This window comes from Salarias fasciatus, chromosome 7, assembly GCF_902148845.1.
Source record: "Salarias fasciatus chromosome 7, fSalaFa1.1, whole genome shotgun sequence".
NCBI lineage: Eukaryota > Metazoa > Chordata > Actinopteri > Blenniiformes > Blenniidae > Salarias > Salarias fasciatus.
Window position 1 is genome coordinate 30,289,616 of NC_043751.1, and position 71,118 is coordinate 30,360,733.

Below are 71,118 nucleotides of genomic sequence, written 5' to 3' on the forward strand. Positions count from 1 at the left end.
GAGTCCAAAAAGTTTCAGACATGGTGGGTCGATGAATATTTAAAGAATTCAAAGACAAAAGTGTTTGTTTGATTTGCAATGAAGCTGTGGCAGTGATCAAAGCATAATACACACAGACACTACAAAACCAAACATCAGCTGTACCCATCCTCCACTGGTTCTGAGAGAGAGCAAAAAGTAAAGCAAATGACAGGTGCTCTGCAAGGTCAGCGACAGTGTTTAAGTGTTCAAAAAATCCAGGAAAATGCTTCAATAGCCAGCTGGAAGGCCACTCAGCTCATCGCAGTGAAGCTTTCTCTGATGGAGACTTCATTAAACAGTGCTAAAGTGGTGGAACTAAAGTGGACTTGGCAAATGGTATGTGAGGATATCGAACACACAGCCTGATAAGCGGAGGCAGGGCTGAGATTGGAGCGCCTCTTTTAAAGCCTGATCACCAAGTAATCTGTTCAGTTCATTCCACCATAATGTTTGTCTCAGTCGTCCTGCTATTAGTATGCCTTTACTTTTTAATTATCAAAACCCGGAGGCCCAGGAACTTTCCTCCAGGGCCCTTTGCTCTGCCCATATTGGGAAACCTTTTACAGCTGAGCCTGGAGGATCCCGTGAAGTATGTTGAGAAGGTAAGGTAAAATGTTTCGAATTTTTTTAAAAAACATTTTGCTTTGCATTTGTCCTCGAGCATTATTCACACAGAAGCCATGCTCTGTTGAATGTTTTTTATGCTTTTTTAAAAGTATGTGTTGATATGAAGTTGAGATTCTGCACACTTGGAGCTTTTCCCACTGTCCTCTCAGAACAAACAGCCAGCTGATTCAAAGCTGTTCATGAGTCTCAGGTATTACTGCTGAGAAGTTTGCCTCTGAGTAGAATATATATAGCGGTTTGTAGTTTTGTGTTTAAAAAGTAAATATATCATTACTGTATCATGTGTTCATTTCATGACATAAATGGCACAAATCTTTTAAGAAAGGGTGATTTTGAAGATGTTGAAAAAAAAAACTATGTGTATCCTGCCCTCTGCATGAACTGAATGCTTTGGCAGTAAGCTAAACACCTTTTGCCCATCAAAACTCTGAAGACAGTTATCCAGTTGACCTCAGGTTTATTGACTTGAAAAAGGGTAAAACTGTAACACACAAATAACACCCAATAAACTTCCTTACAATCAACCACTAATCACTCATTCTAATATGCACAGATATAAAACAATAATGAGCAGTACAATTCACCACAAAAGAAATCCTTACAATGTATCTCCAATGAAAACAAGCCCAAACATAGCAGCAAATGACCACTAGGTGGCAGCAATCAACCATAAGCCCAAAGAGCTAGCTTGAATTCTGGTATTAGCATGTTACATTCATCTTGTTGTCTAACTTCACAAAATCACAATCTTTCACAAAACAATGATAGATAATGTATGTTAAGGTTATGATGAACACATTAACACTGGTAAAACAAGTTACATACCAACGATGCTGCGGATGGCATTAGATGAAAGTTGAAGTGACACAGTGGGCAAAGATGACTGTTTCTAGCGATCTCAGCACTTCCTACTTCCTGTTTCCTGTTTGGTCACATGACCCACAAAACATTTTAATACATTTTAAATATAACTTTTATGCTTCAAAAACATTGGAATAGATATGAAACAGATTTCTAAGTGAAAAGAAAAGACATAGAAAAGGAATTAAATGTAACAAAATTGTAAACAAAAACATTAGTGCCAGCACACTCCCCGTCTGGCAGATAAAACTGCCACCATAAAAAAGGTTCTGTAACAGTCCTTACTGTTTCTTAACGGGGGCAATAAGGAGGACAGTTTCGGTAACAGGACGCTGGTAGAGTTTAGTCCCGTCTTTTCTGGAGACCTTGATCTCGACTTTGCGTACCTTGCCGTCTTTGCTGGGAATTACTTGTGTTATCAGTCCCAGTGGCCACTCGTTTCTTTGAAGTCGGTCATCTTTGAGAAGTACGACGCTCCCCGGTTGAAGATTTGGGATGTGAGCCTGCCATTTCTTCCTCGGCTGCAACGATGCAAGGTATTGCTTCTTCCATCTGTCCCAGAAGGTATGAGCCAGATGTTGGACTCTGCGCCATTGGGATTTGTGGAGATCTTTAACCCAGTCTCCAGGAGGGGCTGAAGGAAGGCTCACTTTCTGGGTCAGGAGGGTTGCGGGTGTGAGAAGGAGAGGGTCTTCAGGATCACTTGACACTGGGACAAGAGGTCTAGCATTGATGATGGCAGAGACCTCGGCCATCAGCGTGGTAAGTGCTTCGTGAGTCAGCTTTGAAGTTCCGAGTTGGAGGAACATGGAGTCGAGGATCCTTCGAGCCACTCCAATCATCCTCTCCCATGAACCCCCCATGTGAGAGGCGTGGGGTACGTTGAACTTCCATGTGCACCCTTGGTCCAGGAGGAATTTCTCCACTGAAGCGTTGTCGATGTTCGATGGAATCTGCAGCTCTTTACAGGCACTGACGAAGTTGGTCCCTCGATCGGAACGAATGAGCTTCACTGGACCCCTAATAGCGAGGAAACGGCGGAGGGAGTTGATAAAGCTGGAGGTATCGAGTGATTCGACCACTTCTATGTGGACTGCTCTGATGCTCATACAGGTGAATAACACTGCCCACCGTTTGCTTTGAGCAAGGCCACCCCTTGTACGACGCGAAGCCACTGCCCAAGGACCGAACACATCCAGACCGACGTTTGTGAATGGCGGTTCGGTAGAGAGACGATCTGCTGGAAGATCCGCCATCTTCTGTGTCTGAGGAGCACCACGCAGTCTGCGGCACGTGACACATCCATGAATTAGACTGCTCACCCACCTTTTGCCACCGACAATCCAGAAGCCAGCTGTCCGTATAGCGCCCTCTGTAAACAGACGTCCCTGGTGTTGAGTTTTCTCATGGTAGTGCCGAATCAAAAGCGTTGCCACGAGATGCTTTCCGGGAATGATGAGAGGGTTTTTCTGCTCTTGCTGAAGTTCTGCTTCTCTGACACGACCTCCAACTCTCAGAAGGCCATTAGCGTCAATGAAGGGATCGAGATTTTTCAGAGGACTGTCCTTCGAAACATTCTCTTTCTTCCTCAAACAGGCATACTCTGCAGTGTAGGTTTCTTGTTGAACTGCTTGGATAATGATTCTTTTGGACTGAGAGAGTTCATTGGTGGATATGGCTGTATGACAGAGGTGCCAGCCTTTGCAGCGACCGGCTTCGGTGGCAGAGTTCTTCTGGAAGAGCCGGGCAACATGGATGAGTCGGGCGATTGCGTAGTTCAACGAGTTCCAGGAAGAGAACTTGGCAAAGCGCTGAGATCCCAGTTGTTTGCTTGATGTGGTCGTACTCATTGTAGACACCAATGGACGGATGTCGGGATCTGATGATGGGTCCACCAGCTCGAAGATGTCTTTGTCAGGTTGGACTTGAGCATGCTGCTTCAGGAATGCTGGCCCACTCAGCCAGTTGGTGGATTGGAGGCGTGCTGCAGTAACAGATCGAGTGGCAATGTCAGCAGGATTCAGTTCTGTGGACACATACTGCCACTGCTCCGGGCGAGAGTATCTCCTGATCCGCTGTACACGATTACTGACGTAAACGTAGAAACGCCTGGTGTCATTCTTAATGTAGCCTAACACTACCCTACTGTCACTGTAAAAGGTAGTGTCGTCCAGGTCCACATCGATCTCTGAAGTAATGAGTTCAGCGAGATCTACTGCCAGAACGGCTGCACACAGCTCAAGCCTCGGGATGGTATGTTCAGGGAGAGGAGCTAGCTTAGCCTTCCCCATGACGAAGCCAACGTGGATGGAACCCTTTGCGTCTGTAAGTTTGAGATACGCTACTGCGGCGATTGCTTTTGTTGAGGCATCACAAAAGACACATAACTCTCTATGTGACACTGTAGAGAGAGAAATGTCTGCGTATAGACGTGGTATCTGGAGGCTGCTGAGGTCATCCAGTGATGATCGCCATGTTGTCCACGTCTCCTCCATTTCTTGAGGGAGAGGCGCGTCCCAGTCACTGTGGTCTTGTGTGAGCTCTCGGAGGATGGCTTTCCCTTGGACGGTAACTGGGGCGATAAACCCAAGGGGATCGTAGACACTGTTTACCGTTGAGAGGACTCCTCGACGGGTGAACGGTTTCTCTTTATCACCTATCTTGAAGGTGAAAGTGTCACTCATGAGGTCCCAGTTGAGGCCCAAACTGCGTTGCATGGGAAGGGCATCGGAGCCGAGATCCAGATTCTTGAAGTCACTGGCATGGTCACGAGATGGGAAGGCTTCCATTACCTCTCTTCTGTTTGAAGCGATTTTGTGGAGTCGCAAGTTTGAGTCAGCCAAAGTGTCTTGTGTTCTTTTGAGCAGATCTACTGCTGTTTCGACTGTAGGGAACGACTTTAAGCCATCATCGACGTAGAAGTCTCGATTGACGAAGAGCTTGACATCAGGGTCTCCTTCCTCTACACTCTTCCGGAGACAGTAGACAGCCACTGCGGGGGAGGGACTGTTCCCGAAGACGTGGACCCTCATGCGGTATTCGATGACGTCTTTGGATGGGTCATTGTCTTTGAACCACATGAACCTCAAAAAGTTTCGGTCTTCTTCCTTGACGAGGAAACAGTGGAACATTTGTTCGATGTCAGCTGTGACTGCCACCGCTTCTCTGCGGAACCTGAGAAGAACGCCGATCAGACTATTATTAAGGTCAGGACCAGTCAGTAAGACGTTGTTCAGAGAGACACCTTGGAACTGAGCACTTGAGTCGAAAACCACGCGGATGCTGCCGGGTTTTCTGGGATGATAAACACCGAAGATAGGTAAGTACCAGCGTTCCTCGGACTCCTTCAGTTCAGGGGCCACTTCTGCGTGTTTGTTCTGGAAAATCTTTTCCATGAAGGCGAAGAAGTGCTGCTTCATCTCTGGCTTCTTTTCTAGGCTCCGTCTGAGTGATGACAGTCGATTTGAGACTTGAGCTTTGTTGTCAGGAAGACGAGGCCTTGGTGTCTTGAATGGCAGCGGAGCTACCCAGCTGTTCTCTTCATCTTTCTTTAAGTTCTTTTCCATAATTTTTAGGAACGAGATATCATCGATGGAAGAGGCTACCTTGTTGTCATCTTTGGTCTGCTGAAACACTGTAGAGCCCAACTGCTCATCTCTCCTGTTGCAGGTAAGCGTTTCCATATTTTGTGCTTTAGGCTGGTCTGCGTTCTTGAATGGACTATATTTTTCCTTCACTTGAAAGACGTTCGGACAAGGCTCGAAGATGGTGGGGCGTTTGTTGTCTGTGGTTCTTGTATACAGCGCACTTACTGTCTCAGGTTTGTGAAGACCTCCCAAGCACACGTTCCCGACGATAACCCATCCTAGATCGAGTTTCTGAGCATAAGGGCTATCTGGAGGGCCGTTCAACTGCTTGCGCACTTTGTGGACAGCGATGATGTCTCTCCCAAGGAGCAGCATGATCGGTGCATTTTGTTCAAGCTCTGGGATGAGGTGAGCCATTGACTTTAGGTGAGGGTGGCCGTACGCTGCACTGGGTGTTGGAATTTCCATTCTGTTGTTAGGGATATCATTACATTCTACGAGCGTTGGTAGAGCAAGACTGACCTTTCCATCCAATGATTCGATCTGGTAGCCCGTAGCTCTTCTCCCCATGGCCTCTGTCACGCCCGAACAGGTACGAAGGGAGTATGGAGAGGTTGGACCTTGGACATTGAAGGTGTCGAAGAACTCGGAACAAGCTAGGGATCTGTTGCTGTGTTCATCAATGATTGCATAGACCTTCTTCATTTTCTCGGGATGATTTACTGGATAGATCTTAACAAGACTGATTTTGGAGCACGATCTGTCACTTTGGTCGCCGCCACAAACTTTGGTGCAGTTGGTGGTGACTTCTGAAGATGGTGTAGGAGCTGGCTCCCCGCCATGCTCTTTCAGGGCCGAAGTCTCTTCAGCGTTTGGTGCAGGTCCAGGGTGAAGGGCGGAAATATGTTTCTCACTTCCACACTCTGTGCACGTGGCTGTATACTTGCAATCCTTAGCCATGTGTTTTGTAGATGTGCAACATTTGTAGCAGATCCTATTGTCTTTCAGGAAAGCTCTCCTCTCTTCAATCGGTTTTTCGCGAAAAGCCCGGCACTTTCGCAGTAGGTGGGGCTTCTTATGGATGGGGCACTGACGGTCCAAATTCTCGGCCACTGCAGTTTGTTCAATAGCAGATACATTGGTCTTGTGGACTGAGATTTCTTTGTGCCTTTGAGCTTTAAAGGTCCTCTCTGGTTTTTGAATGTCGACTTGACAAGTGAAGTTGAAACTCGGATCGTTCCTGATTTTAGCTTGTTGGGATATGAAGTCTACAAAAACGTTGAAGGGTGGGAATGACACCTGGTAGCGTTCTTTGTAGCTGGATCCAACGGTCAGCCACTTCTCTTGTAGGTTAAAAGGAAGCTTCTGAACAAGAGGGTTTATTCCTCTGGGTGTGTCAAGGTAATGCAGGCCTGGAAGGTTTCCATCGGTCTTAGCGGCCTCCATCTCCATTACAAGGTCACTGAGCTCGTGCAGCTTTGTATAGTCTCTGCTTGAGATTTTGGGAAAACTGTTGATGCGTTGGAAGAGGGCATCTTCGATTACCTCGGGAGCGCCGTAACATGCATCCAGTCTGTCCCATATCATCTTAAGTCCTCTCTCTGGGTGATTGACGTTGACAGCCCTGATGCGCTTAGCATGCTCACTCGATTCTTTGCCCAGCCACTTAACCAGCAGATCCATTTCCTCGCTGTATGTCAGATTGAGCCCCCTCACTGAGTTCTGAAATGACTGTTGCCAGGCCCTGTAACTCTGTGGCTGGTCGTTAAATTGGGTCAGTCCCGTGGTAACCAGTTCACGACGAGCGAAGTATCTGACGACATCATTTATGCTTGATTGGTCGTGGGAAACGTGTTGAGGGGCGTGGCTAGACACAGTGATTTGAGGTGAACCCTGGTTTCTGGCCCGTACTCCATATCCAACATTATGGACTTGTGCTCCATCTCGGGGGAGAGGCATGGCTGTGGTGTGCTGTGACTGATTATTATCATGTTCAGGGGGCACACATAGTTGCTGGGTTGCCTCTGTGTACAACTGGCCAGTTTCATCATGGGGGAGTAGATGTTGGATAGGGACTGAGTACTCTGTTGTCTGGTTTGCGACATATTCTTTAGTTCGCTCTTGAGGATTTAGAGAAGCCTGATCAAGCTTAATTTGGCTATTTTCCCTTTCATTGTCATCAACAGCCGCCTCTAGAATCTCTGCTTCGGCGACAGCTGCAGCTGTTTCTTTCTCCATAGACAACTTTTCTATTGTCGCCTTTAGCCGTGCTTCCTCCATTTTCAGAGACATTTCCTTTTCTGCAAAGGCCAGGCGTGCCTTTGCTGCCTCCGCTTTGGCACGGGCTATGGCAGCGGCTGCTTCAGTGGATGATCGAGATGACCGAGACGATCTTCTAGAACACGATGCCTCGGATCTAGTTTTTAATGACTCTGCTTTGTCCATGTTCACTGATAACTGTTTATCTTCTGCCGAGAAGCCGTTGTTTTACTGTCCTGCCCTCTGCATGAACTGAATGCTTTGGCAGTAAGCTAAACACCTTTTGCCCATCAAAACTCTGAAGACAGTTATCCAGTTGACCTCAGGTTTATTGACTTGAAAAAGGGTAAAACTGTAACACACAAATAACACCCAATAAACTTCCTTACAATCAACCACTAATCACTCATTCTAATATGCACAGATATAAAACAATAATGAGCAGTACAATTCACCACAAAAGAAATCCTTACAATGTATCTCCAATGAAAACAAGCCCAAACATAGCAGCAAATGACCACTAGGTGGCAGCAATCAACCATAAGCCCAAAGAGCTAGCTTGAATTCTGGTATTAGCATGTTACATTCATCTTGTTGTCTAACTTCACAAAATCACAATCTTTCACAAAACAATGATAGATAATGTATGTTAAGGTTATGATGAACACATTAACACTGGTAAAACAAGTTACATACCAACGATGCTGCGGATGGCATTAGATGAAAGTTGAAGTGACACAGTGGGCAAAGATGACTGTTTCTAGCGATCTCAGCACTTCCTACTTCCTGTTTCCTGTTTGGTCACATGACCCACAAAACATTTTAATACATTTTAAATATAACTTTTATGCTTCAAAAACATTGGAATAGATATGAAACAGATTTCTAAGTGAAAAGAAAAGACATAGAAAAGGAATTAAATGTAACAAAATTGTAAACAAAAACATTAGTGCCAGCACAATGTGTGTGTGAGTTAAAATAAAATGTGTACCTGTTGACAAGCGTTCCCATCAATCACGGCTCTCATGGCAGGATAAAGAAAAGTTAAAAGACACAAAAGTTTTAAAAGAACAATATCTCAATTGATTAAACCATGCACTCAGATAAAACTGAACTGAAAAATAAACAAAAACCTTGTCTGTCCGAAGGTCACCCAGAGTCCTGGATTTCTTTATTTACTAAAATGGTTGGTGGTTCATTTACCCAAACCTTCATCAAAGTACCTGTAATCAAAATCTGAACTATCTTACTACTATAATACTCTATTACCTGGTATCTGTCTTTTGTTTTGGAAGGATTGGGCAGCAAGAACCAAAATGGCGTGAAGATTTTGACAGCTGCTTGTGTGGCATTTGTAGATATGCACAATCAAATATGTACACATAATTCAAGTATATAGACACATTTCTAGGTACTTTATGCCATTTTGTATTGTTCCTGTGGGAACCCTCATACAGGTTTGTTGATTGTAAAAATATCTCATGCACTATAAAAGCTACCACCATAAATTTTTTACTAATTAAAATCAGAATAGCTGAGCATATTGTAAATTCAGTCAAATATATTTGCTTCAGAACTGTTTACTTGTAAAGGATGTCTTGCAATTGGACTTCAAAAATCACCAAAAAAACTAAAAATCTACCAACACAGATACTTAAATACACACTCATTTAAAGATGTCCAGAGTTCAGACTGCTGTAAACAATCAACAAATGAATTAAGTATAAAGTGTAACCATTTGCTTTCTGTTTTCAGCCGTTGCTAAAGTGGAAAATAAAAGTATATGACGTGAAATCTTGGGCATAAAATGTGACCCATTCTAAAGGCTGGTATACACTACGGGATGATCGGGCCGAATTCTGCTCCGATCTTTTCCTCCCGATCGAAGCTGACAGGGTCCGACTGTCGGGAGTATGCAAATGAGTTCGGGTCCGATCTTTGTGTAGTGTGCGGTGTGTTCCGAGAGATTTTTTCCGGTCGGAGCCTCTCGGGAGGCGTCGGAAGGGGAGATCGTAGATCGTGAACATGTTTAATATTTCCGATCGCACATCCTGTAGTGTGTGGTGCGCTCCGAGAGGGGCTGATCAGCTCGGTGTCGACCTGTCGACGCCCTCGGAATAGAGCTCCCTGATTGGCTGAACAGCTCCGTCTCACCAAGGTGCTGCTGCTTAAAAAAAATCCCCGCTCAGCTGTCGGAGCTGGAGACAAGAATATATGTCTGTTAAATATATTCACTATATATGACAGTGAAACAGAAAAGCCAGAGCTCCGTGCACAAAGTGAGTGGTTATTCCTCAATAACTTTATCGCTCCTCAATGAACTGTATTTCCTCGATTCAGACTCAAACTCCTATTTAATACATTCATCTGCATCTCCGCCAGTCCTGCAATAATCCCAATGTTTTAATTCATCTCCATTATTAACCATCACGGAAGAACACGGAAGAAAAAATAATACAACAGAACTTTCCGCTGACTCCGTGCCTTCAGAGACAGAGCGGACATATAATGAAACTTACCTAATCAAAGCTCAACGTGTTTTCATTCTGGTTTAAACTATCCAATCTGTGGACAAAAAGAATGATATCTGGCGATTTAAAAAAAGTAGTCTTTATTTCTCACGGTCTGCTAATAATTTTATTCTACTGCTCCACTCGGGAATCAAAAGTAAAAAAACAAACAAAAAACACACACACACACACACACACACACACAGATTAATAAGCTGAATCATCATCAAATGTGGAGGGTAAATTATAAGAAAATGATCTGAAACTATGTTTCCCTCTTCTGTACTAGAACATTTAAATTTTCTGACAAGGTCCCGACAGTCCGTGCTCCGTGCGACCCAGCACCGCCTTCTGGTGGTCATCCGGAATTCATCGAACCATATTCATAATGTTCATTCAATCTTGAACTGAAGAATGATAAAAGTCATGAATTTTGTTGTTAAACCTTTAATTTGAAACTTCCAAACTGGGATATTGTTCTTGTGCTTCACAGCTGAGGAGAACTTATGGAAATGTCTACAGTCTGTTCATCGGTTCCAATCCAGCTGTTGTCATCAGTGGGTTAAAGGTCATGAAGGAGGCCATAGTGACCAAGGGGGTGGAATTTGCTGGACGACCCCAAGACCTGTTCATCAATGCTATCACCATGAAAAAAGGTTGATGTATTTATCAACTCTATATTTGTATATAGCTGAGCCTCATCTCCTGTGGGAGCATGATATTATTTTGTTTGTTTGTGTGTTTGTATGTGTAGTGAGGACAGAGTGAATTGTTGTTGGGAGAATGTATTAAGAAGCACAACAACGCCACCCTGGGAATTTTACCTCTGGAATTAAATTAAAAAGATACACAAGTTTGTGGCTCAATAGAGGCATAATTCCAAATGTAAAAATACAGTTTGATTAAACATCTTAATATTAAAAATAACAAACTTGTATTCAAATTCACACTCTCGGTGAAAATGGGAATTTTTCTTTGGCTGAGGCCTACTGGATGGACACAAGCCCGTGCAGGGGAGGGATCCACCAAAAGAAATAAAGAACATCTTGAGTCACCGGGCATTTATGGAAAACACACAGCCAAGCATTAGCCACCTGTTAGCATCTACGGCACTGCAAAAAGAGGATACCTGCCACGGTCGGTCAGTGCAGCAGCACATAAGAGGGGAGCACGCCCTGCAAACATGCACCCTCTGTAGGCACAATTAATGAAATGAAGCAGCCAGCGAGGTGAAGCAGTGCAGCCACACCTGTCAATCAAACAGCCTCAACAAAATGAAGCGCCAGAGCTCAGGCTACTGGGTCACCTCATCGGCAGCCAATCAGCAGCACCCTGCACACAGTACATAGAGCAGACGCCTCTCTGCTGCTACATATAGTTCATTTAGTTTTTCAATAATCTGATTTGACTGAAGATAAGAAGGCGGTTTGTGCTCTCACCTTGCATGGAGAACGTCATGGGTTCAAAAATTACAAATATACCAGCCTGTCGTGTTTGGGGGACGCTTTGATGTGGAGCCTGAAGTTGGAGCTTCGGTCCTGGACCGGGTTCTCTGTTCTGCTCACTACACTGGGTCAGGTCCTGGATCCATGTGGTCCTGGTCTGAGCTATGCTGGCTTCTCATCTGGAAGTTTTGCTCAGTCTGTTACATGGCTGGCTGATGGGCAGAGGACTATCTGGGTTGCTTGCGGCCCGGACAGCTGCGGTGGGAGTTTTGCTTTCGGTCTGGTGCAATCAATGAGCCGGGTTTCAACTTCGTCAGGCTTTACTGTCTCTCTCACATTTGGGTCTTCCAGAAAATGTCAAACCTGTATGGACAGAACTTTATAAACCACTGTTGACCAAAAAGGTTGGAGATCTCCCGTGAAGGGTGCTGCATGGTGCCACCGCTGTAAACTCTTGTTTCTACAACACGTCCTGCAGTGAAGGACAACTGTCCATTCTGCTCCAGCAGTTTCTCATTGTCTCCTGGGGAAATCTTGTCCAAAAACATGGGCATCATAGGTTGCAGACATGATCAAGGAAACAAACTAAAATGTTAACTTTTTAACTTAATTCTCAGACAAGCAAAGGCAGCAGTGTATCTTAGCGGAAGAAACAAGGTCGAAAAAAACCATGAATTGTAATGTGAATGTGTTTTTTTCTGAAGCTGATTGAAGTCGGGCTAAAGGTTAATTTTAATTTCTACAAATGGACAATGTGGACAAATTTGTCAGCATTTGCTCTTTTGTGTTTTATTGTGCCAAATGATCATGTTCTGAGGAGGTTCTTCACAGAAGTTGCATGATTGTAATATGTGCCTATTGCATTTTCTTTTCAAAATAAAAATAATAATAATAATCTTTAACCGTTGTAGGAGTGGCTCTGGCCGACTATGGGTTGAGTTGGAAGGAGCACCGTCGCTTTGCTCTGATGACTCTGAGAAACTTCGGGATGGGGAGGACCTCAATGGAGGACCGGATTCGTGGGGAGATTCAGTACCTCATCAAAACTCTGGAGAGCAACGTTGGTAGGTCATCCATGGGCAATAACAGAAACATAACTAATAATCTGATACGTGATTCACAACACTTGATTTAATTCTATTTTCCGTTCCTGCACAAAAGCCCTTCATGCTTCAATGTCAATGATCTTTACAGGTGAAACCATGAGTCCTGAGCACATGTTTCACAAGGCAGCGTCAAACATCATCTGCCAGGTTCTGTTTGGTACACGCTACGAATATGACAACGACTTTGTCACAGTGATAATTCAGTCTGTTGTTGAGATTACCAAGCTCATCAATGGTCCTTGGTCGATGGTGAGTTAAAGCAGAGTCTACAGCCGTACCATGACTGATGTGCAACATGAAACCAAAGCAGAATAGCAGAAAGCTGCCACCTCTGAGCCTGGTTCTGCAGGTTTCCTCCTTTTAATCGGGACTTTCTCCTTTCCACAGTGGCAAAATATAAATAAAGATGGACTGTTTGAAGTAAATGGAAAAACTCATGTTCTGTCATCCATCCATCCATCCATCCATTTTCTACCGCTTATCCGGGGCCGGGTCGCGGGGGCAGCAGTCTCAGCAGGGATGCCCAGACTTCCCTGTCCCCAGACACTTCCTCCAGCTCCTCTGGGGGATCCCAAGGCGTTCCCAGGCCAGCCGAGAGACATAGTCTCTCCAGCGTGTCCTGGGTCTTCCCCGGGGTCTCCTCCCAGTGGGACATGCCCGGAACACCTCCCTAGGGAGGCGTCCAGGAGGCATCCTAAACAGATGTCCGAGCCACCTCAGCTGGTTCCTCTCGATGTGGAGGAGTAGCGGCTCTACTCCGAGCTCCTCCCTGGTGACTGAGCTCCTCACCCTATCTCTAAGGGAGCGCCCAGCCACCCTACGGAGGAAGCTCATTTCGGCCGCTTGTATCCGGGATCTTGTCCTTTCGGTCATGACCCAAAGCTCATGACCATAGGTGAGGGTGGGAACGTAGATTGACCGGTAAATCGAGAGCTTCGCCTTTCGGCTCAGCTCCTTCTTCACCACGACGGACCGATACAACGACCGCATCACTGCAGCCGCTGCACCGATCCGCCTGTCAATCTCACGCTCCATCCGTCCCCCACTCGTGAACAAGACCCCAAGATACTTGAACTCCTCCACTTGGGCTAGGGTCTCTCCACCAACCTGGAGGGGGCAAGCCACCTTCCTCCGGTCGAGGACCATGGCCTCGGATTTGGAGGTGCTAATCCTCATCCCTGCCGCTTCACACTCGGCTGCGAACCGCCCCAGTGCATGCTGTAGGTCCGGGTTCGATGAAGCCAACAGGACAACATCATCTGCAAAAAGCAGAGATGAAATCCTGTGGTTCCCAAACCGGACCCCCTCCGGCCCCTGGCTGCACCTAGAAATTCTGTCCATGAAGATTATGAACAGAACCGGTGACAAAGGGCAGCCCTGCCGGAGTCCAACATGCACCGGGAACAGGTCCGACTTACTGCCGGCAATGCGGACCAGACTCATACTCCGGTCATACAAAGACCGGACGGCCCTTAACAAGGGGCCCCGGACTCCGTATTCCCGGAGCACCCCCCACAAGACACCACGAGGGACACGGTCGAATGCCTTCTCCAAATCCACAAAACACATGTGGACTGGTTGGGCAGCTGTTCTGTCAGCAGTGCATTTATGTGAATAAAGAGCCTCCTGTGTATTTATACAGAGTAAAATCTTTCAATTGACTGACAGATGTTACACACACACACACACACACACACACACACAGACACACACACACGAAGGATATGATAATCTTTTCTCCTCTCCTTTATTTTACCAGCTGTATGATTCCTTTCCCTTCATTCGTAACCTGCCGCTACCCTTCCAAGAGGGCATTAAAAATGCTGAGGTAATGCTAACAATCAGTTTGAACCATACACATCGCCTGTTACCATGAACACCCTTTTAAAATGCAAATCTGTGATGTTTTTCAGAGAATAGTGGCTGCTATTGGGGATTTAGTTACTGAGCACAAGAAGACCAGAGTCCCCGGAGAGCCTCGAGACTTCATTGACTGTTACCTGGATGAAATGGACAAGGTGTGTGTTAGCTGCAGCAGTTTGAACAACATCACACAACCACTAAAGTTGGCTCATAACCTGATTTCAGTTTTCTTTTCTTTTCTTTTGCAGAGACTCGATGATTCTTTATTTTCAGAAGAGCAGCTGAATTTGATTGGCCAGGATCTTTACATCGCCGGGACCGACACCACCTCCAACACCCTGCTGAGTGGTTTTCTTTACCTCACAAACAATCCGCACATACAAGGTACATCTGCAAGACTGAGACGAACATAAAACCTTTCAGTTTCAAAGTTTAACCCTCACCCAAGGACAGATATCAGGGTTCAGGGATCTTTCCTTTCCTCACTGATCTTCATATCCATGTCTTCCTTCTCCCCTGGTCTGTGTCCGTCTCACCTCATGGGGCGACAGTAGCTCAGTTGGTAGAGTGGGTCGTCTTATGACCAGAATGTTGGCGGTTTGATCCCCGCTCCCGCAGGCATAAAACTGTCGTGTCCTTGGGCAAATCACTTCACCCACCTTGCCTAAGGCTGAATCCCATTTCACCCCTTAGCCCTTCCCCTTGGCCCTACCCCTTAGCCCTCCGCCTATGAAACGGAGTGCTAAGGGGTAGGGGAGAAAGTCAACCCCTCCGAATTGGGACACCCCTCCGACAATCGCGTTCGTCATCAGTAGTCGCCGCTGCCGATGACGTAGGCAGATGCGACAATTATCTGCCGAAGAAGAATGTTTTTCTTACATTTTAAAACTTTATTAATTGACAAAATACTGACATTTATGAACGTCTTTCGTTGCGGACGCCGCCATCTTGCCGATCTTGGAAGGCTTTCTGAGAAATCTGTCATCCAGTGGCGCCGGTGGCGCGGGGCGCTTTTTTTGTTCGCCTGGACCGTCAGTGGCGGGTGGGGTTAGTTCACTTCCGCATTGGCGGGGGCGCTCGTTTCCCACCCGCGCATTCCAGGCGGGCCGTGTTGAAGAAACCAGTTTATTGAAAATAATCGTCTATCTGTTGTGTTTGGAATTCGCCTGGAATGCGCGGGTGTGGAAACGATCACTCCCGTCAATGCGGAAGTGAATTAACCCCGCCCGCCAGGCATGATCTAGGCTGAAAGAACAAGCGCCCCTCACCATCGGCCGATACCCCTCCGTTTGGAGTGTGCCTCTCGAGAATCTCCTTTTGGAGGGGTGACTGGCCCTCCTTCTTGGCCCTACCCCTCCGTCATAATGACAATTGGAACACTCCGACCCCTCCACGTGAACGCGCAAAACGAGGGGTAGGGCCAAGGGGAAGGGCTAAGGGGTGAAATGGGATTCAGCCTAAGTGTGAATGTCATGCGAGAGTGAATAGTTGGTGGTTGGAGGGGCTGATGGCGCAGATTGGCAGTTTCGCTTCTGTCAGTCTGCCGCAGGGCAGCTGTGGCTACAATAGTAGCTTACCACCACCCAGTATGGTGTGAATGGGTTAATGTGATACTGCAGTGTGAAGTGCTTTGGGCTCTGTCATGCAGGGTAAAAAGCGCTATACAAGTGTAGTCCATTTACCACATTTTCAATTATTCTATCTGTCAGCTCCTCCTCCCTGTGCGTGTTTATATGTCTGTTTCCCAGGAGTGAAAGCGATGTAAATTCTTGCTGGTACTATCAGTACATGACAGTGGAGATGAATGAAAATGGGGAAAGATTTTGTGTGTTTTGGCCTCGTATTTACATGTAAATGCAACCGTGCAATCATCGAAAACAATATCTGAAAACTCTGGTCAGAGTGATAATTCACAAATGTTCTGTGATGTTGAGGAGCAGAGGAGAAAGACACTTTATCACACACTGCCCGTCGCAAGGATGGAGACTGTCTGGGTGAACAGTGGTGTGGGTTTGGGTGTAGCCTGGCCTCCACCTGCCATGCCGCTTCTTCTCCACCTCTGTCACTCTGTGGCTCTCTCGCTGTTCTCAGCTGACCACATGCTGTCGCTCACTCCTCTTTCTTTTGAGTGATTCCAGTGTCGCCAGCAGATAATATAAATTTCCTTCCTCCACCTCCACAACAAGCTCTTCTATTCCACTCTCTGTTAAATGTTCCTTGTCCTCTCTGACACCAATGAGCATAAAAGTCCATTGATCAGCAGACAGAATATTCAGGAGCTACTTTGCATTGACCATTATGGTAGAAAGTGGACGTATCGAGGGTGGGACATGAGTTATATTCCACCTGCAACTTTCCAAGTTCACTATGATTTATAAAAGTAAAAGTGCATCTAAGTGTGTGTGCACAGTTTTATAAATCTGAATACATTCTGTCACACATTTCCCCGTTTTGGCCTCACAGACACGTTTAGGATTTAATAAACACCAAAGTGTCTGTTGTGCAGGATAAATGATTCCACAGGACATTTTATAAATGAGGCCTCAGACGATGTGATCCTGAGATGTTGTTGGTTTAATCTATTGTTTGTCCTGTCCCGGTGCAAGTGCCGTGTCTTGTGGTGGAAAACGTCCCGGTGCTTAAAATCAAATTCCCAGAACAAATGCTGAGTGAAATCTCCAGACGTTTTGCATCATTAGAAGAACACAAAACAGAGCTGCTTACTGTCCGATTGGTTTCAACTGGGACATTTTGCAGCGAACATAAAGATGTTAAAATTAAACGTGTGGTCCGCGTTTTGACACGTGACATATGAGTGTCTCCTCTGTCCAGCTGTGCCAGATGTTCTGTTTCATTTCACATGCAGACCTCCTGCACTTCATCCTCTCCTCTCTATGTGTTTTCTGGTTTTTCAGTCTTCGCTGGTCTTTCAGATTGCTTTCTGCCTGCTCCTGCTTGGTAACCTCTGCTCCAGTCTGACCTTTATACATAAAACCCTTGAACCCCTGTGAAACCCTGTGCTGCCTCCGTCTAATTACTTAAAAAGTTCAATGTAATCTCTATTTTATCTTACAGAAAGATGTCAGCGGGAGATCGATCAGGTGCTGGAAGGGAAGGCTCGGGTCACTTTTGAGGACAGACATAAAATGCCTTATGTTCAGGTACCAGAGATATGTCTCCTTATCATTATTTCTTTTTAAACATAATAGATATTAACGAAATAATTAGTCCAATGAATACACTGCAAATTAGTTTTTTTTTTAAAAGGAGTCAGAAGAATCATCGACTTATTAAGCCCAACCCCCTCTTCAGTCTGTTTGCATCCTGCGGTTTTTTTTTAACCAATCACATCCTCATAAACATCATAAACTTAAATAACTGCAAAGAAAATGTAAATGAACAGAATGGGGGAACAGAAAAACCCAGTGCATGTTCCATTGCTCGTCCTCCCTGTACCTCTGCTGAACTTCATTTCTAAAGCATTTTCAAACAAGTACAGTTGGCACAAAGAGCTGTACATAGTTATAAAAAAGTGCAAAGACAAAATACAGTCAGAGCAAGATAAACAATAAAAGACATTGATAAAACAGGAAAAGCAGGAGCAAAGTCTCCAGCTGAGTTAAAAGCCAGTGAATAAAAATATGTTTTAAGATCTCTTAAAAATGGACAGTGAGGAGTCCTGTCTGATGTGCAGTAGAAGCTCATTCCACAGCTTAGGGGCAGCAGCAGAAAAAGCTCTGTCCCCTCCGAGCTCACGCTTGGAACTCGGTACCTCCAGGAGCAGCTGATCAGCTGACCTGAGGCACCCCATACGGTCCAGTTGGTCCTCAGACGTGGACCTGCATCGCGGTGTCTCCCTCCCTTCTTCCTCTCCTCGATCATGGCTGGACTGACTGAGGACTCTGCGTCTTTTTCTCTGTTGGATTGTAACCTGCTGTCATCTCCCATCTGACTGGCCTCTCGCTATGTTCTCACTCACTGTCATCTCAAAGCTTCCTCTCCAGTTTATACCAGCTGGGGCTGACTTCCCATCAGGAGTCGTGACGGTGCCTCTACAGGCATAATTCATTACTACATCAAGTTCTCAGCCTGATAATTAGACTGGAGAACCTGTTAATCCTTTGAAACTTTAATCTCCACATTGATGACCCATCTTGTACTGTGGCAGCTGAACTGATAACTATTTACTCCTTTGATTTTATTCAGCCTGACTTGTGTTAAAGGCCACACTTTGGACTTGGTGTTATGCCATGGCCTAAATATTGATTCCATGAGTGTGGAAGACTTTCACATAAGTGATCACTGCTGTATTTTATTTAAACTTTCATGTTGTCACCTTCTGCTCACTGTGTGGAAACACAGACACGTACTGTGAAATTCATGAAATCAGAGCTGATATCAAACCTCCCACAGAGTTGACCTGCTCTGCCATCTCCCTCGCACCCCTGGTCCTCCTTCTCTCCTGTCAGCCTGCAGGATGTGAAGCCTTCAATCTGCAGGATGAAACCCTCATTGAGCCCTGCTGACGTTGTGCCTGCTCTACTTTTCCTAAATGTTTTTCACATTGTTGCTCTTTGTTCTGTGAAATTGATAAATCTCTCACTTAAATGTGGCTCGGTCCCCAGATACTTCAAACATGCTGTGGTGAAACTGATTCTGAAAAAGCCAAATTCTTTTTCTGGGGAGCCTAAAAACTGCCTTGGTCTGAGGCCTCCTTCCTTTGGCTGTTAGAGATGGCTTTCCAGCTCCCTCCCTGCCTTTTTGGAGGTCCTGGGGCAAAAGGTCGCAAAGGTCCCTTATCTGCGAAAAGCTTGACTTTCTTACGTTCTCAGCTCCTGGAGCTCCAGAGCGTGTTTCTCCTGTGAGCTGCAGCTGCAGCTTCCAGAGCAGCTCTCTCTGCCTCAGCCTGTAGGCGCACTGATGCAACAGGAGATCTACTGCTTCTTGAGATTGTATGATTTCTGCCGTGAGATTTTTAACTGGAAACACGAGTTAACACGTTGGAGATGTCGTCACAGGGGCTCACTTCACTGTCAACACAATCCTCAGTGTTCCCATTTTCAGCAGGCCTGAGAGCACCATTGCTTTAAACCACTTGTTCACATCCTCCATATATTTATTTCCAGCCAACAGTTTTGCATTGAACCATACTTCAGGTTTTTCCTTTTCCTCTGGAGGTAAATAATTTAACAGACTCATGTGTTTCCTTTGCTCAAACAGCACAGTGTCTTGTATTCGTTGAGATGATAATGCAGTTCTGGTTCATATTGTCTAATTGTTGTTTTTAGATTACATGTTCAGGTTGGACTTTCTTTTTTCTCGCAGGCTTCGTATTTTTTCCGTTAGCACCTTTTCTGTTAATGTAATCAAGCGTTTAGTGATGGTTTGCGTTTCCGCTTTGACCACACCAGACGAGGCTGCATGACAGCTGCAGCAGTCCAGTCCCTCACTCGCAGCCGGCAGGCTCACAGTTAGGGTTTCCACTTATTACAGTTTTTAGAAACAGTCGCGTTCCACCTTCACGGTTCGATGTCTTTGGGGAGTTGGACAACATTTGTTTGTACCTTCTGTTCGATCTTCATGGTTGGACTGTTCCTGACCTCCCATGGAAGTCCGTTCCACAGTTTCACTCCGCACATTGAAATATTAAATGTTTTTAATGGATGCTGGCAGTTTAGTTCCTTCCTCCATTGAGTTTCAGAAACAGTTTTTGAATGTTCCCTGGGAGTGAGGTATTCAGTGCTTTGTGAGGGGCGGCTGTGGTTCAGTGGGGAGAGCGGTCGTCTTGCAATCGGGAGGTTGTTATTTCAGTTCCTGCTCCACCTGTCTGCATGTCGGAGTGTCCTTGGGCAAGACACTGAACCCCAAATTGCCCCCAGTGGATGGACTGAGCACCTTGCATGGCAGCTGCCTCTACTGGTGTATGAATGGGTGAATGTGGTAAAGCAGTGTAAAGTGCAGTGTAAAAGCGCTATATAAGTGTAGTCCATTTACCATTTTTTCTGTTTGAAAATGTTTTGTGAATTACTCTCATGACCTTTTCACTCATTTAAAAATAAGAATATGGGACTTTTGCGGCTCAATCAGTTAAAATTTTGAGACTATTGGCTAAAATCTGTAAGAGAGAAAGTGCTGAGGGCTTTGCTGCCATGTTTTTACTTTCCTCTTATGAAGATTTGCGACAGCAGCTAATAATAAGTCTCTGTTTTCAGGCTGTGATCCATGAAATTCAGAGAGTGTCCAACGTTGGTCCACTCAGCATTTATCACTGTACCACCAAAGACACAGAACTCATGGGATATTCACTTCCAAAGGTAATGGATTACTGTTTAGAAACATTTCAAAGAGAAGTGAAAAGATCCATCAGGATTTTTTTTTTCCTCTTCAGGGAACCATAATCATTCAGAACTTGACCTCGGTGCTGAATGAGGAAGGCCAGTGGAAGTTCCCTCATGAATTCAACCCTGAAAACTTCCTCAATGACAAAGGAGAATTCTTTAAACCGGAGGCCTTCATGCCTTTCTCTGCAGGTACGACTGCATGAACACCTTCATTTATGACTGAGAGAGTCAAATCAGACGACTCTTCTCCATTTTCTTCTGCATTTCAGGTCCTCGGATGTGTCTCGGAGAGGGTCTGGCTCGTATGATGCTCTTCCTCATCCTGGTCACTCTGCTGAGGAAGTTTAAGTTCATCTGGCCTGAAGACGCAGGAGAACCAGACTTCACTCCTGTCTTTGGTCTCACCCTGACACCCAGACCGTATCGCATGAAGGTGGAGCTCAGATCAACCAACGACTGAGAAAATTACTGCAAACGTGTGAATCTACAGATCCTTTTAAAGGAAATCGTCCTCCTTCTAGTTAAAGCTGCTTTATTCATTTGTCCTCACAGCATATCAACTTTCTTCATTTTTCGTCCTGTCTATCAACGCTCACTACATTTCCAGACATCTCAACCTACTTTATCTCCAATATCTCTCACCTCAGCAATTAACATGACTTTAATGACTTTATGTTTGAACTGAATATCTCGTATTGAAAGTTGTGTCTCCTTTGATGTTTGAAGCTGTGTTTTTTCCCCCGTTTGTTTTGATTCTGTTCCCAGTTGCAATAAAGAGCTCTGAACTTTGGATTTCATCCCAGTCTTCATGAGTCTTTTGCAATGAATTAATTGAAAAACTCAATTGATCCCTTGTAGGGAACTTCCTTCATTTCACCCATTGTCCTTCTGGAAGCGCTGGGCTGCCGCAGTGCAGCATCCAGGGACCTGCAGGGGGGTCAAAGGTCGTGCTCATGGAGCTATAGTGGTGCCCCGAGCTTCAAATCCCAAGTCTGCCTCTCTAAAACCCAGGCCACCACTGCCTTATTTTTACTTTAAATTACTTTTTTGAATCCATTTTGTGAAGGTGAATTACATTTCTTATTTTGTTTGAAGAGCTAAATCAAACTGTCACACATTTTATGGCTATCCGGTTCAGGGGGCACTGCAGCCCAGCTGACTGTGGCCCATTCATACTCTGGAAGAAGCAGAAATGTAGCAACAGACGGAGAGAGAGACATTGGACATGGATTTTTAAAGTACACTTATTGACAGCAGTTCTCATCAGTGTTACAGTTTGTGTCAGATTTTAAAAGTCATTCATTCATTCAGATTAAATATTGTGCAAAACAAAGTTCATTGTTTTCTGTACAGCACAGAATATTCTTAAAACACCAGACGTTTTAAAAAGAATTAAATCATTGTGTTGCTTAAAAAAAAGGTACTCAAGCCAGAGTCTGGATTTGATGTTGACTCGCCACACTTCTCTGATCTTCGCCTTGTGCAGGGACAGTTTCTTGGGCTGTGTGGTTTTCAGGAGGGGTCTGGACAGTTACCCCAGCCCCGGACTCACCAGGACCTCAGAGAAGGGATCTGCAGGGTCCAGGGAGAGTTAGCAGGCTCCTATCTGTGAGTGCCAATGCATTCTTCCATGTCTCCTGAAGCCTCTAGGACCCCCGGACAGAATGCATCCCCATCAGAGAGCCCAGGGTCTGGGCATCATTCAGGTCCGGCCCCACGGCATTCACAAACTGACCCACAGTGAGGGTCCCAGACTGGACCAGCCTTCCCGTCAGGCTGGGAGATGTGGGAAGATCATGTCGCTTTAAAACCTGAGAATCTCACACTCAATGCAGGGTTTGCTTGATGATCTGCAGAATGATAATATGTACAATCAGAGAGACGTAATCAGTATTTCAAGATCAAATCTGGGCAGCTGTCTGCAGCAACGTGCAGTCAGGTTCCTACCGAGCGAGGCTCAGGGTTCTGGATACTGATTCCATCAGGAATATTTTCCCCAAGTAGACAAAATGATTCATCGTTTGACCGGCAGCAGTGAAAGAGTTACTGTATGTTTCATATCTCATAAAAATATTATTTCCAAATAGAAAGAAAACACTTTTATTAATCCATCCATCCTCTACATCGCTTCATCCTGTGCAGGGTGAGCTGGAGCCAATCCCAGCTGACTATGAGTGAGGAGACAGGACAGGTGAGGACAGGGTCCATCCTGGACAGGAGAGGACAGGATTCATTCTGGACAGGTTTCCAGTCCATCACGGGACAATCAAAGACTGTCTTGTTCTTTGCTCCTGCTGTCATTTTTGGATCACTGGAGCCTTGTTTTTGTTTTTCTACTCTTCGGTTTCAGGTGGGCGGTGCCGGGCGGTGTTTGCAGACGCAGCAGGCTGGTTGCTGATTACTGTGATTTGTGTCACCTGTCGAGCTGGGTGAGGATTATTACCTTAACTAGAAAAAATTTGCAGTTCCTGAAGAAACTGCAAGTGTGAATGCTGAGCTGAAAATGTTAAACTGTAATGCAGAAAAACTGAATAAGAAAAGGTGAAAAACCCTGAAATAAAGTTGAAAAAGCTTGAAAAAGGTAGAAAAACACTGCAAAAAGTTGAAAAGGGTTAAAAACAGTTGAAAAAGGATGAAAAAGTTTGAAAACACTGCAAAAAGTTGAAAAAGGTTTGAAAAAGGTTGAAAACACTGCAAAAAGTTGAAAAAGTTTAAAAAAGGTTGAAAACACTGGAAAAAAACTTGAAAATGTTGAAAAAGGTTGAAAACACTGCAAAAAGTTGAAAAAGGTTGAAAAATGTTGAAAACACTGCAAAAAGTTGAAAAGGGTTGAAAAAAGTTGAAAAAGGTTGAAAAATTTTGAAAAAGGTTGAAAACACTGCAAAAAGTTGAAAAATGTTGAAAAAGGTTGAAAAAACTGCAAAAAGTTAAAAAAGTTTAAAAAAAAGTTTAAAAAGTTTGAAAAAGTTTGAAAACACTCCAAAAAGTTGAAAAAGGTTGAATGAGGTTGAAAAATTTTGAGAACACTGCAAAAAGTTGAAAAAGTTTAAAAAAAGTCGAAAAAGTTTGAAAAAGTTTGAAAACACTGCAAAAAGTTGAAAAAGGTTAAAAAAAGGTGAAAAGGTTGAAAAAGTTTGAAAACACTGCAAAAAGTTGAAAAGGGTTGAAAAAAGTTGAAAAAGTTTGAAAACACTGCAAAAAGTTGAAAAGGGTTAAAAAAAGTTGAAAGAGGTTGAAAACACGGCAAAAAGTTGAAAAGGGTTGAAAAAAGATGAAAAAGGTTGAAAACACTGCAAAGAGTTGAAAAAGTTTGAAAAAGGTTGAAAACACTGGAAAAAGTTGAAAAAGTTTGAAAAAGTTTAAAACACTGCAAAAAGTTGAAAAGGGTTAAAAAAAGGTTGAAAACACTGCAAAAACTTAAAACAGTTGATAGAGGGAGAAGGAGCAGTGGAGTCAGTGTCAGAGTAACAGAGGATCAATAGAGCTCCAGTCTTAATGGAAACATCCAGACTAATCAAGCAGCAGCAGCACAACAGGTGTGTCTGTTGCAATGGAGACCAGCTGCACAGCAGCCATGACAGTGAATCAGCACTTTTTAATGGAGTGCGCATGGTTGAAGAAATGGCATTTCTCGGGGACCGAGATGTGAAATTGAAAAAGATTTCCACACAGTCAGATTCAGAAGCCTTTCATGAATGTAATGGTGCAGGAATCATGTCTGTAGGATCATCCATTCAGCCACGGCGATTGTGCGAACACGAGTGAAGTTTTGGATTCAGGCGTCTCCAAAATGCATTGGAGCGGATGGGAGAAAATTCTGCACTCTCCTCAAACAAATGCCTCTGGAGAGAGAACCGTTTGAGATAGAGACAAAGTGACTCAATTGTACGGGTCGCAAGAAAAATTCCTACGTTTTGAGGGGTTATTGTGCAGATTGAGCCAAAAATGTGGCCGTACGGACGAGAAAAGAATTTTTTTTTGGGTTAAAATTCAGAGCCTCCCGCACTCTAACTGCCACTCTCCCACTCTAGCTTCTCCAATACACACCCATTATAAACTCCAAAAATGGCTAAAATTCTCTCCATACTTGAAGGGTCACAGCTGAATTTTGGTGAAAGATTTTGCAATGATATTACATAGCTAAATAGAGGACAAAAATGCCTACGTTTTAAAGCTAAAATGACTTGTCTACGTGAAAGTATGACAAAGTTGTAAGGTTCCAAATTTGAAGGAGTTGAAAGGTCAGTTGAAGGGTTTTCCCATTGACTTCAATGTTAAAAATAATTTTAAAATGTTGAAATATTTCAAAAAGTTGAACAAAGTTGAAAAAGTTTAAAAAGGTTGAAGAAAGAGTTTAAAAAGTTGAATATTTTAAAAGTTGAATGGTTAAAATCGGTTAAGATTTGAGGAAGTTATAAGGTTTCAAAGTTTGAAAAAATCTCCATCCGTTAACATGGGGAAAAAAGTTGCACAAAAGTTGAAATATTTCAAAAAGTTTAAAAGATATAAAAAAGCTAGAACATAGCAGGAATGTCCTTAAAAAGCTGCACATTTTGATATCTGAATGGTTCAAATCGGACAAAATTTGTAGGAGGAGAAGCGTGCCAAAAAACGGCGGAAGAAGTCAGAAGAGGAATGTAATCGTGTGAATGCCTTCAGCATTCACACAATGAGCAGTGGCTCTATTTAACGTCATTTCAGAACCTCTGTCTCACTCCAGTGCATAGAAACAGACAGAAGAAGAGTGGAGGTGGTGTGGCTCTATACTTTGACAAGAATCTGGAGTTTAAAGTGGTGGAAAACATGTCAATAGTTGTGAAAAATATATTAGAATGCATTACAAGTCCAATACGTATGAAGAAGAAGAAACATGTCATGGTGAGTTGATTTTATAGCGCACCAAGTTCAAAAAGACTCTTTTAATGAGTGGACATATAATCAATGTTAAAATTTCCACAAATGAATATAACCTTCTGATTTGGTTTTGAGATCTTTTCCTCCGACCGTAACACAGACAACCACACACTCACATTCACTTCAATTTAAAACTGACCTCACATGCATGTTTATGGCCTGTGGGAGTTCTTCTCCTTTGATGCCTGCCTGTTATTCTGCCTCTGGGTTTGGACTGTGACTTGAGCTTTGGATACTCCGTCTGGACTTGTCTGCCTCGAATAAAATCCTGCTTGGCTCCTCATTGCCTCCAGTCTACATTTGGGTTCACCTGGCAAAACAAACCAGTCCATGAATCCATTGGACTTGGAGCTGATTCGAGCTGAACTAGAGGAACAGGGGTTGGAGGTCGATGGGATCAACGCAACTCTGGGGAGCCTGATGCATCCTACTTCACGGAAGAGTCCGCAGTCCTCCGACCATCCAGTTCCTGTGTTCGACTCTGATGTGGGCCAGAATTACCAGTCAGGAAGCCGGCATAGAGGCTGTGATAGAGAACATTTGCAGGATTGCCCCGGGGCTGGGGAGCCACGTAATTCAATCTGTGACGCCAGTCCCTGATGTTAGTATCCCAGCAGCCTCTGTCTCTGTCAGTGGCATCTGAGCCGCCTTCGCCACAGCCAGGTCTGTCTCCATCAGCAGCGTCCGAGGCGCCGCCGTCTTGATTCTGCCTCCGTCAGATGCGTGGCTGCAGCCTCTGCCTCAATCAGCGGCATCTGAAGAGCCGCCTCTCAGCTCTGTCAAGGGGTCCCTGGGGGATGGTGCCAGAGGCCCACCGCACCACCCCTTCCAAGGAGCCTGGTAGCGTAGAGGTCCATAAAGGACATAAATGGAACTAAAGCGGACTTGGCAAATGGTATGTGAGGATATTGAACACACAGCCTGATAAGCAGAGGCAGGGCTGAGACTGGAGCGCCTCTTTTAAAGCCCAATCACCAAGTAATCTGTTCAGTTCATTCCACCACAATGTTTGTCTCAGCAGTCCTGCTGTTAGTATGCCTTTACTTTTTAATTCTCAAAACCCGGAGGCCCAGGAACTTTCCTCCAGGGCCCTTTGCTCTGCCCATATTGGGAAACCTTTTACAGCTGAGCCTGGAGGATCCCTTGAAGTATGTTGAGAAGGTAAGGTAAAATGTTTCAAATTTTTTTAAAAAACATTTTGCTTTGCATTTGTCCTCGAGCATTATTCACACAGAAGCCATGCTCTGTTGAATGTTTTTTATGCTTTTTTAAAAGTATGTGTTGATATGAAGTTGAGATTCTGCACACTTGGAGCTTTTCCCACTGTCCTCTCAGAACAAACAGCCAGCTGATTCAAAGCTATTCATGAGTCTCAGGTATCACTGCTGAGAAGTTTGCCTCTGAGTAGAATATATATAGCGGTTTGTGGTTCTGTGTTTAAAAAGTAAATATATCATTACTGTATCATGTGTTCATTTCATGACATAAATGGCAAAAATCTTTTAAGAAAGGGTGATTTTGAAGATGTTGGAAAAAAAACAACTCGGTGTGTGAGTTAAAATACAATGTGTACCTGTTGACAAGCGTTCCCATTAATCACGGCTCTCATGGCAGGATAAAGAAAAGTTAAAAGACACAAGTTTTAAATCAACGATGTCTCACTCGATTAAACCATGCACTCAGATAACACTGAACAGAAAAATAAACAAAAACCTTGTCTGTCCGAAGGTCACTCAGAGTCCTGGATTTCTTTATTTACTAAAATGGTTGGTGGTTCATTTACCCAAACCTTCATCAAAGTACCTGTAATCAAAATCTGAACTATCTTACTACTATAATACTCTATTACCTGGTATCTGTCTTTTGTTTTGGAAGGATTGGGCAGCAAGAACCAAAATGGTGTGGAGATTTTGACAGCTGCTTGTGTGGCATTTGTAGATATGCACAATCAAATATGTACACATAATTCAAGTATATAGACACATTTATAGGTACTTTATGCCATTTTGTATTGTTCCTGTGGGAACCCTCATACAGGGTTGTTGATTGTAAAAATATCTCATGCACTATAAAAGCTACCACCATAAATTTTTTACTAGTTAAAATCAGAATAGCTGAGCATAATGTAAATTCAGTCTAATATATTTGCTTCAGAACTGTTTACTTGTAAAGGATGTCTTGCAATTGGTCTTCAAAAATCACCGAAAAACTACAACTCTACCAACACAGAAATGTACACACACACTCATTTAAAGATGTCCAGAGTTCAGACTGCTGTACACAATCAACAAATTAATTCAATACTGTTTTCTGTTTTCACCTGTTGCTAAAGTGGCAAAAACAAGTATTTGTCTGGCAGGTGGATATCGATGCAGCGTCTGCAGTGATGCGATTATTGTGTTGGTCCGTTGTAGTGAAAAAGGAGCTGATGCCAAAAGGCGAAGCTCTCGATTTACTGGTCAATCTGCTTCTAACCTCACCTATGGTCATCAGCATCTGTTTAGGATGCTTTCTGGATGTCTCAGAAGGGGGGTGTTCCGGGCATGTCCCACTGGGTGGAGGTCTCAGCGAAGACCTATGGAGAGAGAGAGGAGAGACTGGAGAGATCACGTCTCTTGGCTGGCCTGGGAACGCCTCAGGATCCTCCTGGAAGAGCTGGAGGAAGTGTTTGGGGACAGGGAAGTCTGGGCATCCCTGCTTAGACTGCTGCCCCTGTGAGCTGGTCATGGATAAGATGGATGAATGGATGGATGGATGGATGGATAATTCCATGTTCTTTATTGCTTTGCCACCAGTACTTCACTGTTAAAACACATTCACACTGTGTGGAGTGACTGCTAACCACCACTATAATTCGCAGAACACTTGTAATCAGAGAAACAAGATTTCATGTCCATTTCATGTCATGGACAGTGGTCTTGCTCTCCTTTCCTCAGAATCAGTTGGGCACCGGGGCTTACTAGTGTACAGTTTGACAGCATTAGTCCTGTTTTGTACTAACAGCCAGAAGTGTCTTTTGAGGCTTCACGCCCCAAGAGCCCCACAGACTCCAGCTTGGGACCTGCACTTAGTGCTGGAGGGCTTGTGTCAGCCACCCAGTTAGCCCTTGGCAACAGTGGAGCTCCAGTGGGTGCCAAGCAAGACTGCATTTTTGCTGGCCATTACCTCGGCAGAATGCGTGGATGAGGTACATGCTTCGTCTGTCAGCCCATTATGCCTCAAGTGGCATTCAAATGTTGGGGGTGCACTATAAGACCAAACGTTCTTTTCCCAAAGGTGCTGTTGAGTCTACAGTCTATTCAGCCTTTAGGGCTCGCATGATATGGGTCTCCATCAAGCGTTCCTCGAGACAACGAGGAACTCCTGTGCCCAGTCGAGCCCTGGGTTGCTACATTGACGCTACCACGGGCATTTGTACCTCTGAACAGCCTTTGGTCTGTTATTGAGGCCCTGAAGGAGACTCTGCTCTCTCCAAGCAGCGCTTATCCCACTGGATCAAAGAGGTTATTCGCCATTCTTATCAGGTGGCGAATTATACCCTCTACCACGGGGTGTGTGCTGCCACTCCACCAGAGCGGTGTCCACATCTGGGGCCACTCTGAGGGGAATTCCCCTGGACAGAATATGTGCCTCTGAGATGCCTGGCACTTTTCTCTTGGATGTACAGCTTGAACGCCTCCACTCCACATTCACTGGTTCTTGGCTCTGCAGAGACTTCTCAGTGAGGTTGGTCTCTGGGATTCCTCGTGACTAAGTTGGGATTAATCATTTAGTGCTTTCAGCACCGCCTTCTAGCAGTCAGTAGGAATGAAATAGAACTAAAGCTATGAATGTGACTACGGTGCTATGAATCCTTGATGACCACCAGAGTGCTCTGTCACTCAGAAGTGACCACGTGAGACGATTCTGTAGGAGCTGATCCTGGGGTGACAACAGAACTTATCTTTCTAGGGTCACCCAGGGGTCACAGGTGGAATTGTTGGGATGCCTACTCGAAATGTACATGCGTGAAGGAAACATTCAGGACTTTCAGCACCGCCTTCTGGTGGTCATCCGGAATTCATAGAACCATATTTATAATGTTCGTTCAATCTTGAACTGAAGAATGATAAAAGTCATGAATTTTGTTGTTAAATCTTTAATGTGAAACTTCCAGCCTGGAATATTGTTCTTGTGCTTCACAGCTGAGAAGAAATTATGGAAATGTCTACAGTCTGTTCATCGGTTCCAATCCAGCTGTTGTCATCAGTGGGTTAAAGGTCATGAAGGAGGCCATGGTGACCAAGGGGGTGGATTTTGCTGGACGACCCCAAAACCTGTTCATCAATGCTATCACCATGAAAAGAGGTTGATGAAATTATTAATTCTGTACCAGACCAGTGATTATTAGACAATGATTATTAATACTTCCTATTATCTCTCTCCAGTACTTTTCACTGAGCCCACTTCACACTTTCTCCCCACATATTTGTTTGAAAGCAACATGTACTGAGCCTCATTTCCTGTGGGAGCATGATATTATTTTGTTTGTTTATGTGTTTGTATATGTAGTGAGGACAGAGTGAATTATTGTTGGAAGAATGTATTAAGAAGCACGATAACGCCACCCTGGGAGTTTCACCCTGGGAATTAGATTAAAAAGATACACGTTTTTTGCTCAACAGAGGCATAATTTCAAATGTAAAAATACAGTTTTAAACATATTATGTTAAACATATCTCTATATATATATATATATATATATATATATTTATATATACACACACACACACACACACACACACACACACACATATATCCAGCCATGGCTGAATAGTCTAGTGGTTAGGGACACAGACTTTGGAACAGGAGGTCGGGGATTCGATTCATGCAATAACTGAGGCACTGGAGACTGCTAAGCAACGACTCACAGCCCTAGCTACCCACCTAAAGAGATACACGAGAGAAGTGGAGACCAGGAGAATAAACAGGGTGTTCTCCAACAATCCAGCTAAGGTCTACTCTCAGTGGCAGGGTAAGTAAGACCACAGCAGACCCACCAGGGGCTGAGACTGAGCAATACTGGAAGAGTATCTGGGAGAAAGATGTGTCACACAACACCAATGCCCAATGGCTGGCAGGCTTGCAGGCAGAGCACAGCAACCTCCCAGAACAAGAGCCAGTAGTAATTACAGCAGCAGATGTACAGGCAAGAGTGGCCAAAATGAAGAGCTGGACAGCTCCGGGGCCCGACAAGATTCACACCTACTGGCTTAAGAAGCTAACTGCACGCCGTGAACGCCTTGCAGCACAAATGAACCAGCTGCTAATATCAGGGACCCACCCAGAGTGGTTAACCTAAGGTCGGAGAGTCAAGTCCACCTCTGTTTCCCCCCAAAGGACGCGAGGACAACTCCATTTAATTTCCAACTCCAGATTTATTCAGAATGGGAGTAGGAGTTAGCAATAGCAATAGGTTGTAAACCTTTAAAGACAGGAAAAAAAAAAAATTAAAAATTTGTTGACATCATGAACCACAGAACCAAAATTTCAACATTAACCATTCAAGCTCTCAAACTCAACAATAAGTCAACATTCCAACAGAGTTAAGAAACATATACATATAGTCTGATTTTTTTTACTTTAACTTTAAACTTTACTTCACTTTAAACTCAAATGAACTTTCTTAATTCAAACTGCAATGTGAAATAAACAAATGCCTCAAAGTTTTAACTTTGAATTCAAAAGAAATTTCTTAAAGGTGTAATACAACATTTTGATTTCCGGGTGGATCACCTAAATAATTGGTGGGTCTGTTTGTCAATCATTCTGACGAGCTGCTTTCGTAAGGCGGTTCTCCGTGCTTGCGCCCAATCAGCTTCTCCCTTTTGCGCATGCGCATTCAGAGTGTTTATGTAGCCGGTGAGCTTCTGAGCTCGTACTTACCGATGGCGAGTCTGACATAATGAAACTGTAGCTGTTTCGGAAAAAAAAAGCTTTATTTATGAGCGAGGCGGATCGCAGAAACTGTACAGAGCCGTGCACGCCGGAGAAGAGGAGATCGCGCTCGTACACTTCCGCGTTTTCTGGGAGAAGCAGGAGAGCCGGGCGGATGGTCTGGCGCATGCGCGTTGTTCTTAAAGTGAGTAACAGACGTGGGGCTTCGTCTTTTCGAGAAAATGTTGTATTACACCTTTAATTTAAACTCCAATCAAAATTCCAGAAAGTCCAAACCATTCACACTAGCCAACACAAACCATAACCTCAAACCCTCAAGAAAGACATCATTTTTACACACCACCGGCGTCTTTGGCTTGAAACCATGAGCGGGCTTGTGTCTCTCTGCTCTTCTTCTCGGAGACTGACTGAGCTTCCCCAGACCTCCCCAGGTGCTTTGAATCACTGAGTGATCACTGAGCTCCTGCCAGTCCTACCCAGCTGCTCTTGATCAGTGAGGACTTGCTGATGGTAGTGCATTCTGGGAAATGCAGTGTTTTACCCACATCTCAGTGGCTCAGCTCAGCAATGAAGGACACCCAGAAGGGAACAATACCATCAAACTACCGCCCTATAACCTGCCTCAGCACCACATGGAAACGCCTATCAGGCATCATAGCAGCCAAGATAAGTAGGCACATGGATCAGTACATGAGTGAAGCACAGAAAGGGATTGGCAATAACACCAGGGGGGCCAAACACCAGCTACTGGTTGACAGGGCAATCGCCCAAGACTGCAAGGCTCGCAGCACCAACCTGTGCACTGCCTGGATTGATTACAAGAAAGCCTATGACTCAGTGCCACACACGTGGATACTGGAGTGATTGAAACTGTACAACATCAACAGGACTCTAAGGAGCTTCATTCAGAACTCAATGGGGCTGTGGAAGGCCAGTCTAGAGGCCAACTCAAAGCCAGTGGCACAGGTGAGCATCAAATGCGGCATATACCAAGGTGATGCCCTGTCCCCCCTGCTGTTCTGCATGGACCTGAACCCCCTCAGCCAGATCATTACCAAGAGCGGCTTTGGATACCGGTTCAAGAGCGGAACAACTGTCAGCCACCTCCTCTACATGGATGACATCAAACTGTATGCCAAGAATGAGCATGACATCGACTCCCTGATTCACCTCACCAGGATATACAGCAATGACATCGGGATGTCATTCGGACTAGATAAGTGTGGACGAATGGTATCTAGAAGAGGGAAGGTGATCACAACTGAAGGAGTTGAATTACCTGAAGGGAACATAACAGGTGTGCAGGACAGCTACAAGTACCTGGGGATCCCACAGGTAAATGGTAAACATGAGGAGGCAACTCAAAAGTCAGCCACAGCCAAATACCTACAGAGAGTAAGACAGGTCCTGAAGAGTCAGCTGAATGGCAAAAATAAGATCCAGGCCATAAACACCTACGCCCTACCACTAATCAGATACCCTGCTGGCATAATATCCTGGCCACTGGAAGAAATGCAAGCCACTGATATCAAGACAAGAAAGCTCCTTACAATGCACGGAGGGTTCCACCCTAAGTCCAGCATACTGAGGCTATACACCAAGAGAAAGGAGGGAGGCAGAGGACTAGTGAGTGTCAGAGCCACTATAAAGGAGGAAACCAAGAGCCTCCGTGAGTATACCAAGAAGATGGCCCCCAGTGATGATCTGCTAAGTGAATGCCTCAGACATCAAAAGCCCAGTAAGGAGGAGGCAGAGGAGCTATCACGGACAGACAAAGCCCTGCATGGCATGGACCACCGGCACATTGAAGAAGTGGCTGACATTGAGAAAACATACCAGTGGCTGGAAAAGGGTGGACTGAAGGACAGCACAGAGGCACTAATCATGGCTGCACAAGAACAGGCCCTTAACAAAAGATCAATAGAGGCCAGGATCTACCACACCAAACAAGACCCCAGGTGCAGACTGTGCAAAGAAGCCCCAGAGACAGTACAGACCATCACAGCAGGGGGTAAGATGCTGGCAGGCAAGGCATACATGGAACGGCACAACCAGGTAGCAGGCTTAAGGCCCGTCCATGCTTCACATGTCCGCTTGGGTGCGCGTTGCGCGTTGGTCCGCGTGACGTAAAAATCGTCATGAATTCCTGTCCGCTAGGGTCCGCGCAGACCGATTCGCGGACGTCCGCGCAGCAGCCAGAAATTGAGACCGCGTTGCGCATTGCGCGCAGGTCGCGGAATTGTGCGCATGCGCCAGAGCGCCATAGCAAACAAAACATGACGGTAAAAGTGAAAGTAGACGGAGCTCCAGCCTGATGGCTCCACTTAAAGACACCGAAAGAGTGAAAAACTCGTGGAAAGAGAGAGAGACTGTCTGGAGGGAGGAGGAGGTCTGCAGACAGAAGTGAAAAAGTAACTAATCGCTCCGGCGCCGCCCCCGCGATTCAGAAACAGAAAAAAAAAGGCTAAATAAACTTTAATACTTAAAGATAATGTACTGGTAATGTATGTGCTTAATTTTCTCTAAATAATCTGTAATAAAGGAGCAGATAAACAGTCTGTAGTGCCGGAAAAGCTTCTCGAGGCTGCGTGGATCACCGCGCCTGCATGAGACGCGCACAGCTGAGCTCAAAATGTAGCATGGGAGAAAGCGCGTCCGCATCGGTGGTGCGCGGACCTTCCAAGGAGGACGCGGAAACGCGTACATGTGAAGCATGGACGAGCCTTTAGTGTACAGGAACATATGTACCGAGTACGGACTGGAGGTCCCAGGGTCAAAATGGGAGACACCTCCAAAGGTGGTCGAGAACAATCGAGCCAAGATCCTGTGGGACTTCCAGATCCAGACTGACAAGCAGGTGATGGCCAATCAACCTGACATAGTGGTGGTGGATAAACAGCAGAAGACAGCAGTGGCAACAAGACAAGACAGCAATCCCAAGTGATGGCAACATCAGAAAAAAGGAGCATGAGAAGTTGGAGAAGTACCGAGGGCTGAGGGAAGAGATAGAGAGAGTCTGGGGCGTGAAGACAACAGTGATACCAGTAGTGATTGGGACACTGGGAGCAGGAACCCCCAAGCTGGGAGGATGGCTCCAGCAGATACCAGGAACAACATCTGAGAGCTCTGTTCAAAAGAGCGCAATCCTAGGAACAGCTAAGATCCTGCAGAAACCTCATATATATGTGTATATATATATATGTGTGTGTGTGTATATATATATATATATATATATATATATATATATATATATATATATATATATATACATATATACATATATATATACATATATATATATATATATATATATATATATATGTATATATATATATATATATATATATATGTATTAAAATTCACACTCAGGGAGAAAGAGAAATTTACTTTGGCTGAGGCCCGTTGGATGGGCACAAGCCAGCGCAGAAAAAAAGAAACGGAAAAAAAGAACAACTTAATCACCAGGCACACACAGCAAACACACAGCCAAGCATTAGCCACCTGTGAGCATCTACGGCACTGCGATGACAGTATACCTCCCGCAGTCGATCAGTGCAGCAGCATATAAGAGATACGGAGTAGCACACAAACAGTCGCCCTGCAAACATGCACCCATTCTGTAGGCACAATTAATGAAATGAAGCAGTCAGCGAGGTGAAGCACTGCAGTCATACCTGTCAAACAAACAGCCTCGACAAAATGAAGTGCCAGAGCTCAGGCGACTGGGTCACCTCATTGGTGGCCAATCAGAAGCACCCTTTCACACAGTACATAGAGCAGACGCCTCTCTGCTGCTACATATAATTTGTTTAGTTTTTAAATAACTCTCAACTTACAGTACATGTTACAATGTTATGGCTTCAAAAACTACAAATATACCAGCCTGTCGTGTTTGGGGGATGCTTTGACGAGGAGCCTAAAGTTGAACGACAACTGTCCATTCTGCTCCCGCAGTTTCTCAATGTCTCCTGGGGAAATCTTGTCCAAAAACATGTGCATCATAGGTTGCAGACATGATCAAGGAAACAAACTAAAATATTAACTTTTTAACTTAATTCTCAGACAAGCAAAGGCAGCAGTGTATCTTAGCGGAAGAAACTAGGTAGAAAAAACCATGAATTGTAATGTGAATGTGTGGGGGTTTTTTTCTGAAGCTGATTGAAGTCGGGCTAAAGGTTAATTTTAATTTCTACAAATGGACAATGTGGACAAATTTGTCAGCATTTGCTCGTTTGTGTTTTATTGTGCCAAATGATAATGTTCTGAGGAAGTTCTTCACAGAAGTTGCATGATTGTAATATGTGCCTATTGCATTTTCTTTTCAAAATAAAAATAATAATAATAATCTTTAACCGTTGTAGGAGTGGCTCTGGCCGACTATGGGTTGAGTTGGAAGGAGCACCGTCGCTTTGCTCTGATGACTCTGAGAAACTTCGGGATGGGGAGGACCTCAATGGAGGACCGGATTCATGGGGAGATTCAGTACCTCATCAAAACTCTGGAGAGCAACGTTGGTAGGTCATCCATGGGCAATAACAGAAACATAACTAATAATCTGATACGTCATCATGGTTCACACCACTTGATTTAATTCTATTTTCCGTTCCTGCACAAAAGCCCTTCATGCTTCAATGTCAATGATCTTTACAGGTGAAACCATGAGTCCTGAGCACATGTTTCACAAGGCAGCGTCAAACATCATCTGCCAGGTTCTGTTTGGTACACGCTACGAATATGACAACGACTTTGTCACAGTGATAATTCAGTCTGTTGTTGAGATTACCAAGCTCATCAATGGTCCTTGGTCGATGGTGAGTTAAAGCAGAGTCTACAGCCGTACCATGACTGATGTGCAACATGAAACCAAAGCAGAATAGCAGAAAGCTGCCACCTCTGAGCCTGGTTCTGCAGGTTTCCTCCTTTTAATCGGGACTTTCTCCTTTCCACAGTGGCAAAATATAAATAAAGATGGACTGTTTGAAGTAAATGGAAAAACTCATGTTCTGTCAGCAGTGCATTTATGTGAATGAAGAGCCTCCTGTGTATTTATACAGAGTAAAATCTTTCAATTGACTGACAGATGTTTTACACACACACACACACACACACACACACACACACACACACACACGAATGATATGATAATTTTTTCTCCTCTCCATTATTTTACCAGCTGTATGATTCCTTTCCCTTCATTCGTAACCTGCCGCTACCCTTCCAAGAGGGCATTAAAAATGCAGAGGTAATGCTAACAATCAGTTTGAACCATACACATCATCTGTTACCATGAACACCCTTTTAAAATGCATTATATATATATGTATATATATATGTATATATATATATATATCAGTGGCGGACCGTGCATTTCACATTAAGGCCTTCAGAACAGATCCGCCTGAACCAATCCACCTCTCAAGAACTATTTTGTCTACAAAAAAAATCCTATTATGCAGATATGCACATAAAGAGCTGTTGCACAGCAGATAGATACTTGTGCACCCAGAATAAATGCCTTTGCTGACGTGCACAAGTCTCCTACTACATCTGTGCACATACAATGAGCATCAACAACTTAATAAAACAGCAATATTATTTAGGAAAAGAGGAACATTTTACTCACCAAAATCCCGATTATTTGAAAACAAAATACATCCTCCTTTCCTTCCTCAAAAAGAGATCAACTGCTCTGTCATATAGATTATCCGTGCGTTTCAGTTCCATAAAGCCAGGGCTGAAAGTCCAGCTTGCCCTGTGGTATTTCTGGCGTAAGCTTTATTTCTCTTCAGGTCTTCTTCTGCTTCTTCTTTGGAATAATTGAGGTAGGCGACCAACAACTTAGGTGCATACCGCCCCCTACTGTATCGCTTGGTGAATGTAAATCAGAGGGCCTGGATATGCTGTTGTTAGAAGCTAGAAGGCGCTGAGTCGCCAACTCGAAATCTGATTGGTTGAAGCAACTGTCTGATTGGTTGAAGCAGCTGTCTATTTGATGCTTCACTTTACTTCACTGCGCCATCAGGAACGGACAGTGAAGGCCTCGGGCAGATTTCTTTGACCCTAGCAACAGATGATGCCTGAAATCTGATTGGTTAAATGATTTAATATGAAAAAAACATGTCTGGAAGCAGCGCAACCACGGGAAAACTATGAAAGGAACTGGAACATACCGTTTGGAATCATTTATTAATTATTTATGGACAAAATATAATTTACATCAGTCTGTAATTCAGATAATTTTTAGGCCAGCAGAGAAGGCTTTGCAGGCCCTGACGACCCACCACTGCTGAAAACTCTGGTCAGAGTGATAATTCACAAATGTTCTGTGATGTTGAGGAGCAGAGGAGAAAGACACTTTATCACACACTGCCCGTCGCAAGGATGGAGACTGTCTGGGTGAACAGTGGTGTGGGTTTGGGTGTAGCCTGGCCTCCACCTGCCATGCCGCTTCTTCTCCACCTCTGTCACTCTGTGGCTCTCTCGCTGTTCTCAGCTGACTACATGCTGTCGCTCACTCCTCTTTCTTTTGAGTGATTCCAGTGTCGCCAGCAGATAATATAAATTTCCTTCCTCCACCTCCACAACAAGCTCTTCTATTCCACTCTCTGTTAAATGTTCCTTGTCCTCTCTGCCACCAATGAGCATAAAAGTCCACTGATCAGCAGACAGAATATTCAGGAGCTACTTTGCATTGACCATTATGGTAGAAAGTGGACGTATCGAGGGTGGGACATGAGTTATATTCCACCTGCAACTTTCCAAGTTCACTATATTTATAAAAGTAAAAGTGCATCTAAGTGTGTGTGCACAGTTTTATAAATCTGAATACATTTTGTCACACATTTCCCCGTTTTGGGCTCACAGACACGTTTAGGATTTAATAAACACCAAAGTGTCTGTTGTGCAGGATAAATGATTCTACAGGACATTTTATAAATGAGGCCTCAGATGATGTGATCCTGAGATGTTGTTGGTTTAATCTATTGTTTGTCCTGTCCCGGTGCAAGTGCCGTGTCTTGATGTCAGTGGTGGAAAATCAAATGCTTAAAATCAAATTCCCAGAACAAATGCTGAGTGAAATCTCCAGGCGTTCGCTCATAGGAAGTTTCTTTTTTGAGCTGTTCTGCATCGTTAAGACACAAAACAGAGCTGCTTACTGTCCGATTGGTTTCAACTGGGACATTTTGCAGCGAACATAAAGATGTTAAAATTAAACGTGTGGTCCGCGTTTTGACACGTGACATATGAGTGTCTCCTCTGTCCAGCTGTGCCAGATGTTCTGTTTCATTTCACATGCAGACCTCCTGCACTTCATCCTCTCCTCTCTGTGTTTTCTGGTTTTTCAGTCTTCGCTGGTCTTTCAGATTGCTTTCTGCCTGCTCCTGCTTGGTAACCTCTGCTCCAGTCTGACCTTTATACATAAAACCTTTGAACCCCTGTGAAACCCTGTGCTGCCTCCGTCTAATTACTTGAAATGTTCAATGTAATCTCTATTTTATCTTACAGAAAGATGTCAGCGGGAGATCGATCAGGTGCTGGAAGGGAAGGCTCGGGTCACTTTTGAGGACAGACATAAAATGCCTTATGTTCAGGTACCAGAGATATGTCTCCTTGTTATTATATCTTTTTAAACATAGTGGATGTTAACTAAATAATTAGTCCAATCAATACACTGCAAAATTTGTTTAAGAAGCAGGAAGAAACATCTATTTATTAAGCCCAACCCCCTCTTCAGTCTGTTTGCATCCTGTGTTTTATTTTTAACCAAGTGAAAATAAATGCGTTTTAAGGTCTCTTTTAAAAAATAGACGGTGAGGGGTCCTGTCTGATGTGCAGTAGAAGCTCATTCCACAGCTTAGGGGCAGCAACAGAAAAAGCTCTGTCCCCTCCGAGCTCACGCTTGGAACTCGGTACCTCCAGGAGCAGCTGATCAGCTGACCTGAGGCACCCCATACGGTCCAGTTGGTCCTCAGACGTGGACCTGCATCGCGGTGTCTCCCTCCCTTCTTCCTCTCCTCGATCATGGCTGGACTGACTGAGGACTCTGCGTCTTTTTCTCTGTTGGATTGTAACCTGCTGTCATCTCCCATCTGACTGGCCTCTCACTATGTTCTCACTCACTGTCATCTCAAAGCTTCCTCTCCAGTTTATACCAGCTGGGGCTGACTTCCCATCAGGAGTCGTGACGGTGCCTCTACAGGCATAATTCATTACTACATCAAGTTCTCAGCCTGATAATCAGATAAGCCCCGCCAGGGCTCCCAGAGCTGTCCCCATTAAAATACACAATCGACATCTATAGACGTCAGTGGTAGTCAGTGAGCTTAAGGCCGGTTCCAGTCTGGGGGTCGGATCGGGATCCTTCAAATGAGGAGATACTCATCTTTATCATTCTACCATGTGTTATTGTACCGTCCCCCTGTTCCTGCTCGGTTTTTTTCTTAATGAGTCCACCAAGTTTTAGTCTTCAATTATTAAACTAGAGACTTTAATCTCCACATTGATGACCCATCTTGTACTGTGGCAGCTGAACTGATAACTATTTATTCCTTTGATATTATTCAGCCTGACTTGTGTTGAAGGCCACACTTTGGACTTGGTGTTATGCCATGGCCTAAATACTGATTCTATGAGTGTGGAAGACTTTCACATAAGTGATCACTGCTGTATTTTAATTAAACTTTCATATTGTCACCTTCTGCTCACTGTGTGGAAATACAGACACGTACTGTGAAATTCATGAAATCAGAGCTGATATCAAACCTCCCACAGAGTTTACCTGCTCTGCCATCTCCCTCGCACCCCTGGTCCTCCTTCTCTCCTGTCAGCCTGCAGGATGTGAAGCCTTCAGTCTGTAGGATGAAACCCTCATTGAGCCCTGCTGACGTTGTGCCTGCTCTACTTTTCCTAAATGTTTTTGACAGTGTTACTCTTTGTTCTGTGATAAATCTCTCACTTAAATCTGGCTCGGTCCCCAGATACTTCAAACATGCTGTGAGTGAGGTGAGTGACATGTGGTGAGTCTGATTCTGAAAAAGCCAAATTCTTTTTCTGGGGAGCCTAAAAACTGCCTTGGTCTGAGGCCTCCTGCCTTTGGCTGTTAGAGATGGCTGTCCAGCTCCCTCCCTGCCTTTTTGGAGGTCCTGGGGCAAAAGGTGACAAAGGTCCCTTATCTGCGAAAAGCGCTTTATAAACAAGCTTTACTTTCTTACGTTCTCAGCTCCTGGAGCTCCAGAGCGTGTTTCTCCTGTGAGGCTGCAGCTGCAGCTTCCAGAGCAGCTCTCTCTGCCTCAGCCTGCAGGCGCACTGATGCAACAGGAGATCTACTGCTTCTTGAGATTGTATGATTTCTGCCGTGAGATTTTTAACTGGAAACACGAGTTAACACGTTGGAGATGTCGTCACAGGGGCTCACTTCACTCTCAACACAATCCTCAGTGTTCCCATTTTCAGCAGGCCTGAGAGCACCATTGTTTTAAACCACTTGTTCACATCCTCCATATATTTATTTCCAGCCAACAGGTTTGCATTGAACCATACTTCAGGTTTTTCCTTTTCCTCTGGAGGTAAATAATTTAACAGACTCATGTGTTTCCTTTGCTCAAATAGCACAGTGTCTTGTATTCGTTGAGATGATAATGCAGTTCTGGTTCATATTGTCTAATTGTTGTTTTTAGATTACATGTTCAGGTTGGACCAGACGAGGCTGTATGACAGCTGCAGCAGTCCAGTCCCTCACTCGCAGCCGGCAGGCTCACAGTCGGGGTTTCCACTTCTTACATTTTTTAGAAACAGTCGCCGTTCCACCTTCACGGTTCGATGTCTTTGGGGAGTTGGACGTTTGTTTGTACCTTCTGTTCGATCTTCATGGTTGGACTGTTCCTGACCTCCCCTGAAAATCCGTTCCACAGTTTCACTCTGCACATTGAAATATTAAATGTTTTTAATGGATGCTGACAGTTTAGTTCCTTCCTCCATTGAGTTTCAGAAACAGTTTTTGAATGTTCCCTGGGAGTGAGGTATTCAGTGCTTTGTGAGGGGCAGCTGTGGTTCAGTGGGGAGGGCGGTCGTCTTGCAATCGGGAGGTTGTTAGTTCAGTTCCTGTCTCCCCCTGTCTGTATGTTTAGTTTAGTTTATTTAGCACATACAATGAAATATATCACATAAACCAGTGCAGAAAAAAGAAACAGTGCAGGGAGGAGCGGGCAAGCCAAAGGCTTATGAAGAGCCCCCACCTAATAAAATTATGCAGATATCGTCAAAAACAAAAAAAAAACAAAACAAAAAAACGGCAAATAAATAGAATACATAAATAAATAAAATAAAATACAAAACAACAAAAAGCATCATAAACTCTCATGCAAAACAAAAGAAAGAAAGAAAAAAAAAGACAAAAGAAAAGAAAAATGCTGTTGACGTGGCAGCCGCCTCCACTGGTGTATGAATGTGGTAACGCAGTGTAAAGTCCTTTGGGCTCTGTCAATGCAGTGTAAAAGCGCTATATAAGTGTAGTCCATTTACCATTTTTTCTGTTTGAAAATGTTTTGTGAATTACTCTTATGACCTTTTCACTCATTTAAAAATAAGAATATGGGACTTCTGCGGCTCAATCAGTTAAGATTTTGAGACTATTGACTAAAATACCAACCAATGTAACATCTTGAAGCCCTCTGAGGCAAATGTTGTTGTGATACTGGGCTATACAAAAATAAATTGATTGATTGATTGATTGATTGATTGATTGATTGATTGATTGATAAAATCTGTAAGAGAGAAAGTGCTGAGGGCTTTGCTGCCATGTTTTTACTTTCCTCTTATGAAGATTTGCGACAGCAGCTAATAATAAGTCTCTGTTTTCAGGCTGTGATCCATGAAATTCAGAGAGTGTCCAACGTTGGTCCACTCAGCATTTATCACTGTACCACCAAAGACACAGAACTCATGGGATATTCACTTCCAAAGGTAATGGATTACTGTTTAGAAACATTTCAAATAAAAAGTGAAAAGATCCATCAGGACTCTTTTTTTCCTCTTCAGGGAACCATAATCATTCAGAACTTGACCTCGGTGCTGAATGAGGAAGGCCAGTGGAAGTTCCCTCATGAATTCAACCCTAAAAACTTCCTCAATGACAAAGGAGAATTCTTCAAACCGGAGGCCTTCATGCCTTTCTCTGCAGGTACGACTGCATAAACACCTTCATTTATGACCAGGGAGAGTCAAATCAGACGACTCTTCTCCATTTTCTTGGGTGTCTCAGGTCCTCGGATGTGTCTCGGAGAGGGTCTGGCTCGCATGGAGCTCTTCCTCATCCTGGTCACTCTGCTGAGGAAGTTCAAGTTCATCTGGCCTGAAGACGCAGGAGAACCAGACTTCACTCCTGTCTTTGGTCTCACCCTGACACCCAGACCGTATCGCATGAAGGTGGAGCTCAGATCAACCAGAGACTGAGAACATTACTGCAAACGTGTGACATTGTTGGTATTTGAGACATTCTTTAACATCAAGTTTTCTCCCTTCTTCTTGTCAACGCTGCTCTCTTCATTTGTTGTCGGAACACATCAACATATTTCATGTCATTCTTTGTCCAATATATCAGCTCTCATAAGAGCTTTAGACGCACATGAACAGGCACACAGACAAATGGATGCAATGGATCACAAACAGAACTGATGAAGAATAATTTAGCTTCAACAAATGACCTATTCAGATCAATATTCTGATTAATAATGCAAACAAGTCTTTTTCAAAACAGCGTCTTCGTATAAACGTCAATCCGTCCAACTGATGAATATGAATATGAATAAAATGTTCAAACCACAGATGAAGCCTTGTTTTTTAATTTAATGAATGTATTTTCAACACGAACAACATTTAAGCATAGTACATAGTACTCGTCCCCTCTTCACTTTTCCTGAATCATCAACCTGATACACCTGCTTCCAAATAATCCTAAAAAAAAATAGCAGAAATAATCATCACAGCATTAACAAAACAACCAATAATATGAAATAAAATAATGGAAAATGAATAATTATAAAAATAAATAGATTAACAAGGAATGGTCAGTGGTGTCGAATACTTTTTTATTAAAATTAATGAATAATCCTGTTTTATACGTTTTGATCGTTGTTCAAAGCAGAGACACCTGAGAATAATATCATGGGAGATCCATGATGGTTTTCAACGTGTTTCACAGTGAAAATTAGATATTAAGTGTCTGTCTGATGGTGAATCATGCAAATCATAAATCGTGTAAAAAAAAAAAAAAAAATGTTTTTATGAGGCTGAGAAATGAAGCTTAAATTTATTATTATAAATAACCGTGGAAGACTGTTTTGATTAACATGTTGACCAGCTGCAAACTCAAATTTGATGTCTGGAATAAGTGCAATTTGTTAAAGGAAGTTTTTTTCAAACCGTGAGCAATAAGAATGGAAAGAAAACCTGCTGCTGGTCACAGCTTTTTCTTCATTTCAGTGTAAAACACATTTTGATGTCCAAATCATCAGACACAATCTCCTGCAACATCCTTAATATTTAAGCTATTTTGATGATTCATGGCTCATTTTAAAGTTCTTTTCATGCTATTTCTCGGGGACCCTTTGGTTCTTGCAGCATTTCAAAATTTTACTTCCAGACCTGCTTCCAACACAGCAAGAAAGACTGATTTTTTTTTTTTTTTTAAGTTTGTTTTAAATGACAGATGCAGAAATACACTCCACTATACTCTCCAACTATGAATGAATGAGGAAATGAAACTCCTGTTTGGCTGGAAGTAGGCGGAGTCAGAGAGAAACTTTAGGTTTTGAGGGAAAAACCTGCTCCGGACCAGTTTAGTTCCAGAGAGCCGAGAGGTGAGGTTACCTCCCTCTGTGAAACTGAAATCTCCCAGTTTCCCTCCTTCGAGGTTAAAAGACAGAGTTTTCACTAAACCTGTTTCATGAAATGGATCCTGAGTCCCACCATTTACAAAGGACTCATTTCTCTTATCGGCTGCAGCATCCAGACGATATTCCGCTTGATCGTTGTCCAGAAAGTAGTCGAGATAACTCGTCTTTCCAGAGCCACTGATTAACACACTGTTCAATATGTTTCATATTCCTTCAAAGAAAAGCTTCAGCTAAGTCCTATAAACGAGGAAACCTGTTATATTAATAAATAAAACTTCCTTGAGTCAAGTATGTTGTGAAATCCACTTTTTGACTCAACCTTCAAGAACAGTTTCTGTAATTTGTAATGTAAATGTGACGAGTGGGCAGATTTTCAGCAGAGTGACTCAGAAATGAGTCAGTGGTAAAAGGCAGTGGTCTTTTTAAACAGGCTTATTTTGGAACACTGTTGCCCCCTTGGCTGGAGACAGATGGGGTCAAGGTGTGTGTGGGTTCAGTCACTTCTGTTTTTTTATGCTGTAAACAGCAACAGGAGTCACAAAACACCACTGCTGAGCACCAATGCCACAAATAACCATCACTGATTACAGTATTAAAATAATGGCCGTGTGGGTGTGTGTGTGTGTGTGTGTGTGTGTGCATGTGTGTGTGTGTGTGTGACTCACTGTTGTGAAATCGTGGGATAAGTTGCTCTTTGCTCTTCAGGAAGTTTCACCATCTCTTTCCGAACTGCATTACTGTTTTCTCTCTCTGGCTTCTGGGTCAGTTTGACCTTTTGCTTCTTGACCTTTTGCTTCTTGACCTTTTGCTTCTTGACCTTTTGCTTCTTGATCGCTTCGCCACTGTTAGTTATTAATTCTTTCCGGAATTCTTCACTGTGTTTGTTTCTACTGAAGTCTGCGTCACACTGATCTGTCCTCTCAGCTTTCACAGCTTCAGCAAGAACTAAACAGCAAGACGATTTGGATTTGACATTTTTGTTTCTCTTTATCATATCATGACTTGTATTTTTTTATTCAGTTTTTATTTGTGAACAGTTTAACTTTTTTTGAATCCAACAACAATGATCAGTAAGTCCAGAAATAAGAGTTCAGTTATTTTGCTCCTTCACAGATAAAAGTTGTTTTACAACTCTTCACACATGTTCATTCATTCATTGTAATTTCAAAAGTTACATGTAAACATAGACCTGAACAGAATGGCTCTGTTTAGGTGTTTCCCACTGATTCTTGTTGTTAATACTGTTCAGCACTTTGTGTTGTTTTTCTGAATATGAAAAATGCCGTAAAAATAAAATTTGACTTGATTTGATCATATTTTATTAATCCCACAGGGAATTTCTCATTCTTTCATCTTCATCACTCCGTTCATCGTTGCACACAGATAAGAACACAGAGTAAATATCAGGAAATTAGAATAATAAAGTAAAATGCATAATAATTAAGTCAAGTAATGGTAGATAATAATATACACAGGGCTGAGCGGTGACTGTGTTCATTCATAAGATGCGTCTGTTCATTTTGTGGTAAATATATTTAACCTCAGCTTCAAATCAATATTTTAACTATATTTTCAGTCTACTTATATTTATAATTGTACTTATGTACAACTACTTACTCTAGAGATTTGACTGATTTTGTTTAATTCTAAATTAAGAGAAATAAACCTAAAAGAAGACAACAGCAGATTGTGAGTGTCTTTAAGTAATTTAATAGATTAATAAGTCATTTTTATTTAATCCACGATCTATCTCTTATCAAATACAAAAGCTCCAATGTTTTGTTCGAGGTTGGGACTTTATTTGGGCTCAAACTATATCAGAGAATCTAAAACAGGTTATTTGTGGTTACTAACAATTCCGTTAAATGAAAACTGTGGCATGTTATCCATGTTTGGCTTAAAGAAGATTTGATATAACAAATAAGAAGGAAATACAAATTATTAGGGAAGGCAAGAATGAACTCAAACAATACTTTTAGTTACCATTCAAGGAGTGAGAAAACAGGATATTTTCTTAAAAAATAGAAATAAGTGAGAGAAGCTGATCAGCTGATCCTGTCGTCAGCACTCTATGGAACATTCCTTTACACCACATCAGCACTCTGCACAGAGTTATCACGCCCCGACTTCAGCAGAGCTACAGGAACAATATATTTCCAATCCAAAGGCCAAACATGGAGCACGAGGAGGTGCTGATTCACCAGTTCAGACGTGCGCTTTAATGACAGAACCATGATCAAAATACAGTGATGCTGACGGGAGGCAGATAGGTGAGCCACGACACGGCAAGATCCAGAAAACACCAGTCTTCCTATTCTCGTGAGTTCAGGCCAAACTGCAGTTTTGACTCCCCTGGTTTTAAAAACGAGCAGCTGTTTCCCATCTGTTTGGAAGTTGAACATGTTGCGTGTTCCAACATCTGCTCCTGCAGTATTTGGTTGAAGTCAGTGTTTGTTTTGGAGACTGCTGTTGGCAGAAGATTGTGTTTGGTCAGTTCTCCTCATCGTCTCACACTGAGGGATCATGGATCAGATTCTGGCTGCTGATAACTTCTACCTTTTATTAAACAGCGAGATAGACGAACATTTTCACTTTTTTCTTTTTTTTTCCAAAAACCTGAACATGATCAATACGTAAACACTCAAAAAGCTCAATTCTTCCTCTTACCGAAGAGAGCATTCATTCACTGCTTCACTTTCTGGCTGAGAGCAGGGTAAACCCTGGACAGGTCGCCAGTCCGTCACAGGGTAGACAGTATGTCTGAACGGTAAATGTCACTGAATGACTCCAAGACAAACAAAGTCTAATAGTGATCGACTAGAGCATCAACAGAGACAGTGAACAGAAGGGAAACCAAGAAACATATATCCGTAAAACAGGATACAAACAAGACAAAACAGTGGATATTAGGAACTTGAACTGAAGTAATAAAAGCAACATCAAAACAACTGATGATGGAGTTGATAGTGGAAAAAAATCTAGAATATGTGGATCAGTAGGGTTATTTACCCCCAGAGGAAACTAGTCTGAGAACATGGTGTGCTTGTGTAATGAAAACAAAAAGGAATGGGGATGATTGGCTGACGGACAACAGAAAGTACAACGAGTACCTATTATCTAAACGTGAAATCATGTGTTTTTACCCTTTTTTATTTCTGCTAAAACTCTCTTTTACCGCAGCATCACACTGCTTCCACAAAAGCAAGACAACACCAGACGACCACAGCTACCGATATTTGAACAATTTCCACATGGCTGCCAGCTGCTGTCACTTGTATCTAAATACTAAGCAACAGAAGTCGTCATGCAGAGGAGGCAGGGCCAAGTGGATAAACGATCCTTTAGTACCAGAAAAACCAGAAAGGCTCTTCATTCATGCAGCAATCCAGCCATGTTTGTCTCAGCTGTCCTGCTGCTTCTCTGCCTTTGCTTCGTCCTCCTTCAGCTGAAACCACGGAGGCCGAAGAACTTTCCCCCCGGACCTCCCAGCCTGCCCATTGTGGGGAACGTTTTACAGCTGAGCCTCAGGAACCCTTTGAATGACTTTGAGAGGGTATGAAGTCCTACATTCTTTTCTAATGTTTAGAATCAGAATCAGAATCAGAAGGAGCTTTATTGCCATTGACCATGAACAAGTTCACAACCTAGGAATTTTTCCCGGTGCAAGCGCTGCGACATGGAACATAAACTGACAAAGAATAAAAGAATAAGATAATAAACATAAAAATGCCATAAAGGCATGCAGTAAGTATTAAATAGACTAATATACACTGTAGAGCAGAAAGATAGCAGCTCGAGTGGAGGACCACAGCAACAGCAGGGGAGGAGTTACCCACTAGAGCTGGGATTTCTGGCTCTTTGAGGGGAGCCGGCTCCTGAGCCGTTCATTCGAAAGAGCCGTTCAAAGGTCTGGCTCCCTGACGAACGTCACGTGACTCTATTAGAGATATTACCCTCATAGTGTAGAGGCAATCCGTTACGTTCTGACAACTGACACGGTTACTGTCAGTTATGAGTTGTTATCTGGTGTTTTAATTTGTTTACTGACACAGATTTAAGAGATGTTTTTTTTTTTTTTCTGATACGCATTACATTGTGGCTTACCTTGTCCCCAGAAAAGAGCTTCAAAATGCTGCTACGTGTCCTTGAACTGAGCATTGTGTGTGTGTGTGTGTGTGTGTGTGTGTGTGTGTGTGTGTGTGTGTGTGTGTGTGTGTTCTCGTATTTCTATCCTTGTTGGGGCCAAATGTCCCCACAAGGATAGCAAAACGTGGAACGACGTGCCTTGTGGGGACCTTTTTCCGGTCCTAAGTAGGAGAAACAGTGTTTTCTTGACCATGTTGTTGTTACTGAAAAAAGTAAAAGTGCAAAAACATTTCTTTAGGGTTAGGCTTTGTTGTGGTGTGGGTTAGGGTTAGGGTAAGGGTCAGGGTTAGGGGCTAGACATGAATGGGAGTCAATGGACGGTCCCCACGAGGATAGAAATACGAGACCGAGTGTGTGTGTGTGTGTGTGTGTGTGTGTGTGTGTGTGTGTGTGTGTGTGTGTGTGTGTGTGTGTGTGTGTGTGTGTGTGCCTGCGTGCGTGCGTGCTTGTGTTTTCCATTGCTAAAACCTCTGATAAAGCCATAAATACGGTTTTACAATTTGACTGGTTTCCTTGTTACCTGGTGACTGACTTCCTTTAGCACTTCCTGCTGCTGCTGCTAGTAGCAGCAGATGTTGAAATCAGACTCATAAAAGGTCCAACACGGGTTTTTGTCTGGTTTTAGCATCTTTCTACGGAGCCCCGGACATGACATGGTAAAAAAAATAATTAAATTGTGGCCACGAATTACTAATTCGTTCCCACGAATTAATAAATCGTGCGCACGAGTTACTAATTCGTTCCCACAAATTAGTTATATCATTCATATACTGAACAGTTCAGTAAAGTTGGCAGCATATTGACAGATACGGACTTTCAGTCTCAATAACTCTTTAACAAAATGTCAGTAACATACAAAGGGCGCTGCATCCCATCGTTGTGAGGTGGACGATATGCTACAAGTTCATTTTTATTAAAAATATCTGTCTATCAAGCAGCAGAAACAATATTGATTTCAATCAGCACACGGTAGTGCTGCGGGCTTCAGGGACCGTCTACAATTTACAAGACGCTGCAACAGTGAAGACAAACACCATATCCAATAAATTTGATAGGAGACAAATGAAGGTTGTAGCGATTATGGTGACACTGTAGTAAATCCCAGTGGTGGTATTACTTTTTTTTTTGTTGTTGTTGTTTTAGTTGTTGGGTTTTTTTTGTTTGTTTTTTTTTGAGCTATTTGTCTTCACTGTTGCTGCGTCTTGTAAGTTGTAGACGGTCCCTGAAGCCCGCAGCACTACCGGGCACGATTTAATTATTTCGAGGGAACGAATTAGTAATTCGTGGCCACAATTTAAATTTTTTTTTTCCCATGTCATGTCCGGGGCTCCCTATCTTTCAGCAACAAGGGACAAGAAAGAAACCCAGTCGCCAATTAATAAGGAAACCAGTTCTTCCAAAACACCGGCTCAGCTCCGGTTTCGAGACACTCCTCCTCTGCTAGTCAGCTGCTGCGTTCAGGTGACTGGAGTGAGCGGCGGAAAACTGAAACTCGGTCGTTCACATGAAGGCAGCGTGACAGCTGGACTCAGGAGACACTCAGGAGACACGTGAAGAACGCATGGGCAATTTGCAAAAAGGAAGGGCTCTCAGACAGGTGTGAACCGGGTCTCGTCGTTCACTTAAAAGAGCTGTTCAAACGAACGGCTTGTTCATTGAACGTCACAGCACTATTACCCACATAGTGCCATGTAATAGTGCACGAGATTACATTAATGAGATCGATACAGAGAGACTCCAGCAAGAAATTTGCAACTCTAGTTTTTCACGTTTAACACCTAATTGCTGTGAATGTGACACACCTGCAGGTTCAGGTTGAATTGCGATTAAAGTTCACTTTGAAATGCTTTAAATTTTTACAAATTCGACCAGTTTTGGAAGTGCTGTGCTTCTCCCTCTGCAAGACGACATACCACAATATACAGTGAAAATATGTGCTGATCCCACCAGGCTGCTGACCGAAACAACTTTGCATGACGGCTTGGTGGCATTTCGAATAATGATGATGACATGCTTGGTTCATCTTCCTTGGAGGAAGCAGAGGCTGAGGTCTCACAGGTGGACTCATCATCACCCAAGTCAAAGTCAGCGAGGAACTTACCAACCTCCTTGGTGTCAAGATACCGGGGGTGGATGAGATTCACCCTGAGTACCTTCAGTCTCTGGATGCGCAGGGACTGACTTGGTTGACACGTCTCTGCAACATTGCATGGGGGTCAGGGATGGTGCCTCTGGACTGGCAGACCCGGGTGGTGGTTCCCTTTTTTCAAAAGGGGGACCGGAGGGTGTACTCGCGCTATAGGGAATCACACTCCTCGTCCTCCCTGAAAAAGTCTATTCCAGAGTACTGGAGTGGAGTAGTGGACTGATAGTCAAACCTCTGATCCAGGAGGAACAATGCAGTTTTCATCCTGGTCACAGAACCCTGGATCAGCTCTAGAGCCTCCACAGGGTGCTTGAGGGTTTGTGAGAGTTCGCCCAACCGGTCCACAAGTGTTTTGTGGATTTGGAGAAGCCATTCGACCGCATCCTTCATGGTGTCTTGTTGGAGGTGCTTTCTTGTACCGAATCCAAGACCCCTTGTTAAGAGACGTCTGGTTTCTGTATGACCGGAGTAGGAATCTGAGTCGGAGTAACTCCTTCTGAACAGAGCCAGTCCGTCCTACAGGCGAAACAATACCCTGCCTGGGGCTCCACGTACTGGGGGGACGCTGTGGCCGTACACGGGGCACCCCGATGCTCTGTGTGAGCACTGCTCTGTGCTGCTCTGACGGTCCGTGTGAGCAGCGCACTTCTCGGCATCGCTCGGGGCCACCCCTCCCCCAGGGGCAACACCCCCCCCCACCCCACCCCCCCCCCCCCCCCCCCCCCCCACCACCACCACCCCACGCGCTCGACTCGACATCTGTCGGCATGGGGCGCTCCCGTCAGGCTTGCCTAGGGCGCCGAAGAAGCCCGGACCGGTCCTGCTTCTGAAAGAAGAATCCATCCGACTGTATAGGTCTTGTACTGCAGACTCCAAAGTGTTCTTCTGGCCTTCTTGCAGCTGAGGAAGTCTTATGGAAACGTCTACAGCTTGTTCATCGGAGCCAGACCAGTGGTGGTCCTCAGCGGTGTGAGAGCCATAAAAGAGGCTTTGGTAACCAGGGGGACCGACTTCGCTGGAAGACCACAAGACCTATTTGTCAACGATGTTACAAGGAGGAAAGGTAAAGCAGATGTGTGAGAATATTCACAAATTCATTGCGTCTCTCTTTCTTCTTCTTGCCTCCACTGGATTCAGGTTTCAGCTGCAGAGGGGTTGTGCTCCTGGTGTAACTTTAGTTTTTAATCCGCATTGTTTACTGACAGACAAGCCTGTTTGTTGAAAAGACTGAACCCAAACACCAGTTATTCAGCATTTCTGAACGGCACCCCGAGCGGTGTAATATGAGCCAGCTCATCAGGAAGCACGGAACAAAGCCAACAGTGGCCTTTTTAAAATGCATAAGAATAAGGTCTTTGCGCTGCTTCCTCCTGCAGGAGTGATTTTTGTAGATTATGGCTGCAGTTGGAGGGAGCATCGTCGCTTTGCCCTCACCACCTTGAAGAACTTTGGGATGGGGAGGAATTCAATGGAGGACAGGATTCATGATGAGCTCCAGCACACTGTTGAATCTCTGGAAAACGGCATCGGTAGGTCATCCTGCAGGGTCACATCGGCCTGTGGGGTCATTTTCATGGCATCAGCGTCCGTTTTCCTCCGTCTCTTCCAGGTGACACCCTGAGGCCACAGGGGCTGCTTCATAAAACATCCTTTAACATCATCAGTCAGATGCTGTTCGCTACCCGCTATGATCACGAGGACGAGATCCTCAACGCTTTTGTCTCTTACATCAAGGAGAATACAAAAATAGGCAACGGGCCGTGGTGTGTGGTGAGTGCGTTTGGACTGATTCATTCCAAGAAATAATCCGTAATAATGCACTGAAACCAACTTCTTCCTTGTTCCTCTCAGATTTATGACTCTTTTCCCAAACTTCGTAACCTGCCACTGCCCTTCAAAAAGGCCTTTGAGAATTTTGAGGTGATACTGAACTCAGACACATCAGCTGGCATAGTTTTTGTGCATGTGTGCCTTATCCTGCCAGTGCATTTAATCCGCAATGTCTCGTATTTTGCAGAACATCTCAAAGGTCGTAGTTGGTTTGGTGAGTGAGCACAAGAAGACCAGGGTCCCTGGAGAGCCGCGGCACTTTGTAGACTGTTACCTGGATGAAATGGACAAGGTGTGTGATGACGGCAGTGTGCCGTCTGGAAAAAGAACATGCGTACATTCATTTATGAAGTTTTTTGTGATAGTAAACACACTTTGAATAAGATTGAGTGAGCATTTCATAGAGCACATTTTCATAGTGTTGCAAGAAAACTCCCTTTCTGAGAGGTTACTGGAAAAAAATTAATTCATTGGAGTTTCTCTAAAATATGGTTTGATTCTAAAGTTACTGCACTTAAAGTGTAACATGAAAATTTAGAAAGTTCCAAATGACCCTCCTCCTCAGAGTGGTGGTTATTTCATGAAAATTCAAACTGGGAAGCTCCTTAATAGCAAGGAAAAGAAAAAAAAAACTGATTTTCTTCCTCTTTTTTTATAGAAAAGAGACGATTCTTCTTTTTCAGAGGAAGAATTCACAACGTACGCTCTGGATCTTCTCACCGCAGGAAGCGACACGGTCTCCAGCACCCTGCTCACTGCATTTCTTTACCTGATGAGCTACCCACACATACAAGGTAAATATGAGCTTTGAGGGATTTGGACACGTTTCTGTGCCCTTTCTTTAAGAAAAAAACAAAGAAACAACTCAAGGAGAACATTAAATTGTATTAGTTCTGCTTGCCAACTCTCACCGCAGGCCAGAAGCGCCTGTGAGGGGAAGAAATGAAGAGTTTCATGGAACTATTACAAGATCGTAAATTCGCAATTATGGAAATATGCTTGTGTGATAGAAAGTGGAAAACACAACTATTAACTGGTTTTTTTTAAACACTTAAAGAGTCGAAAATCGATAAAAAAATGGTGTAAAAAAATGTTGAAACAGTTACACCAGTTCAAGCAGCTGAAATAGACTAAAGGGAAATAGAGGTTGGAAATGATAAAACTGGCTAAACAGTTAAAAGCTGTGATAAAGCCTCAAGTTTTTAAATTGTACAAAACTGTTTTAGATTAATATACTTTATAAGGAGGGATATTTGAACATAAAATGCAAAAGTATTTTGAAAAAAGTTTTAAAAATGACGTCATATGACCGAGGCGCTGACTTCTGCAGCACTTCCAGTGATTTCTGACGTGTTTGTTGCTTTGCTGCCTCAGAGCGATGCCAGCAGGAGGTCGACCGGGAGCTGGGGGGTAAGGAGAGGGTCGACTTTGACGACAGATACAACATGCCTTACACCCAGGTATTGCACATTACACAGAGATGTCCTCAAATAATTCAACAGAGTAACGATGAATGATAGAACTCTTATTTTTAGTGGTTTTATAAATCTGTGCAGGAAGTAGTATTGACCTTCTGCTGAGAGAAAATCCTATGGTAAAGTTTTGTATTGTTTTAGCAGATGTTCAAGTGTTAATTCTGGATTTTAAATTGCCCACAAAAGCACAGTCGCATGTGTTTCCCCACGTTCCTGGAGGTTTCCTGGCCTCTCTCTCTCAGGAGGTGGACCTGCTCAGGTCCTGCAGTGTTTTCGCCCCCGTTTCCCGTCGCATGAAGCCTGCAGTGTTTTCGTCATGCAGGCTGTGATCCATGAAGCGCAGAGAGTCGCCAATGTCGCTCCTCTCAGCATCTTCCACTGCACCATCAAAGACACAGAGCTCATGGGGTATTCCATTCCAAAAGTAAGAAGCGGTTGATCAGAAATATTTTCATGGCGGAGGACACAGAAGAGTTTGTTGGTGTTGACTTGTGGTTGGTTTCCTCTTCAGGGTACCATGATCATCGAGAACTTGACCTCAGTGCTGAATGAAGAAGGCCAGTGGAAGTTTCCTCATGAATTCAGCCCTGAAAACTTCCTGGATGAGCAGGGACAGTTTGTTCAGCCAGAAGCCTTCATGCCTTTCTCTGCAGGTTCGAGCGCTTCCAGTCTGTAACGCCGATATCTGTGACATATTCCAGTGCATTTTAACAGTGAATCTTTTTAATTCGTGTCCTCAGGTCCTCGGGTTTGTCTCGGAGAGAGTCTGGCTCGTATGGAGCTCTTCCTCATCCTGGTCACTCTGCTGAGGAAGTTTAAGTTCATCTGGCCGGAAGACGCAGGAGAACCAGACTTCACTCCGGTCTACGGGATCACCATGACGACCCAGCCGTATCGCATGAAGGTCCAGCTCCGGTCGACTCAGTGAAGGTGGTCCAAACACGCCACACATGGACAATTTCTGATTATCACACAACACTCTGTGCTTTTATTCAGGAAAGTCGCATCCTGATACGGGTTTGTCAATATTTTCACCCTGTTCTGCTTTCTGTCTGTATGTTAACAAAATCTGCATTTGTAATTGAAACAAAGTGCATAATAAACACAATTTTTGTGTGTTTCAAGAATTCTGTTTGCGTCTGTCCTATAACTGCAGCTCTGCTCGGCGGGGTTGTGCTCTCTCACATCACAGTGTGGAAACAGCCGATTGGCTCCAGGTGTGGATCCTGTCTGTACAGTGTTCAGTGGCGTTCCTGCTGTGCGCTCGCTGAGTTTTCTCCAGGTGCTGCAGTTTCCTCACACAGTTTGAGATTAAACTCTGACTCTGCATTGCATCTCGCTGTGGAACACCAACAAATAATATTGTAGCGTTACGACACTGAAGCAAATACTGGGAACTACTTTTTCTTTGAAATCACTACGCCCAGACGCCATGTTTAGTAAGTAGTTCCGTCTTAGCAATCTTCACATAAACAACTCAATCTGGTAATTTTGCATTAATATTTCACAGCGTAGTGAATGTGCGGATTATAACGTGTCCACCCGAGTGTTTTGGGGTTGTTGGATTGTGTATTTGATGAGTTTGATGAGGGGGAACAAAAATACCATTCACTTCCATTGTGTCCGTCCCGAAAACCTTCCCCGACTCACCTCTGAATAAACAACAGCTCGCCCTCACAAAAAAAAGTAAGTATGCTGTTCCAAATGACTAAGGAATTGAGCTAAATGGGCCAATTTGCCAAAATGTTGAAGTATCGCTTTAACATCCAGCAAATATCCAAGAGTTGTGCTTTTTTCCCCCAAAAAGCATCATTTTCATAACCCCGTGAAGAATGCTACATTCCATTTCAGTTTTCATTCTTTCTGCTCAGAGTATCAAAGTCTGGATTTGGTTTTGTTGTTTCAATTCTTATCATAGCTCTTCACCGGTGTTCATGATGTGGAACGTCTGCTCAAAAAGGTGTGACGGGCCAAGCGAACGGCAGCACCCTCTGTACCGTCCACTGGAGGGTTGGAAACGTGGCTTTATTAAGTGAAACAAAGTTGCTCAGTGAGTTGAGTGATAATTGATCCGTTCCAACTGCAGCTCCTGTGTTGTTGTTTCAGGCTCTCAGCTGAAGTAACTTTAGTCTATTTTATTTTTCTATTTTACATTCTAAAACCAACACCTGAATTCTCCCTGAAGGTCATCCAGTGATTTAATCTATTTTGAATGACCACTTTCTACATGGCTACAGAGAGAAAATGAGCAAAGGGAAAGTATGAAATTGGTCCAGAGAACAAAGTGAGCTTGGATTGGAAGGCTTTGTTATGGTTCAGCTCAGAGGCTCAAGTGGGAACAGCAAGAGGAGGCGGAGGCTGGAGTGAGGAAAAGCAGATTTATGAACTTTCAGAGTCTTTAGGAGGAGCGAGTTCAGAGAGCTTGATAGTCCAGATAGCTGCTCGACATCGCTGGGGAAGCACGTGCAGAGCCAAACTCCTGCTGTGGATGGGAAGCAGACCGGAGTCGGAGCTGAGAGTGTCTGGGAAAGGCAGGCCGGATCAGCTGGCTGAGCGGGTCTTCACTAGAACCAGAGAGTTTAGAATCAGTGAGGTACAGAGAGCTGATGACGTACGAGTTCACATTAAACTGATCGTAGATGTGCTACGATCCAGTGCCAGACTGAACTCTTTCTATCTGGCATATCTTCAGGTCACTTGACTGCTGCCTCTCAGCCTGGATCCAGTGTAAAACATGGTGGAAAGAATAATCGGTCTGGGATGCAGATCAACTTCCTTCCGGTTGGGGTATCAGAGTCCTAAGCAACCAACTGAGAAAGCTGTCAGAATCAAAATGCACGTCAAGGTCGAAACAAAAACACTACAGATCAGATTCATAAAGCGAGTGGATATTATGTAAATAAAATGTATATTTGTCTCTAGAAAAGCATTGTGTAAATTGCAAAACAGAGATTTAGCCTTTCTGTAGTTTTGATTGTGGTTAATTTTTGTTTCAGAAAATATTTTAAAGCTTTTGTCAAGTTTTGAAAACCAAACTGATTTCATTATTCAATGCAGAGAAACGTAAATATAACTAGGTTTAAGAGCAACAGATCCATTAAAAAAAAAAAAAAAAAAAAAAAAAAAACTGGACCAGTCCGTGAATCAACTTCCTTCCGGTTTCAATCACTTCCTTAGCAACCAACCTAGCAACAAGTGAATCTTAACGAGCTGACATTGTTTTTCACGAAGCTTAAAGAGTGTACGCCACAACGAATAAACTACGGTTCCTGTACATCAACCGGAATAAAGTGGACATTTAGTGCTTCAAAGGTCGTCAAAACGAAGGTAAGTCCTTAAACTATCTTGAAATACAGCATTTTCCGCCGAAAATAGAAGCGGTATCCGCCATGTTTTTCATTGGGTCCAGGCAGAGAGACAGCAGTCACGTGACGTGAGGCTATATTCCCCTTCTCACTGAATAATGTGACTCTTTATCCACCTGCACACACTTTCATACCCGTGGATGTTTGACCAGAGGGAGTGTGTGTCGGGTCTGAGACACCGGGCTGGGAGCGCGCGTCTGTGTGTTTGACTTCGTTAATTAAACCCTCCTCGCCACTTGTGAACGCATGAAGGGACATTCCGGGCAGGTAGCGAGGAGCGAACCGCTCCCTCCATCGTGTTCACCCCACAGGCCATCCGGACTGAAGAAAAACGCCAGAAGAATCTCACCACACACACTTTCCTCTTCTGCCCCGGTCTGACTGCTCACTGCGGAGCGCGCGCTGCTGCATGAGCAGTATTTCACCTGTCCGACGGCAGGGGGCGCTTTCCACTTCATTTTTTCATATATATATTTTTTTATTAATTTATTTCTTTTATTAATATAACCTCCCGTAGAGGACAATGGACAAGAACAAAAGCTAGGGGGCGTCACAGCACAATAGAAGAAATAACATAATAACAGAAAAGATGAATACAAAAAGTTTAAGTTGGGAGCATACATATTAAATGAGTACATTTCTGGAGATCTGACAACTGATGATCTGAGCTTTTTTCCAGTCCTTAATAGTCATTTATAGTCCTCTTCAGGGAGCTATAATATAATTTGAAATCATTTAGAAAACATAAGAAAGAGGGGGTACTTTCTCTCCATTTGCAGGAATGAATGTGGTATTTAGCCAAAAGAAGAATATGTTTACAATACTAGACGACGAAGAATCCAAATTGTCTATGTACAACAGAACATTTGATACAGTAGATGGAAGGATATTGAGTTTCAAGTTAATCCAATTACGAATGTCCGGACAAAAGTCTCTTGAATAGTGACAATCAAATCATATTTATGACCCTGTGCCCGAGGTGGATTTCTGTCTAACCATAAATCTGGTTATATGTTGAAGTCACCACCAATTATAACTATCAGTCGAGTATGTGATCCTACAGTCATCAATTTTTTTCAAACAATTCAGAAATAAACACTTTGTTCTTCCCTTTATCATTGTAACCATAAACACTGATAAGAATGTACGTTTCATCATTAATTTCAGCCATCAAAATCAACCAGTGGCCATTTATGTCACCAATATGCTGAAGAATCTTTCCTGAAAATCTGTTCAACATAATCATCACACCAGCAGAATGAGAAGTACCGTGACCAACAAAAATAGCGTCACCCCACTGTAGCTCCCAGAAGTTTGCATCTTCTTCGGTGGAGTGGGTCTCTTGTAAAAAAAAAAAAAAAGAGAAAAATTGAATTTTTGCTCCTTACAAAACAAAAAAATTGCTTTTCTCTTAACAATATTTCTAAGCCCCCTAGCACTAAAGGGATACTTCAACATTTTGGCAAATTGGCCCATTTAGCACAATTCCTTAGTCATTTCTAACAGCATACTTACTTTTTTTTGTGAGGGCGAGCTGTTGTTTATTCAGAGGTGAGTCGGGGAAGGTGAGTCTCCATCTTTGTCAGGCAAACCGTTCAGCCTCAGGTTCCAACGTCGTTTGTATCTGGCTTCTTCAAGGATTGCTTCATTAAGACGCTTGTTTTCAACTCGGAGCTCATCCATCTATTTTTGTAATTCACAAATATCCTGCGTGTTGGTCTTGATGGCCTCTGAATTGGATTCCATCTTTTCCTCAAACTTTTTCAGGAGATTCATTTGTGCATCCAGTTTTTCTGTGTCCGTTTTCCCCGTCAGCTCACACACAGCTTTCAAAATTAACTCCATAGTGTCATCACTAGACTTATCTGTTTTCTTTCTCTCGGGATTTGGACCTGTCATGGGCGTGTGGTCGAGGTTGATCATTTTTTTTTCTGCTGAGATCTGACTATCAAATCCTTCGTCCTCATAAACGTCCTCCTCTTCCGCAGCAGCCATCGCCATTGAGTATTGGAGGTCCTGTATTGTAACCAGCTGCTCAGCGGTAAGTTACCAGACAAAAGGTGCACCCAAAGAATCGTATTTAAGGACAAAATAAAACTATTTACACCGGAGCCTGCAAAGTGCGTCCGCTCAATCCACCATCTTGGATCCTCCTGGCTTCCACTTCATGGAGGGGAGAGTGTTTATATAAGGCTGTGTGTGTGTGTGTGTGTAATTTTTTTTGGAACTGGCGGTGGATGAATGTCATACTTTGTGTTACTGATCTGACTGATGGCCAACACACTTGTTGACAGCTGATTTTGACATCATGTAAGTCAAAGCATGTTATCTCTTTTAGTACTTAATTACAAATCACTTCATCTCATTGCTTTGCAATCATGACTAAACACTGTACAGGCTAATACAAAAGCCATGAAATCTGTTTTTGCAATAACACTTGTCATCAGCAGCGTTTGTCCATGCATGTTTTATATTGATATCACTTAAATCGACATGATTGTTTTCTTACTTTCTTTCTTGCTGTCTGCAGCTTCAGTGTTGAATCGCTTCCATTTATATGATTTAGTACCGCTAACTTGTCAACTTGCCTCTTTGCAGCTGAGGAGGGCTGATGGGATTGTGTTCAGCCTGTTCGTTGGTCGCAGACCAGCTGCTGTCTTCACCATGAAGGAGGTTAAGGTGAGTAAAGGTGCCGATTCCACTGGATGACCCCATACTCTCTTTATCAATCATGTCACCCAGAAAGGAGGCACTCCAGACAAAATATCCTGTGATTTCACCGTATAAGATAAGATAGAGTATTTATTAGTCCCTCAGTGGGGAATTTGCTTTGTTGCAAAACAGTGAAAGTGCAGCACACAGGAGAATTCACACCATGAGCTGAATAGCAGAGTGGTTAAATTGAAAAAACACACTTCGGTATTGCAGGAAAAAGCCAGAGTACTTGGAGTAAGATTGTGCAGGCCCAAGGAGAACATACAGATTCCACTGTGCACAAAGCACAGTGCAAGACCTTTAACCCTCAGGTGGTCAGATTGCAAGAAGGGTGTAATCTTGAAAAATGCAGTTGACATGAACCTTTGTATCGACATTGGACAGAACCAGCTGCAATTCTTTTATGTTTCTCCAGTGTGTGTATTAGGGGTGCAACGGTTTACGGTTTAAAACCGAACCGTACGGTTCGCCCTGCACGGCTCAATTCGCCTTTATGAAGTGCGCTGTTTCGGTTTTACAATTAATTAATTTCTAACAGCTGCGGGACGCATTCATCCAGCCCAGCGCCTGCTCTCCGGCTCTGCAGACAGCCCTCCTCCCCTCCTCACCCAGCTCTGTACAAACCCCGCCCCGCTAGTTAATATGCAGCGACTGGGAGGCGAGCACATGGTCGAGTGGGCGGAGTCTCTCACTGAGGAGCGAAGCTGGGCTCACGTGTCACACACTGAGACACGGAAGGAGAAAACCAAAATTAAAGTTATGGCGAGCGGAGGGGCGAAGAGACCGGAGTCTGAAGAAGCACCGGCTTCGTTCAAATCTTCGGTATTTCATTTCGTTTTCCCTGTGGATTATAACGACGAGGGTTTACTGTCGCCACGGCCCCAAGCCAAGTCGTCTCTGACCTCGCCGGCCCCAAGCCAACTCGGCCCCGACTCCCAATCAACTCGGTCCCAAGTAACTGAAAAAAAAAATTACCGGTAAATTTGTCTGCCGCTGTGAGCAACCGACGAAAACCAGCATTGTTGTCACGTGAGTCTGCTGGAGGGTGAGCAGACGTCATATACGCAGACGCCCCATTCACTTCAGACTAAGAGGCATTGTCATAATTCAGTTTTCTTAAAAGCAAAATAAAATTAATCTTTTGGAAAGTCAAACCTCTTGTTTTTTTTAATGCAAAGCATGAACCGAAACCGATGTTTTTGTACAGAAGATAACTTTGGCAGTTTTTATTTTATTTGGACTGTTTTTATTTTATTTTTTTATTTTCCCTGTTAGAAATGAGAGATTGAAGATATGAGTTAAAGGTTTAGAAATACCCAGAGTGAGTTTTAGTATCCACATGTCGATTCCCTCCGGTGGGCTCACCACCCACCGAGGGAACCGTAGGGGCCGGGTGCAGTGTGGATTGGGTGGCAGCCAACGGCAGGGTGCCCGGCGACCCGATCCCCGGACACAGAGACTGGCTCTAGGGACATGGAATGTCACCTCGTTGGCGGGGAAGGAGCCCGAGCTTGTGAGGGAGGTTGAGAGGTACCGGCTAGATATAGTCGGGCTCACCTCCACACATAGCCTGGGCTCTGGAACCCAACCTCTCGAGAAGGGCTGGACTCTCCACTTCTCTGGCGTTGCCCGCAGTGAGAGGCGGCGGGCTGGTGTGGGTTTGCTTGTAGCCCCACAGCTCAGCCGCCATGTGTTGGAGTTCACCCCAGTGAACGAGAGGGTTGCATCCCTGCGCCTTCGGGTCGGGGATAGGTGCCTCACTGTTGTCTCGGCTTACGGGCCGAACAGCAGTGCAGAGTACCTGGCCTTCTTGGAGTCCCTGGGAGGGGTGCTGGACAGTGCTCCGACTGGGGACTCCATTGTTCTACTGGGGGACTTCAACGCCCACGTGGGCAGCGACAGTGAGACCTGGAAGGGGGTGATTGGATCGCACGGCCTCCCCGATCTGAACCCGAGTGGTGTTCTGTTATTGGACTTCTGTGCTAGTCACAGTTTGTCCATAACGAACACCATGTTCGAGCACAGGGGTGTCCATAAGTGCACTTGGCACCAGGACACCCTAGGTCGGAGGTCGATGATCGACTTTGTTGTCGTGTCATCTGACCTCCGGCCGCGTGTTTTGGACACTCGGGTGAAGAGAGGGGCAGAGCTGTCGACCGATCACCACCTGGTGGTGAGTTGGATTCGCTGGCGGAGGAGGAAACCGGACAGACTTGGCAGACCCAAACGTGTTGTGAGGGTCTGCTGGGAACGTCTGGCGGAACCCTCTGTCAGCATGGCTTTCAACTCCCACCTCCGGGAGAGCTTCTCTCATGTCCCGAGGGAGGCTGGGGACATCGAGTCCGAGTGGACCATGTTCTCCACCTCCATTGTCGAAGCAGCTGCTCGGAGCTGTGGTCGTAAGGTCTCCGGTGCCTGTCGTGGCGGCAACCCCTGAACCCGGTGGTGGACACCGGAAGTAAGGGCTGCCGTCAAGCTGAAGAAGGAGTCCTATCGAGCCTTGCTGGCTCATGGGACTCCCGAAGCAGCTGACGGGTACCGGCAGGCCAAGCGAACTGCAGCCCGAGCAGTTGTGGAGGCAAAAACTCGGGTCTGGGAGGAGTTCGGGGAGGCCATGGAGGAGGACTATCGGTCGGCCTCGAAGAAATTCTGGCAAACCGTCCGGCGCCTCAGGAGGGGAAAGCAGGTCTCCGCCAACACTGTTTACAGTGGAGGTCGGGAGCTGCTGACCTCAACTGGGGATATTGTTGGACGGTGGAAGGAATACTTCGAGGACCTCCTCAATCCCGTCGCCACGTCTTCCGTGGAGGAAGCAGAGGCTGAGGTCTCAGAGGTGGACTCGTCCATCACCCAAGCTGAAGTCACTGAGGTGGTTGGCAAGCTCCTCGGTGGCAAGGCACCGGGGGTGGACGAGATTCGGCCTGAGTACCTTAAGTCTCTGGATGTGCAGGGACTGTCTTGGTTGACACGTCTCTGCAACATCGCGTGGCTGTCGGGGACAGTGCCTCTGGATTGGCAGACCAGGGTGGTGGTCCCCCTGTTTAAAAAGGGGGACCGGAGGGAGTGCTCCAACTATAGGGGGATTACACTCCTCAGCCTCCCCGGGAAAGTCTATTCCAGGGTACTGGAGAGGAGGATCCGACCGATAGTCGAACCTCGGATCCAGGAGGAACAATGCGGTTTTCATCCTGGCCGTGGAACAGTGGACCAGCTCTATACCCTCCATAGGGTGCTCGAGGGTTCGTGGGAGTTTGCCCAACCAGTCCACATGTGTTTTGTGGATTTGGAGAAGGCATTCGACCGTGTCCCTCGTGGTGTCTTGTGGGGGGTGCTCCGGGAATACGGAGTCCGGGGCCCCTTGTTAAGGGCCGTCCGGTCTTTGTATGACCGGAGTAGGAGTCTGGTCCGCATTGCCGGCAGTAAGTCGGACCTGTTCCCGGTGCATGTTGGACTCCGGCAGGGCTGCCCTTTGTCACCGGTTCTGTTCATAATCTTCATGGACAGAATTTCTAGGTGCAGCCAGGGGCCGGAGGGGTTCCGGTTCGGGAACCACAGGATTTCATCTCTGCTTTTTGCAGATGATGTTGTCCTGTTGGCTTCATCGAACCCGGACCTACAGCATGCACTGGGGCGGTTCGCAGCCGAGTGTGAAGCGGCAGGGATGAGGATTAGCACCTACAAATCCGAGGCCATGGTCCTCGACCGGAGGAAGGTGGCTTGCCCCCTCCAGGTTGGTGGAGAGACCCTAGCCCAAGTGGAGGAGTTCAAGTATCTTGGGGTCTTGTTCACGAGTGGGGGACGGATGGAGCGTGAGATTGACAGGCGGATCGGTGCAGCGGCTGCAGTGATGCGGTCGTTGTATCGGTCCGTCGTGGTGAAGAAGGAGCTGAGCCGAAAGGCGAAGCTCTCGATTTACCGGTCAATCTACGTTCCCACCCTCACCTATGGTCATGAGCTTTGGGTCATGACCGAAAGGACAAGATCCCGGATACAAGCGGCCGAAATGAGCTTCCTCCGTAGGGTGGCTGGGCGCTCCCTTAGAGATAGGGTGAGGAGCTCAGTCACCAGGGAGGAGCTCGGAGTAGAGCCGCTACTCCTCCACATCGAGAGGAACCAGCTGAGGTGGCTCGGACATCTGTTTAGGATGCCTCCTGGACGCCTCCCTAGGGAGGTGTTCCGGGCATGTCCCACTGGGAGGAGACCCCGGGGAAGACCCAGGACACGCTGGAGAGACTATGTCTCTCGGCTGGCCTGGGAACGCCTCGGGATCCTCCCAGAGGAGCTGGAGGAAGTGTCTGGGGACAGGGAAGTCTGGGCATCCCTGCTGAGACTGCTGCCCCCGCGACCCGGCCCCGGATAAGCGGTAGAAAATGGATGGATGGATGGATGGAACATGTCGATTCCATCTCTGGAGCAGCTCGGCGGTCCTCCCACTCCTTCACATTCAGAGTTGACTTTCTGTTTCTTCATTTCTTAACAGTTTTTTTTTTTTTTTTTTTTCATCAGTGGTTTTGAGGAACATTAAGTCTGAGTCTCTTTCTATTAATATCTCACCACTGTCATTTGCTGGAACCTGACTTTTGTCTGCCAGGGTCCACCCTGGACAGGTCGCCAGGTCTGCCACTCATGGTCCGTGTTCCTTATTTGGGCATGAAAAACTTGAGTTTTGTGGAGCGACCATCTCTTTTCGAGCAGCCCAGCGGTCCTCCCTCTTCTGGACTGAGTCCTTCACATTCAGAGTTGGACTTTCTGTTTCTACATTTCTTAAGTTATTTCTTTTTCGTCAGTGGTTTTGAGGTACATTAAGTCTGAGTCTCTTTCTATTAATATCTCACCACTGTCATTTGCTGGAACCTGACTTTTGTCTGCCAGGGTCCACCCTGGACAGGTCGCCAGGTCTGCCACTCATGGTCCGTGTTCCTTATTTGGGCATGAAAAACTTGAGTTTTGTGGAGCAACCATCTCTTTTCGAGCAGCCCAGCGGTCCTCCCTCTTCTGGACTGAGTCCTTCACATTCAGAGTTGGACTTTCTGTTTCTACATTTCTTAAGTTATTTCTTTTTCGTCAGTGGTTTTGAGGTACATTAAGTCTGAGTCTCTTTCTGTAATTATCTCGTCATCATTCAACCCAAGACCTTCTTGCTGTGAGGCAAGAAGGCCCCCGACTACCACCGACCCATTTTTTTGTGCTTTCTCCTTTGCCTTCTTGGACGGCTCAAAGATCCTCCCACCTCTTGGTGAACTCTTTCAAATACACATGCAGAGCTGACTTTCGAGCAGCCACCTTCTCCTCTTGGGCAGCCCAGCGAGCCTCCCTCTCCTTGTTGGAGTCTCTAATGTGCACATGCAGAGCGGACTTTCGGGCAGCCGCCTTCTCCTCTCGAGCGGCCCATCGGTCCTTCCACTCCTTGGTGGAGTCCTTAATGTGCAAATCCAGAGCTGACTTTCGTGCAGCCACCTTCTCTTCTCGAGCGGCCCACCGATCCTTCCCCTGCTTGGTGGTGTCCTTAATGTGCAAATCCAGAGCCGACTTTTGTGCATCCACCTTCTCCTCTCGAGCGGCCCATCGATCCTTCCACTCCTTGGTGGAGTCCTTAATGTGCGCATGCAACGCTGATTTTCGTGCAGCTGCCGTCTCTTCTTGTGCAGCCCATCGATCCTCCCTCTCCTCGGTGGAGTCCTTAATGTGCACATGCAGAGCTGACTTTTGGGCAGCCACCTTCTCCTCTTGAGTGGCCCAGCGATCCTCCCACTCCTTATCGGAGTCCTTAATGTGCACATGCAGGAATGATTTTCGTGCAGCTGCTGTCTCGTTTCGAGCAGCCCAGCTGGCCTCCCACTTCTTGACAGAGTCCTTACAATACTGAGCTGAGTTTTTTTCAACCACTGCCTCTTTGTGAGCAGCCCAGCGGACTTCCCACTCTTTGACAGAGTTCTTCACTTGCAGGTGCAGAGTTGGCTTTCGTGCAGCCACTGTCTCCTCCTGAGCAGCCCAGCGGTCTTCCCACTCTTTGGCAGAATTCTTCGCATCCAGAGCTGAGTTTTTTGCAACCAGTGTCTCTTTTCGTGCAGCCCAGCGATTCTCCCACTCCTTGTTGGTATCCTTTTCATGCTCATGCAGTGCTGCCTTTCGTGCAGCCACCGTCTCTTCTCGAGCAGCCCAGTGATCCTCCCACTCCTTGTTGGTATCCTTGTCATGCGCATGCAGTGCGGACTTTGGTGCGGCAACCCTCTCTTGTGGAGAAGCCATTTTCTTTTGTCGAGCAGCCCAGCGGTCCTCCCATTCCTTGACGGTGTTCTTCACATGCTGAGCTGATTTTCGTGTAACCGCTTTCCTTTCTTGCACAGCCCAGCGGGCCTTCCACTCCTCCGTGGCATCCTTCACATACTCATTTTGAGCTGACTTTATTTCAGTCTCAGTCTCTTTTAGAGCATTCCAGTGGTCCTTCCACTCTTTGTGGAAGTTCTTGACATGCAGAGCTAATTCTTTTGCAGCCACTGCCTCTTGTTGAGCAGCCCAGCAGCTCTTCCACTCCTTGTCGGAGTTCTTCATTTGCATGTCCCGAGCTGCGTTTCGTGTAACCACCATCTCTTTTTGAGCAGCCCAGCGGTCCTCCCACTGCTTGACTGAGTCCTTCACACGCTGAGTTGAGTTTCGCCCCGCCACCGTTTCTTCTTGAGCAGCCCAGCGGCTCTTCCACTCATGGTCCGCGTTCTTTATTTGGACGTGCCGAGCTGAGTTTCGTGCCGCGACCATCTCCTCTCGACCAGTCCAGCGGCCCTCCCACTCCTTGACTGAGTCCTTCACATTCAGAGTTGGCTTTCGTGCTGCCACTGTCTCTACTTGGGCAGCCCAGCGGCTCTTCCACTCATGGTCTGCGTTCTTTATTTGGACGAGCCAAACTGAGTTTCGTGCAGCGACCTTCTCTTCTCGAGCAGCCCAGCGGTCCTCCCACTCCTTCACTGAGTCCTTCACTTTCAGAGTTGATTTCGGTGGTTCGACTGGCTCTTCTCGAGCAGCCCAGCGGTCCTCCCACTCCTTCACTGAGTCCTTCACTTTCAGAGTTGATTTCGGTGGTTCGACTGGCTCTTCTCGAGCAGCCCAGCGGTCCTCCCACTCCTTCACTGAGTCCTTCACTTTCAGTGTTGACTTCGGTGGTTCCACTCTCTCTATTTGAGCAGCCCAGCGGTCCTCCCACTCCTTCACTGAGTCCTTCACTTTCAGTGTTGACTTCGGTGGTTCCACTCTCTCTATTTGAGCAGCCCAGCGGTCCTCCCACTCCTTCACTGAGTCCTTCACGTCCAGAGTTGACTTTGGTGGTGCCACTGTCTCTACTTGATCAGGCCAGCAGGTCTGGCACTCCTGGTCTGTGCTCTTCCATGGGACTTCAATAACTGAGTTTTGTGGCTCGACCATCTCTTCTTGAGCAGCCCGGCGGCCATCCCACTCCTTGACTGAGTCCTTCACAGGAAGCCTCTGTGAGACAGGTTCCCCCACTGTCATCTCAGGGGTGCTGCAAGGAGCATCTTTGGTTGCAGCCTCCTTCTCATGCTCAGTGACCCCCACTTTCTCCATGTTGGCTTTGATGGCGTCCATCAGAGTCTGTATCATTTTGGCTTCCCCATTCTTCTGACAATGGAGGCATACACGGTCCAGGTGCTTGCGGTGCAGACTATTTAACAGGTCGGTTAACTGCGCTATGAGGTTGTTCAAGGCAGTGCCAGCAGTTTCAGCTTTATCCATGTCATCTTGGAGATCCCGTATAATCTGTTTCAAGCACTGGAACTCATGCTGTATCTTTGCCATTATCCGGGTCATCTTCTGGAGCTCAGGGTCTGTTTGGTTCTCTTTGGACTCTGAAGCAATAACCTGGCTGTTCACAACATCCTCTTTCTCCTGCTCTTTCTCCTTCTCCCCCTCCAAATTACTGAAGTAATGGTCCAAACCGTTGTACTCGACCATCCGCTCCATGTCGGGATTACAGTACTCGTGGGGGCAATTGCAGGTTGTGCGTTTGGCCTGTTGCATCGTGCTCTCTATTCAAATGTCTCCTTATTCAGGGATGGCTGTCAATCTTTTGAGCCTATTCTACTCTCAGTCAGAGACCAGTCTAGACTGAAGATAATGAAGAAGTCACCTGGCTTTTAAACCTCTGCTGGCTTTGATCTTTTGATGAAAGCAATGTCCCAGAGGAGAGACATGTTACCATGGCAACAGCAGGAGTGTGTACCTCTCAAGATGAAACAGTTGGAAATTATCATCTACACACACACATACACGCAAATTTACTTCCAAAATATAATATATATTATTAGTTACTCACTTTTGAAAGTAATTAGTTGCATTACAATATTACTGTCTCCAAATGGCAATAAATTACACTGCATTTGCATTACTTATGAATGACTTTCACTAAATTAATTGTAGAAAGTAGTCTGTTGTGGTGTATTGCATCTGATCTGATCTGGAGAGTGATGAAGCATCACGACGGTGTCAGCCCCTGATAATATTAATTGTTTTATATCTCATATTTTGATCTTCACATGGTTCTCTGCCACTGTGAAGCACTTTGTGATGGCTACTCTGTGAAAAGTGCTGTACAAATGAATTTTATTCACTTACTTAGTTTTAGTTTTTAGTTTTAGTTTAGTTTATTTGTTTCCTTCGTTTAAAACAACAACACAAAAACAAAAAAATGATGCAAATACATCAATGTCAGTTTGGACACAAAACAAACGAAAGAAAAGGAGCATAAAGAATAACAATCTTACCTAATTACCTACTATCTGAACAAACCACTGTCTGAGTTGCTGACACCAGCATTCTGCATACACACATAATTATCAAAACATCTGAAACAACAACAATTTCAAAGTTCAGGATATTAACTCATTGTGTAGTATTTCAACAAGACTGCTCAGTGTGTGTGACAAAACAGAGAGAAGAGCAAATGATTGAATGATGTGCTTTTTCTGTTGCCTTAAGACAATAAGATTCTGTAACTATACATAAGGTCACATGCCAGATTCATCAGATCATTCATTTTCAACAAGGTAAAGTGACTTTTTGGTTTGTTTTTTAGTGCAACAATTACAATATTGTGGAGTGCTATCTGTGAGGGGGCTAATTCTTTTCAGTCGCCTCTTTGGGAAAAGTGAGAGGCAGGTTTTTTTGATGAAGAGAAGCATCTCCGCATGCTGTTCCTGGTTTCATCAACAATGCGTGTCACCGAGCGAAAAAGCCTCTAAGTGTCCACACTGCTGCAAGGGGCTGACAGATATTTGCGAGACATTTTGGCAAGAGTAGGAAACCACATTTTGTAAACTCTCCAGGACTGCAGTGGCTTGTTATCTTGTTTAGATAGGGCCTCTCTGAGATATTTTTCAAACGCAATGGCCCCACCTACTGGTGCTTCTCTCAGTGATGCTGCTGCTCGCTCATTTGCCATCTCAGCAAACACACTGTCCAGACTGCTGCTACTGGCCCGGCCCTGGGCCTTGCATTGCTTTCTAGCAGGAGGTTCCCCCACATCTGCTTCTGCTCCAGACAGCTTGTGCAGCTCCAGCCTCTCCATGGCTTCTCCAGCACTGTTGATGTTTGAGAAGAAACAATCCTTGTATTTAAAAGAGAAAAATAAATATCTGAGCTGGTAACAGGCTCGTCTCAAGGTGCCAGAATGAATGTCAGCATATTGCTTTCAAAGCACTGAAACTTCAATTAACTTTAATTTACTTTATTAAAGGTATAATGGACGATTTTCTGGAAAAAGTCGAAGCCAAACGTCTGTTACTCACTTTTTGAAAAACGCGCATGCGCCAGACCGTCCTTCCTGCTCTGCTGCTCCTACGAGCCGCTTGACGGCGTGACGCAAGCATTTCTCCAGCGTGATGGACATGTTGGAGGACCAGTAGTTGAGACTCGCATCACGGTGTGTGAATGTGTGTGTGATTGGGTGAATGCGATAATGCAGTGTAAAGCGCTTTGGGCTCTGCTAATGCAGATGCAAAAGCGCTATATAAGTGTAGTCCATTTACCATTTACGCCATTCATTGGCTAAAACATCGTCCATTATACCTTTAAGTTATATAAAAGTAAATAATGACATCGGTAGCCGATTGTATGGAGTAAAAACAAAAAAAAAGGTGTTTGTCGTATCCTTGCACTCTTTTCCGTCTCTTCACCCCCTTTTTTGTTGTTGTGGCCTTGTCTGTTCACTTGTTAGTTCCTTTCACTGTTCACTTTTCTGTTCCCCTGTCAGGTCCAGCAATATTATGTATTGGTAGTCAAAACAAATAAAATAAATTATATAAAAAAAAAAGAAGTTAACAAGAGGAGCTTTATACTTATAAGCTCCTCTTGGAAAAGCAGATCTGTCGAGCACATAATACCGGCCAGACTCCCATTCTGCTGCTTCTATACTGAACAGGACAAGTTAGAAAAAAAAAAAAGAGAGAGAGAACGGCATTTCTGCGTGTGGAATCCTCCCCAATCCGAAGCGCAGTTAACTAAAGCCTGGTGCACATCACAGGATTTTTTCAATCTTCCCCAATTCAGAAACACACTAGAAGACAACAGAAGACAGATCGCACCAGATCTTCCTCTCCTGAGCTTCTAGTGTGTGGAGTGTGGAGCTCACCACACACTAGAAGATTCTTCATCAGAGAATCGGCTCCTCACTCTTCCAAATCTCACGTTGTCAAACGTGACTTGTTGCGGTTTCTGTTCATTCCTGTGTTTACATCCATCTCCACTCTTAATAAGCGGAGAGCTCGTTCCCTCAGGTCATTCCATCATGCTGGCTTCGGCAGGCCGATCGGCCATCACCAGCTCGTCCGTCTGAATCTTGAAGTCCCACAGGACCTTGGTTTGGTTGTTCTCCACCACTTTCGGGGGTGTGCTCCATCTAGACTCTGGGGTCTCCAGCCCGTACTCGGCACAGATATTTCTGTATACTATGCCTCAGTCTGGTTATGACGTTCCATGTGCGCATTTCCTGCCAGCGTCTTGCCCCCTGCGGTGATGTGCTGTACTGTTTCAGGGGCTTCCTGTCTCAGTCTGCTCCTGGAATCCACAGCAA

At 44.7% G+C, this 71,118-nt stretch overlaps 3 protein-coding genes across 3 annotated transcripts; all 3 read left to right on the plus strand.

Moving 5' to 3' along the window:
* The first annotated feature begins 467 nt into the window (after nt 1-467).
* Nucleotides 468-21,080, plus strand: LOC115392369 (cytochrome P450 2F2-like). The gene is made up of 11 exons (XM_030096960.1): nt 468-623; nt 10,359-10,522; nt 12,214-12,374; nt 12,505-12,665; nt 14,176-14,244; nt 14,330-14,434; nt 14,528-14,663; nt 17,355-17,440; nt 20,492-20,593; nt 20,668-20,809; nt 20,890-21,080. The coding sequence occupies exons 1-11, from the start codon at nt 468-470 to the stop codon at nt 21,078-21,080; spliced, it is 1,473 nt and encodes a 490-aa protein (XP_029952820.1).
* A 5,459-nt stretch (nt 21,081-26,539) lies between these two features.
* LOC115392370 (cytochrome P450 2K4-like) lies at nt 26,540-42,922 on the plus strand. The gene is made up of 9 exons (XM_030096962.1): nt 26,540-26,695; nt 29,719-29,881; nt 35,833-35,985; nt 36,122-36,282; nt 36,645-36,729; nt 38,972-39,063; nt 42,332-42,433; nt 42,509-42,650; nt 42,732-42,922. Exons 1-9 carry the CDS (start codon nt 26,540-26,542, stop codon nt 42,920-42,922), a joined length of 1,245 nt encoding a protein of 414 aa, XP_029952822.1.
* Nucleotides 42,923-47,755: 4,833 nt separating this feature from the next.
* Nucleotides 47,756-55,062, plus strand: LOC115392291 (cytochrome P450 2F2-like). The gene is made up of 11 exons (XM_030096877.1): nt 47,756-47,917; nt 51,557-51,719; nt 52,033-52,185; nt 52,266-52,426; nt 52,508-52,576; nt 52,674-52,778; nt 53,145-53,280; nt 53,861-53,946; nt 54,284-54,385; nt 54,473-54,614; nt 54,702-55,062. The coding sequence occupies exons 1-11, from the start codon at nt 47,756-47,758 to the stop codon at nt 54,887-54,889; spliced, it is 1,467 nt and encodes a 488-aa protein (XP_029952737.1). The 3' UTR covers nt 54,890-55,062.
* Nucleotides 55,063-71,118: the final 16,056 nt, after the last annotated feature.

Excerpts from the sequence above, each read along its gene's own strand:
- LOC115392291 (XM_030096877.1), top strand. The coding sequence starts at position 47,756 with ATGTTTGTCTCAGCTGTCCTGCTGCTTCTCTGCCTTTGCTTCGTCCTC. Across the intron at positions 52,186-52,265 it reads ATCTCTGGAAAACGGCATCG|GTGACACCCTGAGGCCACAG; the intron begins GTAGGTCATCCT and ends CGTCTCTTCCAG. Across the intron at positions 52,427-52,507 it reads GCAACGGGCCGTGGTGTGTG|ATTTATGACTCTTTTCCCAA; the intron begins GTGAGTGCGTTT and ends TGTTCCTCTCAG.
- LOC115392369 (XM_030096960.1), top strand. The coding sequence starts at position 468 with ATGTTTGTCTCAGTCGTCCTGCTATTAGTATGCCTTTACTTTTTAATT. Across the intron at positions 14,664-17,354 it reads AAACAATCCGCACATACAAG|AAAGATGTCAGCGGGAGATC; the intron begins GTACATCTGCAA and ends TTTATCTTACAG. Across the intron at positions 20,810-20,889 it reads CTTCATGCCTTTCTCTGCAG|GTCCTCGGATGTGTCTCGGA; the intron begins GTACGACTGCAT and ends TCTGCATTTCAG.
- LOC115392370 (XM_030096962.1), top strand. The coding sequence starts at position 26,540 with ATGTTTGTCTCAGCAGTCCTGCTGTTAGTATGCCTTTACTTTTTAATT. Across the intron at positions 29,882-35,832 it reads TGCTATCACCATGAAAAGAG|GAGTGGCTCTGGCCGACTAT; the intron begins GTTGATGAAATT and ends TAACCGTTGTAG. Across the intron at positions 42,651-42,731 it reads CTTCATGCCTTTCTCTGCAG|GTCCTCGGATGTGTCTCGGA; the intron begins GTACGACTGCAT and ends TGGGTGTCTCAG.